Source organism: Empidonax traillii, unplaced genomic scaffold (genome assembly GCF_003031625.1).
Source record: "Empidonax traillii isolate 1590-97213 ecotype Southwest subspecies unplaced genomic scaffold, ASM303162v1 scaffold39:size2480183, whole genome shotgun sequence".
Classification (NCBI taxonomy): domain Eukaryota; kingdom Metazoa; phylum Chordata; class Aves; order Passeriformes; family Tyrannidae; genus Empidonax; species Empidonax traillii.
In genome coordinates this window covers 1177767-1249051 of record NW_020955232.1, presented here as the reverse complement: position 1 = coordinate 1249051, position 71285 = coordinate 1177767, and the positions used below count along the sequence as shown (strand labels likewise).

Genomic DNA, 71285 nt, shown 5'->3' with positions numbered 1-71285 from the left:
GCCCAGGGGGCTGGTGAGAAACGAGGCAGCCTTTGCCATAAAGCAGTTCCTCTTCCTGAAGATCTGGGGTTCTCATGGGATCTCCTTCATCTTATCTCCAGTCATATGGGGAAACCTCAGAGCCACCAGATCAGTGCTTCAGAGGCTGCTGCTCATCCTGGTGAGGTCCCCACAAGCACGGCAACTCTGATTCCCAAATTTAAAATGCCAGTAGGGAAGGGAGGGGTGGGAATCACTGTCTGTATGACACGGCTCGCAGAGGAGAGAACCAAATGATTGCAGACTGACTTCTCTTGCTTGACTAAATCACCTGTAGCTGAATCTCAGCACATACCTAACTCCAGGACAGAGAGGGAGGGAGAAGGGGGGTTCTCAGAGCACCCTTTTCTTCGAAATAATGACAGGCCAGAGGCCATTGCCGAGGAACCCCACGCAAAAGCCAGAACCATGTTTGGCAGCGTGTCATGCTCCAAATAGGATGTTTCAGGGGCAGCCAGCACCAGCCTGCCTGCACTGCTGACTCCTGTGGGGCTGTGCCTGTGGGTGTGCAGGCTGACCAGATCTGGTACTGCTGCTCCACAGGGAGAAAAGCAGGCCTTGCACAGCATTGGTTTGGACATGGGGAATGTTGTGTCTACCAGGACACTGAAGGAATGCTCAGTTTACAAGGCAATGGCTTTTTAGGAAGCCAGAAAAAGTTAAACAGCCTTCCCAGATGGAAGAGCGTCCTTTTCCACCCTTTGTATAATTAGGACAGCTCCATTCTCCTATAAAGAGATGATCTGTTTAATATAAGAGATTTCCAAAGTCTTAGTAAATGAGTATCTGAGAACTGGCTTCTGATGTGGTTTATGTTCTTTTTGATAGATCTGGGTTATGAGAATGTTGGTTACAGAGGCAGTGAGTGATTCATGCTGAAACCATCCGGGTGCCATCTGACCCGTGCTGTCCACTCAAAGGTAGAGGGAGGCTGCAGCCTGCTCTGTGTTAGTGCCTGCAGTTTGAGCTGTTCAGTGTAAGTTATAATTCCAGAAAAAATTACTGCAGCAGAGAAGAAGAAAGGGCTGCATTTTGCAGAGAGATTTAATCCTCACCAGAGCAACATTTCCATAGCAAGCTGGGGTCTGACAGCAATGCCTCAGGACCTCAGACTGCTGTGCTCCGTGTAAGGAGCTGTACTGGCACCTCAGGAAAAGAAGGTTTCCCTGGAGAGTCTCTGGCTGCTGCTTGCCGAGCACAAAGCAACACAGACAGGAGCCAATTGCTCTGTGCTACTGCCCACCTTGGAGCAGTCTTGGAAAACATCATTTCCCCACCGGTTTTCTCTGAGGTTTTCTCTCAGTAGTACTTGCAGGATCAAGCCCTTGATGGGAGAAAGAAGTGTGGGGGAGAAACAGCATTTTTCCCCTATAATCAAGCATTTGGAAATCCTACCTCCATCTGAGGAGCATCAAAGCAAGCAAAAGGGCAGAGGGTGGGCTCTGAAAAACCTCAAAGTGGGGGCTGCCCTGCAGAGAAGGACTGTGGCTCTCCAGCCTTGATGTGCTCCCTGGAGCCCATGTCCCATCACAGGACCCTTTTTGCCTGGCTGGGGCTGGGCCTTGCTGCTGTCCAGGCTGCCAGCTGAAAAACCACTCCCAGACAAAGCTCAGCACCACGTCAGGAGAGTGGGCACTGAGTGTGGAAAATCGGGTGGACAAAGCCATGGGATGCGCTGTTGGGCAGCACTGTCATCCGGCTGCCTTCCAGCACACCTCTGTGCTCACTCCTGTCACAAAGGCAGGAACGGTGGGAAGCTGGGATACTCCTCATTAAAATTCATGGATTCCCACTGGACCTGCATAACTTCTCCAGGACTTGTGTGAGAGCAGGGCGAGGCCACGAGCCAAGAGCTTTGCAGCATCACATACCTTTGTTGCCATGTAATAAGCAGAAGACTCGAGGATACTACATTTGTTTGCAGGTTTTCCCCCTCTGTTGCTCACGTTTCAGCTGTACATAAGTCCAGAAGGAAAGTTTGGACCATCTTTTTCACCTACCAGACTTGTAGGTGAACTATGCGGGCTCCTTGACCACTCACTCTCAGTAATGTTAAAATTCAGAGTCCCTAGGATCAGCCCCAAGAATCCCACTATGTGCCCGAGAGTGTTGTCCAAGCGCTTCTTGAGCTCTGGAAGCCTTGGTGCTGGGACCACTTCCCTGGGGAGCCTGTCCCAGTATCCCACCACCTTCTGGGTGAAGAACCTTTTCCTAATATCCACCCAAACCTCCCCTGACACAGCTCCATGCCATTTTGCAGTGTTTTGCCGATCCTGTGTCTGCAGGGTTAGTTCGCAAACCCCAATTCACTGCAGCTGTTTCCCTCTGTGATCGGGAGGGACAGCAGCTGCAGCAGGAGGAGGAACAGGTATCTTTCCTCGCTCAGCATCCCTATTCTATCGCAGGCTGGTGGCCTTGGCTGAAGGTTGGCCCTCCAGATAAACGGGCAAGCCTCCCCGGGCTGGCGGAACACTGGCCAAAGAGTAGCGCCGGCAGCTCCTGCCCGAGATAAGGCAGTGTGCTTTCAGGATTTATTGCCTTTATCCCCATTTACTGCCAGCCTGAATGTTTCAATTATCTTTTTCTTTTTTTTTTCTTTTTTTTTTTTTTTTTTTTTCTGTGGTGGCATTTCCCTAACAAGCAGCGTTATTTTGTTGCTGCTGTTTCGGCCGGGACAGACGGGGCCTTGTTTTCCAAACATGACACACATACATTGAAAAGCAAGCGGGCGATGGCAAAGCATATTTGGTCTGCCTTGGTGGTTTGAAAGGTTATTATCTGACCTCTCGCTCATCACCTCAGCCCCATAAATCTAGCAAAGGGGCCATTCTTAGCCCTTTAGAAACGCATCCTGTTTCCTCTGCAATGGGCTCATGATTTAATTGCTGACCTTACCAAGTAATACCCCTAATTCATTGACTCTGAGTTTCTTAGAAGTTAATCCATTTCCCAGCTTGACTCTCTTGAGGCAAATTCAGCCTTGGGGCAACTTTGCCCATAGCTGGGATTAACATTAGCACCGACTTTAGCCCATGGATCCTGCTTTTTGGTTTAGGCAGCCTCTCAAATTGCTTATTGGCATGGGATGGTTGCTTTCAAGATTTCTCATAGCTCCAAGTCCTCCTCTCCGATGCTGCATGTGCTGATAACGAGCCATGTTAGCTAATCCCCCATCAAGATTCATAATGTCAGAAGCAAAACCTGGTAGGAAAAATGTTCATCACAGTTTGTTCTGCAGTACAAAAGGTCATTCTAGCTGAATAGTTTGTCAGAAGATTTCCATTTGGTGTGAAAGTTTTTCAGAGAAAATTGTGAGTTTCTCCTCTGTGATAATTAGAATATTTCAGTTTTCAATAGCTGCCAACTGTCCACTCTACCAAAGTGCAGGGCGAGATGCAAACACAAAAGGTCACTTTCTCCACAAGTGCTCATGAAAAGTGTCTCCAGCAGCCCTTCCTGTGACCCTGAGCTATCCATTACCTGCTGAAACCCCTCCAGTCTCTAGACCAGCACAGCACCCCCATCTCTCCAGCTCCCATAGGCAGAACACAAATTTCCAGAGGGCACAACCAGGGTGGCGTTAACTGGGGGAGGATTATCTGTATCTGGATTCCACACAGTGATGTACAAAATTAGATTGTTAAAGGGAAGAAAAGCAGAAATATAAACTGATGAGAGCTTGCCTTATGCAACTGCCAAACATGATCCTTTGGCATTAGCAGATTAACCTAAAAGAATTCTGGCCTCTGGTTTTTAATCCGTTTGTCATCCCACCCATCATTACAGGCAAGGCTGTTGGCAGACCTGGACGTGTGTCTGAAGAGATGGGACCAGTGAACGTTCCCAGCAGGGGATGTGTGTGTCACATGGGGTCCTGGAAAAACTCCATCACCCTTCCACTGAGCAGGGTGTGATGGAGACAGGGTGCTGGGGTGACAGTGGATGGATCTGAGCTCTTATTTCAGCCCAGGCAGCAGGTGGGGAAAGAGAAATAGTCGATACAAGGCAGGAGGTTGCTGCAGCACCGTGCCCAGCAAGGACCTTTGATGTGCTTCTCTCCCAGCAGAGCCACAGACTGCCAATCACCCAGGATGTGTGAGAGCATCGCAGCGGAAGCCCAGGAGAGAAATATCTGTCCACCATGCAACACACACCCCTGAACACAGCCTTGCAACAGCCTCTGGAAGCCAACACACTTCATTTTACCAACACAAAAACATTCGTAACCTCAGTTCCCAGGAGGGAACGATTGAAGGAATGTCTTTTGGCCAAAGGGTGGAAATGGATCAAATCTGCACATCTGGCCCTAGCGGTGCAGGTCTGCTGGGTGCTGGGCAGGTGAGGGGAGGGAAGGCTCTCTGCGGGACAGGGTTTGCCTGGAGCTGCTGCTGAACTCAGTTTTTAATGCAGCATTTTCGATTATTTCCTATTCACTTGATATGCCACCAAAAGAGATCCAGTTCTCCCCTGTTTTAGCCTCTGCTAAAACCCTCAGACCACATCTTCTCCTATAACAAAAAGTATGTGGAATTGGCTAAAAAAGAAACATTCCTGTTCTCACAACACTTAAAAAAAAAAAAAAATCCACTTCTTTCCTAAAGAAAAATAGCACTTATAAGAATTTATAAAACTGCTTCTGTCCAGAAGGCTCCTGCGTCAGCTCATCTTCGTCCCTTTAACCATTGCTGTGCCAAGCCTTGCTATGAATTATTAATCATCCCAAAATAGCTGCTGGAAAAAGAAGCAAAAGGGAAGGTTCAGTAACAGGAATGCATATGACATGATTTATTTTCATCTTACTGAAAGTCTTTAAGAAAATCTTTAAGAGCTCAGGGCAGGACAAGGGAATGATGAAGCCATAGGGATGCAGGCAGGAGCCCATTGCCTGCCAGGGAGAACGAGGGATGCCTTCCTCGACTTGGGGAGTAACTGTGAAAGGGAGAAGGAGAGAGAGGGGAAACCGAGCAGCGAGCTGAACTTGCAAATGTTTTTGGCATGAAATCATGAGGGCAAATGCAGAGCTATCCGCCCACCAGCACATGTGTGGAGCTACCACTTTATGGGGACAGTCCTATATATATGTATATGTATATAAGTATATATATATATATGTATGTGTAATGGAGCAAATGAACTGCAGAGGGGCTCTCATGGGCTCCTCACCCAGAGGAGAAGGCTCATGGCCCCGCTGCACAGTCCCAGTACTGTGCAATAGCAGATGCTAAAGGGCAATGAGGGTCTTGGTGTGAAAGCTGGGTAAAAGCACTGTTTTGCAGCAATGTGGCGACTCCAGGAAGGTGCCTGGCCCCTGTGGACGGGGATGGTTTGTGGTGCTTTGTGCCCAGCCATGGGGTGACCCTGTCCCTGCAGTGAGGGTGCTTTGAGCCCAGCAGTGGGGTGACCCTGTTCACCAGCAGCGCCAGCGGGAGCAGAGCAGAGCAGACTCTGTGCCTCAGTTGTGGGGGAGTGTCGGGGAAACTGCACCCAAGCGGAGCTGCCGGAGAGAGAAGGACATTTTGTTGTGAAGGGGTTTTTCTTCTTCTTCTTCTTAAGATTTTTTTTTTTTTCCAAGCTGCATTTCTTTGAGAAGCTTTGTGGACAGTGTGGGCAGAGCCAAGTGGAAGGAATTTAAAGGGAGAAGCCAGTTCAGGGTCACGGCCTGATACGCGAATATAAAGCAAACAGTTGTGGATGGTACGAAGCAGCTCCCCGGGGCCGAGGCAGGGCTGTGGACACGCGGTGTGGGACTGGCTGTTTGGGGCTGTGGAGAGCAATGTGCTGGCTGGCCAGGGGCATCCCACAGCCAGGACCACTGGGGGATGTGTGGGAAAACAAGGACCATAGCACAGGAAGGACCTGCACAGGGTGATGAGGCACAACAGGGACCCACAAAGCAAAGAGTCCCTTTGAAGCATAAGTCTGGTGAGGAGTGGCTGAAGGAGCTGGGGGTGTTCAGCCTGGAGAAAAGGAGGCTCAGCTGGGACCTTCTCTGGAAGGAGGGGTCAGCCAGGTGGGGGTCAGCCTCTTCTTCTCCAGGGTAACAAGATATAGGACAAGAGAAAATGGCCTCAAGTTGTGCCAGGGGAGTTTTAGACTGAATGTTAGGAAACATTTCTTCACCAAAAGGGTTGTCAAGAATTGGAATGGGCTGCCCAGGGAAGTGGCACAGTCACTGTCCCTGGAGGGATTTAAAAGAAGTGTAGGTGTGGCACTTGGGGACACGGTTAATGGCCTTGGCAGTGTTGGGTTAATAGTTAGACTTGATGATCTTAGAGGTCTTTTCCAACCTTAATGATTCAACAATTCTAACAAGCCTGTCTGGGCTGATTTGGTCTTGGCCCTTAAGCTCTGGAGGGAGTTCCTGGGCAACTTTCCAGCAGGGGCAAGGGGAATATGGGAGAGAGCAGCTGAGTGAACATGGGCTGAGGAAAGACAACATCCACGCCAAGAAGCCTTGCAGGAAAAAAACAGTTGTTTGCTCCATTGCCTTCACATACAGTTGAAGACTTTGCCAGAGAGGGGTCTGATGCCCTATCAGACTATTATGGATTTAGTAAATGAAACCTGGAAGGCCGGATTGGTTTTCTCTTGCTCTATGTGTAATGACCTTAGTGCCATTTCAGAGTCACCTCTTCTCCGGCACCTGCTTCTTTCCAGTTCCTGCACAGCAAGGTTAGAAAATAACCATCAGCAGGAAGGAAGGCTGTACCACAAGAAATTGTAGCTTAGTTTAGTAAGGCTTCCGGCTCCTGTGTGCATGACCAGATTTTGTTCTCACACTGTTTTAATCTTAGGGACACTCCAGACACAAATTCCTTACTTGCTTTTTACTCTTTCTTCTGACACTTTGGCAAAGTGCCCCTCACATCCAAGGAGTCTCTCACCAGGTACATGTGGGATCAGTCAGACATCTGGGACTGCAGAGTTAGAGTTTTCATGAGACTTAGCAACGAGGCAATTTTGAAAATGGCTTGAAAGGTAATCTGGGAGAAAAGGAAATGTTTTCTTTGCAGAAGCTGCCCAGGTGGGCAGTGCTGCAATTAGAATTTCCCTTGCCACAGACAGTGCATGAGTCTGCTAGAGACTGCATCACCTGTGTGCAGCAGGGGACATTGCCCTCTGGTTTGAGGGACCCCCACACACCTCTTCAGACCTCCCAGCCAAAGCAGGGGGTGTTTACAGGGGAAGTTTTTCTGGCATGACCATACATACACTAGGAATTGGACTGAGCCCACGAAGTTCACTGTGGATCAGAGCTGCATTTTGGAGTGGTGATGTCGAGATTACAGGCTCCGTTGCTGATTCCCAATCTCTTGAGCCATCTGGCTCCCTATCAGTATTTTATCTTTCTCAAGGGCTGTGAATGCAGAGGCCCTACTCTGGTGTGATGGCATTTTAAAATAAATTGACAGCCAATTCGGGTTACGCAACCATGAAACGAAGAAACAAAAGTCCCTCCCAGCAAAAGGTGTCTGATGACACTTATGGGAGTAGGTGGCCCAGGGCCTTCAGGGGAAATTCCCAGTGGATGGGAAAGTAGCAGTGATACAGCAAACCCCTACGGAGGGTGGGACCGTGGGCACATGGTGAACCACCAGAGGAGCTGTGGTTATGAGATCAGATGGACGGCCTGGGGAAAGTCAGCAGAGATGTGTGGAAAGCCAGCGGGCTGCTCCCAGTGTGATGCCGAGATAAGCAAGAGATGGGAAGGGTGTGGTAAGGCAAACTCCAAAAGACTAAATACTTGCTTAATGCCAAGAAAAGAAGCAGGTCCATCCTAATGATGACGTCAAGAGAGTACTTCATGCCCTGGCTTAGTCATGCTCCTGAGTGTTGGGTTGAATCTGGGCTGTGTTTGACCCTGCCCCTCCATCCCTCAGGAAGCCAGGATTGAGCAAGACCACACATCACCAGCACACCTCCGGAGGGAAGTGATTAAGCCATGAATAAGAGATCCACCAGCTGTTGTGCTTTATGTGTGTGCATACACCATGCAACTACTGCAAAAAGCTAAGCCTAGGGCCAAGAGAGCCTGGGACCAAAGGTGAGACCTCCATGAAGGACCATGACAATAACTGCACGACTAAAAGTATGAGCAATGGAAACAGACACCATGCTAGCGTGGATGTTTGAATTTGGCATTTTAATTTTAAACAAAGGAGGATAGAAGAGTATTTTTCAAATCCTTCTCACTAAGTAACGCCCCCCGCTCCCATTTCAGTGGGAGTTGAACATGTACACATCTTTGATGCCCTTGGAAATTTTGACCTAACTTTAGTATCAGCCCTACAAAGACAACTGGGCTTGGGGTTTTTTTGTTTGTTTTTTTGTTTCTTTCGGGGTTTTGTTGTTTGCTTGTTGGGTTTTGTGTTTTTGTTGTTTGTTTGTTTTTTTGTGGGTTTTTTTGTTGTTTTGTTTTTGGTTTTTGTTTTGGTTTTTTGCCCCCCTTTTTTTTTTTTTTTTTTTTTTTTTTTTTTTTTTTTTTTTTTTTTTTTTTTTTTTTTTTTTTTTTTTTTTTTTTTTTTTTTTTTTTTTTTTTTTTTTTTTTTTTTTTTTTTTTTTTTTTTTTTTTTTTTTTTTTTTTTTTTTTTTTTTTTTTTTTTTTTTTTTTTTTTTTTTTTGATATAAGTCTATGATAGCTGGCTTCAGATTCAGCCCTTCCTTGTTTCTGAACTGCTTTCATGCCTCGCCACAGCACCATTTAAAGTCATTGATAATTACAATAGAAGATTGATCCCCAAAGACTTCTACCACTGGCTTCTGTAAAAACAGGCTTTTACACTGGGTGTTGCTAAGGGCATATATTTTCCCCAGTGGCTTTGGACTTGGACTTGCTGTCTGCATTCAGAGTAGAAGTGGAGCAGGCACTCAAATAGCATCAAACCCTGATCTGGCCTTTTTCACTTCCACAACAGCCACAATGAGAATCCAGAGTTGAAATGATGGCATTCCCATCCAGCAGCCCGCATGGCACTGCCCCCAGACCCCAGACATGCACGGGCTGGAGGAGCATCCGACTGCTCTGGGGCTGTCAGAGCACGCTGGAGTAGTTGGGCTGGCTGGCTGCAGCTTTCATCCTCCCTGGCATCCACAGAAACTGAAATGACACAGGAAAGATACGGCAGAATGTGGAGAAAATAAAGAGATGGAGGCAATCTGGAAATCACAAACTAGAGGAAGGTTGGGCAGGAACAAGGGGAAAATGCAGCGAGAGAAAGAAAGGAAGAAAGAAAGAAAGAAAGTCACAACAAAGGAACCGCAGTAGTAACCCCTGTGATACAAACAGAAGCAGTTTAAGGTTTGTATGCATTGTGGCTGGGCTGTTGCCCGTGGTATTTAACTTCACAAACTAACCCAGCCATTATGCACCAGGGGATCGTTAATGCAGCAGATGCAGCCAGACATACGTAGGAGTGTGTTAATATAAGGCCTGATGTAAAAAACACCTGCTAGTTTGGCAGGGTGTCTCAGGAAAGATACATGTGGCTCGTGTGAGGGTGCAGTATTTACAAAGGTATCTGCTGCTTTCCCATCACCCATGTGTAATTCCCATTTGCCTTAACGGGAGCTTCACACAATGACGGTGTAACAGAGACACTGGACTGAAGTTGGATGGATCTGGTCCCCGTTTACACCAGCAGGGAAGCTGACGTCTTAAATGTTCTTCTTATTTTTCTTCTTTTTTTTTTTTTTTTTTTTTTGCTATCCAAAATATCTAGGACATGGAAAGGAATTCTCTCCTACAATACCTAGGCTCCAAGGCTGCTGTGCTTACAAGTGTTTTAAGCTTTTATAAGCCTGAAGGAATTGCACTGATGCCATAAAGTTACAAGGGGAAGTGGCTCTTTCAGAAGATTATAACAATGTGGCTGCGTTATCCTAATCCCGGATGCTGCACCACTGAAGTGGATGTGTGCCATCACTGAAGTCTTAGAGAGGCTGGCACACTCTCCCAGTATGGGATTCTCTTACAGACTGAAGACTGGGCTGGTACTGGGCAATTAGGCAGCAGTGCAGGGCCAGGCTGCCTCCAGGAGCATCCCAGGGATGGAGGGCTCTGGCTCAGATGCAAAGAGCAGACAGCTGCAGTGGTTTAAGACGTTACCCCACAGCTGTCTGGCTGGGCTCTTGGTGGGAGGCTGCCTGTGAGTAGGGGTGACCAAATGGGAGGGATGCCTGGGTCTCAGCTGTCCCAGCTCAGGGCCCAGGGGATGCATGGAGAGGGTAGATGGAGAACTGGAGCTGCTGCAGCGTGGGCACCAATGGCTCCAACACAAACCGGGGGGCACCACTGGCACAGCTGCGAAGTCTGGTGAAGGAAATGCCACAGACCATCCCAGGAAAACTAATTAGAGCTCATTTGCTAGGACCCTCAGCGAACAGGTTTATTCTCTGCTTCCCCATTGCTCCGTGGGATTTCTTTCCCAGGCTTTGCTCACTTTTGCCTCGCTCCTTGCCCAGCTATCCTTACTGGAGCTCTGGCATGTCCCACTTCCCACCTCTCTGCAAGGTGCACGCACAGGAGAAAGCCCCTGGCACAGGTAGCCACGCCATAGGAGCTGGTGGTGGACAGGCAGCACCACAGCCAGCCTCAGCAGTGAGCTGAGACAAAAAGCAGGGATGCAGGAAAAGCTGTTCTTTTACGTCCTGGCTTTTGGCTTTCTTCTTGGCGTTTTAAACCTTTTCTGCTCACCTTTCTCTTTTCAGATTTTCTTCCAGCCCAAAATAACTGCAGCAACAGAACCCACTGCCTTGCATTTCATTCTCAGCCTTGCAGTCACCACTTTATTTTGCCTTTCCCCAGTTTCATGAAAGAACGCAGTCGCATGAATAACAGGATTATTTATCATCCTCTCCCTCCCCTTCCAGGATGACTTGCTGTTTATGGAAAGCACTCGAGTGCAGGAGAGATCGTGCTACAGTTAAACAGACAGTGCTTAAAGGGCCATTGCCTGCTCTCTGCTTTTACCCTGCAATCCTCACTGGTTTCCACGAAAGAAGGAGTTCTGTGTCCTGACTGATGGGTACAGCATCTCAAACCACCACTGAAAGGTAAACAAATGCTATGTTCAATAGGATGGAGAAGATGGTTGGACTTGGTGATCTTGGAGATCTTTTCCAACCAAAATGATTCTATGGTTCTGCACTTACCTTCTTGCAAGAACCAAAAATTCAATTCTGGTGTAAATGTGGCTATGTGTTCCCTTTCTAGCCCAGCAGCATACCAAGAACACACTCTTAGTGACCATGCAATGGTGTCTAGCAGGTGACAGATCAAGCTAAGACATCTCCATGTGACGCAGCCAAATGATGTGACAACTGTGTGCTCCTCAGAGGTCTGTTGGACCTGGAACACAGCAGGATAATGATAAAACCTGTCCTGAGGTTGTGGGTGGCTATAAGAAAAGGGCTTTGGCAATGGTTGCTCCCAGCTTCTAACCTGCAGCTTGGCCACAGCCCCATGGCAGGTTCATTGTGCTCTCTCTGCATTTCTGATTGCTGATGCACCTCATAGCAATACAGCATCTTTATCAGCTTTCAGTAAGAAATTGCATAAGTATGAAGTGTTGAGAACAAACAGCTGGAAAGGATGAATTCCCTCATAATTTCTGCTGAGGAACAGATGCCGCAACACAGATTGCCTGCTCTGGTCTGGCAACCACTATTGGTGGGTCTGTGGGTAAAAGTGCCTCAGAAGAATGGAAGCTCTCAGGGCGGACTAGCTTTGGAGACAGAGCATGGGCTCCATGAAACCCTTCTCTATCCTTCTATTTGCTCTTCTCCTTCCCCTATATTAACTGGGTTTCTGTGACAAAAAGGGTCAGAAATTCAATTAGGAAACTTCACAGCCATTACAAACATCTGCAGTTCAAAATAAATTAGCAGTTCCACTACAGCAGCCTCCATATCTCCCATGTCCTTTAGGTACTGCTGGATCCTGCAGTCTCTCGTGTGCACAGAGCTGAAAATGTGTGTATCATTCTCGTGAGTTTTTATTGTAAGGGAGGGAATCTCACAGGACAAATGTGTAATGCTGTAAGAGCAACAAGGTTGCATAGATACAAGAACACAAACGGGGCGGCTCGCACTTTGAGAATACGAATTCTTCAGGAAGAACAACTATCTCACTGTGTTTGGATGGAGCTTAATAAAACTGACTGCTCCAAGCTAGGCCTCTACAGGCCTCCAAGCTACAAACAATGGAGAATAATATCACAATTTTATGGTACTTAGCGTGGCTGAGCTACATCCTGGATGGTCTCCACAGAATCACTGCAACTGGCTTTGATTTGAATCAGAGCAGAAGAGCTTTACACCCACATTGCCAAGGAGACATGAGCACACCACGCACGGGACCCCAGGGGCTGAGCCCTGTGTGTATTGCTCTCATTTACAACGTGCATCAGCATACCTTAAGCTGGGCTGGTACTTTTACAGTCATTCAGCTGGATGAACTACGTATTCCTGACAAAACACAGCCCATTTTTAATAGCTTTATCCACCAGGCAGAGGATATCCCGCACTCACAGCAGCTCTGTTGTCCCACAGGGGTGGGGAGCAGGGATCAACTTCATACACCCACCAAAATAGCGGCCAGTGCTGGTATGCAAGTGCCCTAGTTTAATGCCTAAACATGGTATCTTGCTACCCAGGCTGGCAGAGCTGCCAGTTCGTGCTCCAGCCCTGAAGGTGAACTGTGTCACTCAGCAGTGGCTCCAGCAGTAGGGAAGGTCAAACAGCCCCTCACTTTTGGCTGTGCTGCTGAACCTCCTGGGTGAGAAGCAGCTGGGCAGGGGAGAGAGAAGAGCACATGGACAAGAGTTTTACTGTCTTTCTCAGCTATTAGACCAAACCATTTCTTCAGGGAGAGTTGGGTCTAACTCCCACTGAATTCAAAAGGGCAGTTTTGGGTGGAGGATCAGCTCTAGAGGGACCCTGCCCCACTCATTGCAGGGCAAAGCATCTTCAGAAATATCATGGCTTTAAGAGTAAACTCACGTAGGTGGATGTTGGCCATGACCACCCCCTGTGTTCAGGGAAAGGACACCATAAATCTTTTCCACACCACTTCTGATCACTCCATTTAGCTGAAACCTTGTAGCAGATTTGCATCTCATGACTATTTAAGAAAATTATCAAGCGTGAAAGCATCTGGAAAGCTGCACCAACAATAGTTTCAAAGACAACAAAGCTCAGCCAGAAGGACAGAGCCAGTGCAAAGATCCAAAAGGAAGAGCTGAGAAAGAAGGAAATCATGTTTGTAGGTGTACCAGCTGGAATAGTAACTGCCTTGCTTGTTCTTCTTGCAGTTTTCCTTGTTGCTCTTTATCGGCTAAGATTCAGGAAAGGGAATGGCATGTCTGCCATCAGTGCTTTCTGCATTTGTAATTCCTTGCCTGTACTTCACCTACACCTGTGCCAGCCTCGTGTCTGTTAATACAGTCAGGCAGGAATCAAGCTGCAGAGCGGGAAAACAACCTGGCCACATGGACAGGCCAAAGAAATATTCAAAACCAGAGAGGAACCACCCAAAGTGGGGGAGATTCCTGTCCAGCTTTCTGTATTTTATGTTCTGAACTTTTATCCTTTGTTATACACTGTGTGGCACTGACACAGAACGCTGTAGGTCCAAATCTGAGACCTGAGAGTGTTTCCTACGGTCCCTTTCCAGAGCCAGACACTCTTGGCTCCTGGTCCTTTCTAAGCTGTTGTGGTGGGATATATCCTATAGAACATACTGAGCCGCTTTGGCCAGCCCCTAACACAGGCCACCCTTCCAACAAAAACCCTTACCCATACTCATTGTTCTGTTAATTTTAACATTTAATCTATGAGGCAAAATCCCCACTAAAATCAAGTCTTAAAAACACTCAGATAGGTTTCCCAAGACTCCCTCAGCAGGAATGTCATGAAACGCAATGAAATGATTCCTCTTTCAACCTCAAGACTTGTCAGGAGGGCCAAGCAAGTGTGGTTTCAGCCTGACACCTGAAATAGAAGCCACAGGCTGAAGGTACAATTTTGGAGCCACTCCAGTGCCCCCTGTGGCTTCAGCCTCCTCAGAGCACCACAGTGCCCACCTTGGTGCCCATCCCTGCACTGCACTTCTCCCAGTGACCTTTCCACAGCTGGGCTGCCCCCGTGCACGGTAGCCTGGCACAGGTCTGTGAAACCTGAGGTGGTCCTGCTACATGGCTTGACCTGTGTTTCTAACAACTGAGCCAGCAGAGATTTAAGCAAGCTCTGTAGTGGGTGCTGGAAGCCTGATTTGGGGCACCCTGGTTTCAGCACTGGTGACACTGAAGTGGTTTCATTTTGTGTCAAAGAGCTTCTGCATCCCTTCCCCCATGCCAAGTGTTTTGCAAACCCTGGGAATCCTCCCTCTAAACGCTCTGTCATGGTGTAATTCTATTATAATTCCTGACATTTGAGGGACTTCTAACAGTACGTGCTTTAAATTAGACAAGGCAATATCTTGCTCGCTGCTCTCAGATAAATAAAAAAAGTGCAAACCCTAATATTCTGGTGCTCCGTTCTTTGTACTGATTTCCTTTTAAACCTATAACTGCCATCCTGTCACTCTTTCCTCACGTGTGGCTTGTAGGTGTTACACAAAAGATGCTACTTCATGTCTGGTGCACACGTGTGTGATAGATGTGCAGACTGCAGGAAGGTGCCATGATGAAGCAAACATGCACTGGTGTGATGTTTTTCACACAGCCGTACCTTGGCGTGCTTGTAGAGACTTACAGGGCACACATGCATTTTTTAGATCAAACAACAGACAGGGACAAAATGTATTTTGTAAGCAGACAGACAACCCAAGTATAAAGTTGTTTGCAGAATCTGTGTGAATTTTATTTATGTTCCCTGGTCTCTGCTCTCTCCTGGGATCTTACATATTTTGCATTATTATCAAATATTTGCAATGATCCCCATAAACAGTCTAATGTTAAAAGCTACTCCAAGTGTAACTTGACCCAGAGGAAAGATGCTTATCTGAGCTCCACAATGACAGATTTAAAAAAGATGCTGATGCAGTAGTCTCTTGTAAAATGAGAGAAATGTAAGAAAAAATCAAAACTGAATAGATTTTTTTAATCGATAGATAAAGCAGAAGTTATCTCTATTAGTTTTCACAGTGGAATACCACTTGCAAGAGCTACAAATACCCAGCACTTCTGATCCCAAACACTCTAGCCAACGAAGGGAGGAAGGAGAGGGGTAAATGCTCAGCCAGCCGGTACGGTCAGAATCTATTTCACTGTTTGGTAATTATTTTTTTTTATTACTATGACAACACAGAGCATAAGAATTGTTTCTTTAACCCCAGCAAAAGATAAGTGCAGATGCGACTTTTTTTTTTAACTGAAGTCATCACTTTTTACTTCTGCCATGTAAGAAAGTGATGGCACTACGAGAGTGCCCTGCCCTGCTCTGCCTCCTCCTGCCCTGCATGGATGGCTCTGCTGCAGTGTGGCACTCGGGTCATTTTTTTTATATCAGAAGGCATTTGAGAATGGCTCCACACTGGCTCAGCATTTTCTGTCTTGGAAAAAAAAAAAAAAAAAAAAAGTAGCAGCATTCTCCTTTTTAAAGTGCTTCCAAATCTTTTACATCTCTTCCTTTTCTCCCTTTTCCAACCCCCACCTTCTTTCCCCCCCCTCGTGGTCTTGGAGACCACCCTGTAAGCCTACATGACGTCATGAGAGAGAATTAAATGTACTTGAAAGGCCACTTCTGTTTTGGTGGGAACTTCTATGCAATTGCAAAGTGCCCATTAAAGCACAGGTTGTTTCCTAGAAGCATGTCCAAGCCAGTAGCGTGCAAACCCCTTCAGGGCTTCTAGAAAGCATTCGCTTTTGAAATGCTGAAGGAAATTCAGAGATGAAAGGATAAGTCTCCCTGGCTGTGCATTTACAGTCTATTGTCTTCCATGAAGGATAGTATCACTCCTCAGTTGTGTTATTGCAGTTAATCCACTTAAATGCTATTGGATTTTCAGATGAGCTGAATTCTTTGCATCTGCTATTAAGAAGCTTTGTTTAGATGAGAAAGGGCTGTTATTTAAATCACAATGAGTTCAGGGAGATGTCAGGGTGCAGCAGGCACCTTGTGCCAATCTGCGCCGGGGAGCAGGGGACAGTTTTCTCGCCGGGGCAGCGGGGAGGGAGTATGCGAAGGGAACGCGAGCGGAGCAGCGGGGCCGGACTGGGGACGACTGCGGGGTTCGGAGACAGCTTCGTGAGGGTGCGGGGTGCCGGTGCGGTTGAAGGGGGGTGGGTCCGGCTGCGGCGGAGCCCCGGGGCGCCGCGTCCCCGCGGCCGCGGCGGGGAGCCCCGCGCCCGCGCTTGCCGCAGCCGGGTGCCGCAGGGCGGAGGGTGCCGCTGCCCCCCGCACACCACCCCCCGCCGCCTTCGTTCTATTGGGGGTGATTTTTGTGTCCTTTAAGGGGTGTGTGTCTCCGCTGGCGCAGCGTTAAAACCCCCACACCACAACCCTCCGCCGCTCTGCTGCCCCTCCTCTTCTGCAAAAGGAAAGCCCCCCCCCCCCCGCCCTCCCGCTAAAAAAATAATAACAACGGTAAGAAAGCGCGCACACACACACACACACACGATCGCTCCGTGGCCATGGCGATCCGCCGTGCCTTATGTAAAGGCAGGGCACACGGCCGATCCCGCCAGGTTACACGGCGGCTGCTCCGCAGCAGCGCCCGCCCCCCCGCCCGGTGCCGCAGAGGGCCGGCGGCGGGGGCTGCCCTGCTCCCCCCGGCCCCTGCCCGCCGCCGGCTCCTTGTTTTCCCCTCGCAGTAGGCAGAGCCCCCTCGCCCTCGAGCAGGCGCCGCAGCTGCCGGCACCCCCACGACTTGTTGTTGGTGGGTCTGGTGCCGGAGCACCCGGGAGGAGGGGCGGGGGCGGCGCACGGCGGGGCGGGAGCGGTATATGCTGCTCCTCGCCGGGGCCACCCTCCAGACCGGCCACCGCTCCAGAGCGAGCCCGGAGCCTCCCTCCGCCTGGAGTTGCAGTTCGTCTCCGATCCCCTTGGGATTTAAACCTTCTTGCATATATATATATATTTTTCCCTTCCTCCTCCTCATCCTCTCTTTTTCTCCCGTGCAAAGTGGAGCAGGAACTGCACCAAGGCAGCCCGCGAGATCCTGCAACACTGCTCCGATTTAATTCCCTGCTATTATTCCTAATTAATTATTATTTTTGACCTCGCCCCCCTCCTCCCCCCTCCGCCGGGGAGAGAAGCGGGACCATTCTCGGCAAGAGAAACATTTCGCTCCGTATCTATAATAAAGATTTTTGATTTTTCCCCTTTCCGAGGAGGGGCCGGGTGGAGGGCAGGCACGGCAGGGGGGGGCCGGCCCTCGGCGGAGAGCGCAGCCCCGCGGTCCCGGCGCGGAGCGCGGCCGCGGCGGCGGGGGGAGGCGGCCCCAGCGCCGCCCGCGAGAGGGGGGCAGCCGCCCCAGACAGGTGATGGGCGTTTCGGCTGCGCTCCGGATCGACTCCTTGGGTTTCACTTTGGTCTGATCTAAGCAAATATGCAGAAGTACCGGCTGGTCTAGTCCTAAGAGCCAAGAGGAGCGAGCGAGAGCGGCAGAAGGGAGAGCAGCCACGCTCCCGTAGCGAGGGGAACGTACAAACAGCGGCCGCGCCGTCATTAAGCCACCGCCGCCCCGGGCAGCCCCGACCCACCCCTGGATGCGGAGGACCCCCGAGCCACCCCGCTGCCTTTCCCCTGAGGGATGGTACTGAATTTCTGCGCGGCAGGAGCCGGCCTGCAGCTCCTCTCCATCAGCGTTGCCTTCCCTCCTTGTCTAAAGTGCACTAGACCGCGATGAGGACCTGGGCTTGCGTTTTGCTGATAGGTTTTGGCTACCTGTCCTTTACCTTCTCCGAGGTAGGTGAGAGCGGCTCCCTGCGCTGCCGGTCCCCGGGGCACGGCCGCAGCCGGGGATCGGGGCGAGCCGCGGCGGAGGGCAGCGGGGAGGGAGCGGGCTGCCCACCTGGGCTCCACGGGCATCCCCGCGCCCCAGCCCCGCCGGCAGCGCTGCCCTGCCCCGGGCCCTGCGCGGCCCGAGGCTCGGGAGCAAGTTGCCATTTCATGCATGGCAGAGACGAAGGGGAATGACCGTGCATTCCGCTCCCAGGCTGCTGGCTGCCCTCAAAAATTTATATATACATATACAATACATGTATTGCATATATTATAAACGCATGGTAAAATATCCACGCCCCGCGGGTGCCAGCGGGCTGCGGCTGTGTGGCAGCCGAGGGTGCGCGGAGCCGCCCGGCCCGGCGCGGCCGCCCCCGCGGCGCCCGGCGCTGCACCGCGGGCACCGCCAGTGCCACGGGCAGAAGTTGGGCGAATCCCCCCCCGCCCCAAAACGCCCCTCCCCGGTTTGTGAAGCTCCCGCGGAGCAGCCGAGAGCCAGCCCGCCGGGGACGGAGGGGGCGCGGAGCCGCGTCCTGGGGCTGCTACAGGTGGCCGCGGTCGGGCGAGCGCGGTGCTCGGCGCTGCACGGCGGCTGTAACTTTTCCCGGGACCGGGTCTGCTTGGCACTGGGAGCCGCGTCGTGGGCGCTGGTAGGATGGCGGAGGCCCCGTGGGACGCGGTCCTCCTCCTCCTCCTGCTCCCCGGGTCGGGGGAGCCCGCGCCCTCGGGGGACTTGGCACCCGCTCGGGCGAACTTCGGCAGCCGCTGCCCGGGGTGGGCTCCAGCCGCCGAGGGGAGCCCGGGGGCACATCCCTGGCGGGCACAGGCTGCCCCGGCCGGGCCGTGCGGGATCGAGTCGTGGCGCAGTCGGGCGCGCAGGCGGGGGCGGCGGGAGCGCTCCGTGGATCGGGGGTGGGTGTGTATGCGCGTGGGGGTTTTCTCCTGCTTAGTCCAAACACGTCCAGCGAACACCCCGCACCCTCCCTGAACCCCCAGGGCCCCGCCGCGCCGAGCGCCCCGCGCTGCGGGCGCGCCCGGCGGGGACTGCGCGGTGACCCGCGGTGTGTGTGTGTCTTTGAAGGAGGCCGAGATCCCGCAGGAGCTCATCGAGCGGCTGGCGCACAGCGAGATCCACAGCATCCGCGACTTGCAGCGCCTCCTGGAGATTGACTCCGTAGGTAAATTAGTCCCGTCCTCCTTCCTTCCGCGCCGTCGGCCGCCGCCGCCCCGGGGGGAGGCACCGCGGGCGGCCCCGCGCCCCGCTCCGGCCCCCGCACAGCGCTCCGGCCCCCGCGCCTCGGGAGCGAGACCCGTGCGGGGACCCAGCCTCGGTGCTGGGCTTCTTGTCAGAAGGGAGGCGGCGGCCAAGGGGCCGACCGGGAATCAAAACTTCGGGGGGTTCAGGGTGGAGAGGGACCTGATGACCCCCCATGTTTTCAGACCTCTCCGTCTCTCAAGCGGAGAGAGGAATTTCCCCGAGGTTTGTTGTTGGTCTTGCATTGCTCTGTTATCTTTAAACTACTGTCCTAGAGGTATTTAAAATATTTGAAACAATATTTATGAATGAAGTAATGTCTCTTCAAGCGCTGGGCTTTATTAAAAGGAAAATAAACCGTCCACGCTGATTTTAAACAGGAACCTGCATATGAAGCTTACCCTGAAAAATACACTTCTTTTTTTTTTTTTTTTTCCTCCAAAAGAAAATAGTGCAGGGTTATTTTCTGCATCATTAGGCATGCAAATGGGTGTAGTGAGAACGTGCAGTTAAACAGATCGTTGCAGCAGTAAATCAGATCTAGAAGCACTGTATTGCTGGGTTTCTTATCATTTGGTTTCACTTGATGCACTTTGTTCCTGATGATTTCTTTCCTCAGTTGAGAGAGAATAAGCCCGGCACCTTTGATGTGCCCAAGGGAAACCTGCATCTTGCTGAAGCACAAACATGGAGAAAAATGAATGAGTTCTTGCTTGCATTGGTACTGGGCCATCTCCTTTTAAACCATATGCTGTGTATTTTTGTAAAGTCTGTGCCAGGTTCAATCACCTTCATTCACTGTTGCAGGATCCTTCTAGAGTTTAACTCACTGCTTTTTGTACAGTGCTCTATTAATGAGCAGGAATGCATTAGGAACGTATTTTGCAGGCATAGCTTTCAATTTTCATGTGATTAGGGAGCAAACAGTTTCCCATTACACTGAAAATGGGAATATTTCTCTCTCGCACAACACTTTACCATGGAGGCTAATTACTGATTACCAGATTGGCATCGGTTTAGTATTTTTGGAGAGCAGTGCTTCATCATTGTTGTTTATCACTGCAATTAAAGAAACTTTCACAACAGGGAAAGGGTATGCAGCACATATTTCCCCAGTGAAGGCTGTTTTGGACCAGACAAGTGCACTACTGCTAAAATCTTTTTCCCAGTGAACTCGGTGGAGTTGGCTGCTGTTGCAGAAGGGCTGGATCTGAGTGCTCACATTTTAAAATAGTGTATGCTGCTTCTGCCTTTGAGTCAGGGTTCTGTAGCTACCAGAATACCTTATTCTTTCAAATACCTCAGTGTAAGAAGCACATGCTTCATTTTTAAATACCACTTAGAAGAAGAGCAAAAGTTCACGTGGCTCCATTGCAAGAGAATCAAGCAGACAAGTGGAGCAATGGCAGGAGCTGAACAAATTAGTAGATGGAGCAGAGAAATTTATTTCTGAACATAATTATTTACCTCGCAGCGAATATTAACCAGGGGATGCAAGACCAAAAATGGAAGAGGTCAGCCACGAGTTTAACATTTAATTTTGCTGTTTTCTTGCTATTTGTTAGTTTAGAAACCATTAGAGAAACAAGACACATAAATATTTTACTATTTCAACATGAAACACTAATTCCTTAAGACACGAACTCAAACAATATTAAAAAATAAAACCAAAATATTCAGCCTTTCACCCAGTTCTTGCTTATGTGAGTGCTCCCTTTGCCCATGTGCTGAGCTGTACTCTGAGCTTCACAGGCACGATTGGGTCTTTTAGGAGTAACCTGTCCTTACTATCAGCATTTGCATTTTCTGGGCACAGTCCCACGGGCTTTACTGTCATGAGTAATTCTTACTAAGGGCTTATCAGGGTGACTAATCAAACATTGAAATTGCCGTGCTTTCTTCAGTAAACAGGACCAGGCCTGTTTACTATATATAGTATTAGCTTCAATTAGCAAATCAAATGTTTTCTAGTTTTCCCTGGTAAGTTGATATTTCTGAAATGCATTTCCTTAGGGCTGCAGTTGCCTTTAGGGAAGGGCTAGTTCAGTGAGGGCTTGTACAGTAGGTTTATTTCTCTTCTATAGTGTATACTCATTTTAAACTAAGGCTCAGAGCAAAATCACTCCAGTGACTGTTCTCTCCCTCATTTTAGTGTATGGTATTGCCAGTCCTTCTGCGTGTGAGTAGCCCTGTTTAAACTCTGTGGGTGGACTTGAGAATTAAGAATGATCTTGTAGGCTAAGAGTTTGCAGGATCAGGCATGCATGCAGAAAATGTCTGATATTCCTGAGTAACAAGGCAGAATCTGTGGAAAATGAGGGAAGAATAGTCATTTTCTCCCCTGCAGTGCAAAACATATATTTTTAATTGGAAAAGTAAGTTTTGTAAGTCAGAGTGGGCAGGTTTTTCTTCTATTCTGACAGATTTGGTCTCTATATTGTAGCGCAGAGATGACTGATAACCCCCTTCATAAAATTAGAAACCACACCCCCAGACCATCTGGCATATTACTTAAAGAAAAACACTACCCAGCATTGTATTCAAAAAAGAAAATCCAGGCCAGTTTGAGAGCGCCCAGTGCTGCATGTCCGAAAAGGCAATGTGAAAGTTCCCTCTTTAGGTCAGAAAATAGGCTCTTGTGTTCATTTGCTGTGGTTGGGACCCGTAGGCAGTGGCAGAATTGCCTTGGCGTGAGGGAGAGCAGAATCTGACCCTGTTTGAAGGAGAAAGCGTGCCCAGCCCCAGGAAGTAGGCAGCTCTAGTGTGCAGAGTACAGTTTTACTACGAGCAGACTAAACCACCGAAACGGGGGCATTTCCTATGTTCTGCCTGTGAAGTTCTCCTCGGCTTAGCAGGGTGGTTTTTCTCCTCGTGCTTCACCTCTCCCCTCTCCCGTCTGTCCTGTGGGAGGTAGAGTTCATTTCATCACCTATTATGTTCGCCTCCCGCTGGGAACAGATTTTTTTCCCCCAGTCATCTCCCTGCTTGGGGAAAGGCAGGGCTGAGTGTGCTTCTTTGCATGGTTTAAGGGCATCCACCGCAGGGTCCCCTTAGGCCATGTGAATTTAACGGACTGTGATTAAGAACTAGCAGAGCAGCTTTTGTTAAGTGGAGAAATGTTCTGAATTAACAGTAATACTTTCATGGAGAAGTGTTAGATTGCTGCAGAGCTCAGTCTATTGGAAAATCTGCTGTTGACTTTGCGGCTTTTGGTGTGGTGCTCAGATGGAGGATCTTACAGGGCAATGTGTTGGCTTTCCTTGCACCTCTTAGGCGTTATGAGAGGAGGGCATCTGCCATGTGTGTCCTGTGTTTTTCCTGAGACAGATGAGGGAATACTCCTCCTCCTTTACAGATGGTTGATCACATCTAGGTAAGGGAAAAAAACCAAAAACTAAACAAAACAGGATCTTGCAGGCTGTTACTTATATTTCCTTCAATAGATCAAAGTTGAAAACTTAATGACATCTCTCTCTGCAGTTGGATGTCAGAAGGGCGTATTTTGAATCAGCCAAAAAGATCAAACAAACAGTCTGATGTTGCCTTGGGCTTTCTGGCTCTAGGACCGATTTGTAAGACAGACCATTTCAGTTTATTGTACCTTACATTGAATTCCTGAGAAAAAGAAGATAATGAGAATTTCCTAAACTGCTGCTCTTGGTACTAGAAGTCTTGGATCTGTAATTCTGGATGCACATCAAAGTGACTTCTAGGAGGGTTTGTGTTAAGACTGCATATATTGGGGGTTGTATCTCAAATAAAGTAGTTTGAGAGGAAGATGGTAATGCAAAAGTATAAACTGATAAATATAAAATAGTAGTAAACTTAGGATGCTTTCCACATGCTTCTTCAGGGAAAAGAGTAATCACGTATTGGCAGAGTGTCACAGGAACTCTGTGATTTATACTCCATGACCCAGTGGAAAATTGCCAATCTGACAAAAAAGAACAATTTCAGCTACACTAATGGATTGACCAAGGCTAATTGCAAGAGTTTTTATGCCCATCATTGATATGTTGTCAGTACATAAAAGATTACAGAGAAATTTCTTGATCGACTGCCACGAAAACATTTTTTTATTATTAAAATGTTAAAAGAGAGCTGCACTAATCTGGCTCTGTGCAGTATCCTCCATCTTCACTTGGTGACAAGCAGTGTTCAATTTCTAAACTAAGAACCACCCGTTTCTAGGCTTTCTGCTCTGAGCCTCATTTTGTGAGGCGCTGAGCACCCATAAACTCCCATTTCCTTTGCTAAGAGCTTATCCTGCAACTAAATCAGTACGTTAGGGGGAAAAACTGATGCAAATTCGGTATCAGCCTTTGTTAAGTCAAACCACGGAGTCCTATTTGCAGCGTTGTAGTTTAGGTGAAATACAAGCAAGTCTTCTGACCATACATCCAGGGTCCAGTGTGAGTCTCAAAGCTAACTTGGTGATTTTTTCAGTCCTGCTTGGGCAAGACTCCTGTTGACTTAGAGATTGCTTGAATTGCAGTGATTTTTCCCATTGACTTCACTGGGAAATGGAATTTCTTCCAAATGCCTGTGGGGATCAGGGGAATGCCAAGTGCCTTTAGCATTTTAGTGTCTTCTGGCTCCAGACATGTGCTCTGTAATTCTGTTTATTAAGAAAAACCCAACATGGATGCTGTGTCGATAGAAATAATAGAATTTGTGTTGCATAATGCACTGAGGTTTGACTGGAACTTGTTTTGCAGTCTGCTGTGCTAGCTGTGTAGATCTCTTCTATTAACCCTCACAGCAGAGACATGAACTTAGGAAATGATATACATGTTTAAGATATGTAGTGAGACAGTGAGATACAGGATGAGCCAGGGGACTTCTTCACCTTAGAAATCATCTTATAAGCAACACATGCTCCTCGACGTGTCATTTTGCTTTGTAAACATGACGATGGAATATGGCTAATTGCAGCTGAGTCGAGCAGTTATATATAAGCACATGGCTTAACATATTGGTTAGCTGATCATACTAGTCGTTTAGTCTAACCAGTTTCTTTGAACAAGACAACAAGAAATTCGTCATGGTAGAAGGGGGAGCTATGCCAGCATGTTGAGTGTGGGATTAGGACCTGTGGCCCAGACCTGCTGTACAGCTGGTGGCATCCACAGTTCCTCTTTTCAGCAGGATGTCTGTGCCCACCACGCAGTTCGGATTAGAGGCATTAGTTTTGTGTTTCATCTCTTTTTAAGCACTGTTTGCTTGTGGACAGAGATGCTTCTTGCTCTGAGACTAGCTTGGATCTTAGGCTGAGCAGAATTCATGCTGCTTTCTTTTGAGTATCACTTCATTGCCTCAGATTGAGGGAGAGGTTATGACAACTCGAAGCTGCCAAAAAGGAGGTCAGTGTGAAGGTGTTGGGTGGCTGAGTGCTAGGAAACAGAAGAGGGCTGGAGACACATCAGAACGGATCCTCATTTTGCATAACACCATTTGGGATCAGGTGGATGGCCTGGTGCCATTGGAATGGGAATGTGGGAGACCTGGCTTCACTCCCCAGCTCAGTTGCAAACTTCCTGTGGGATCTCTGGCAAGCCATTTTATTTATCCCACTGATGAGTTTTCTGGAGTATGGGGTACAATAAAAGCAGAAATAAAATCCATTAGTCATTGCTCTGTTACATTACAGGATTGGGACTGCAAATAAGGCCCAATACCAGATAATTGGTCAGGTTCCAGAATTTCCCATCAAAATCTATGAGAAACAAACACCCTACATAGGAAGTAGGAGTCAGTTTATTTGGGTAAAATGAGGCTCTGGATTTCACAATGACTTATTTCATACAAGGATCTGTTGAGCTGATAAGGAGAATAGGCAGGAGCGGTGGGTGATCCTGGCACTATCTCTTGGACCTCCCATTATATCTTCTCTTAGCTACCTAAAATAGTATTTTCCAAGAAGTGATGATAAACCCCGAGGCACAGAGCTCTTTCTAAGGTGCTAAAGATACTGCTGTCTTCACATCTTACCTGGCTCTGCAGGTGATTTCACAAGCTCTGTGTTCCTTAGGGCACGGTTTCTTGGAGGGAGGAGGAAAGGAGTTGGTTGGTTTGTAGACCAGAGCCTGATGATGTGTGCACCTGGTAAAGCTGAGAGTAAAGCAAGTTCCAGAGTCCCAGTCAGCTGTGTGTAGAAAAGGAACTGGAAGCAGGGAACGTGACAGTGCAGAAGATTGGGAGTGTAGGATGTTGGTAGCTTGCAGAGAGGGTAAGTGAGTCCGGTGTAATATCCACTCACATTTTTCAGTGCACACCACAGTTTTTTGTGGAGCCAGCAGTGAAACCTTGAAAGTCTCCAGTGATGTTACAGAGGACACTCCAAGCAGCAGAGTGCTAAACCCCTTAGTTTTGGTGTATTGCAATCTGTGTGCAGTCCTCTGTTTGCTTACGTCTTCCTGATCCCCTGTTTGCAGATTGTGCTCATCGTTTTCAGAACCCCACTGCATGGGACACGACCTGAACTGCTTCGCTTAACAAAACCAAATAGTTGGAGCAGTTATTTTGTTGTTTTTTATGATAAATGAAATGCCAAGTTTTCCATCTTTGCTTTTTCTCATGGCCCTTTAACCCATGTGGTAGGCTTATTTAGGGAACAAGACAAGCCTGGATGCAGTCCCAGAGTCTGCAGTAGCTTCAGATGCCCCTCCAAAGGTTAGGATACTTCACAGGGGATTTGTTCTGCAACAGAGAGGCTAAAAGGAAACCCATGCTAGTTACTTTTTGCTTTTGATTCTGTCCTAGTACTGCCCTGAAAACCAAGGAAGAGAAAATTTACAGAGGCAGCATTGTTGCTGTTGGGTCTGTAATACCATATTTTCTACTGTAGCCTCGTACCAGAACTTCAAAATGCTTGTAAGAAACATTTCACGTGCAGTAGTATTGTTCCTATTTCTACACCTTTCCAGTAAGAAAAGCTTTATTATACCTTTCACATAAAAATGCAACTGTTTTACTTTAGATATGGTTCTCTGCCACAGTGTGTGCCCTGTTTCAGGGTAAAATGGATATTAGAATTAAATTGTGCATGCTTATACGTGACATTTAACTATGTCTGTGTCTTCCCTGCCTTTTGCCCTTGCAATTGCATTAACAGGAGTTACATTAGACTAATAGCAGCAGGATTTGGTGTTGTGCATATGAATGGCACAGATTTGTATGTAGGGAACAGCGCTGTAGAGACATTGATGCAAATAACATACCTGAGGTTTAATATTTTGTTTCCTGTCCTAGGATACGATGATGTTTCAGAAACAAACTTGAGGTCCTATAGCGTTCATTCTGCTAAACATGTGCAAGAGAATCGTCCTGTGCCCATTCGCAGAAAAAGAAGCATTGGTAAGAAACAAGCTGTTTGTACTTTGGGAGTGAAAGCAGAGGGGGTGCTTCTGGTCAGCCAAGCGGGACATTTCACTGGAAAAATGTGACACGCACAAAGGGGAAAAAAAAAAAAAAAGACCATTTCTAGTGTCTGCCTTTCTTTTTGCACAAAACGAGCCGTTGCCTGAGAAGCTGTCTTCTGGAGGATGTCCATAGGAGACAGACAAGCACAAATTCTTTACATTCACTTTCCTGTTGCAGCATGTTCGAAAGCTAGACCTCGGTTAGAAAATGCTGTGATATTCAATGTATAATTCATAGTGTGGGGAACAACTACAGCAGTGTGCTTTAAAAAACATCAACAGTTGGTAGAGTTTTCAGTACAGAAGCTCCACAAAAGGAAACAGCTTGACTCTTATTCACAAGAAAAATACAGTTTATCCTAAAAATTAAAAGCCATTGATGGAAATGCTGGGACATTGATTTCCGTCATTGCTTGGGGCACCAGGCCTGTTTACAGGGGATTTTATTGTTATTAAGCAATGATGATGGTGACCCAGCAAAGCCCAGTTATAAATTTAAAGAGATGCTAGACCAGGCTTTGTAATCAGTGCTTGTCCGTCTGATTAGGTCTGAGCGTTCTGCCGTTCCCATTTGACTGTGGAAAACACCCGTGATCTTATCTGTGGTGGGTAGTTCAGAGTCAGTCTATTTGTACTTTCAGCTGAGGTAGTACGCAGAGATAGCACAGCATGCTGTCAGCGTGGATTTGCAGTGTGAATTGGCAGGCGCGCTCGTCACATTGAATGCCTCTGGAGAACAGCGGTTCTGAAACAGTCTGCTACACTTGGCACCTTACCCTGCAAGGTGTTGAATGCCTCCCCATAAAAGTCAGTGGGAACTGGATATGCTCAATAACTTGCAGGAGTTGCCAGCTATCTTGCGGTATTGGACCCGTTAATTTTCTTGAGTTCACGGCACTGGGGATTGAAAAAAAGAATTTTCACTCTGTTTAGTCCATTGAAATGCATCTCTTTCAAACCTAAGCCTAGATTTTCATGTTACAGGCACAGGCCAGGCCTGAACTTCTTGTACTTCAGAAGTAACTGAAGAAGTGCAGGCAGTGTTCCAGTTCCTTGACACATCTAACCCAAAGCTATCACTGCTTCCACTGTAAGGCAAAAAAAAAAAAAAAAAAAAAAAAAAAAAAAAAAAAAAAAAAAAAAAAAAAAAAAAAAAAAAAAAAAAAAAAAAAAAAAAAAAAAAAAAAAAAAAAAAAAAAAAAAAAAAAAAAAAAAAAAAAAAAAAAAAAAAAAAAAAAAAAAAAAAAAAATCCAAGCTGTCTGTGGAGAACTTATCGTCAAACAACTTGTCCCTGTGATGGCTATTTTTTGCTGGACCGTTTTGAAATATCAGCTTGACTTCTTAGGCAGTCCCTAGGTTGAGAATGATAAATGGTTTGGATCATGGCAGCATCACACAGTAGTACAGAACTATATAATACGTAGCTGAAGCTGTGGTTTGCAGGCTCACCTTACCTGAGGCCCAGCAGGATTTGGTTTAGCTGCAGATTTTTTGGTCACGCTACTCTTGTGGTTTTGCCTCATTCAAGAAATAATAAATTAAATAAAACCCACCATGTACAAAGCTTTGATCACCTCAGTAAAAATGGCAGTTGTTAAGGTTCTGGATGTAATGGCAGGGATGTTAAGGTTTTGGAAGTGGAAACCCAAGTCTCGAAAGGTTCAAGCTGGTGCAGGTTTTCTCCCAGCTGAACCAGTATGACTCAGATATCCTGAGTGGAACTGCTGAGGTGGTATTTGCCAGGTATTGCATGTTTGTGTGATACCATGTGCGTGCAGCGATTGCCCCAATGCTGGAAAACAACAGCTGCTGTTACACAGTCACTGTGAGGCTGTATTGGAGGGTCGTCAAATCTGGAGGAGCCCCTGGCTTGCTGTCACTTCCAAAGAGCCAGGATTGTCTTATCTAATGGTATGTGCTCCGAGCTATGTTGGGAGCCAGGCCATTGTAAACCCTCATTTCTGGGCTGGGCTTTTGGGAGTGAGTCAAGCTTCTCCCTCGGGTAGCACACGCAGTTTAGTGGCAGGCAAACAATAATCAGCACCGACTTGTCAGTAACCAGTGGGAACTCAGAACAGCGTCTCAGCTCACAGCTTAAGGGTACCACTTCACGGAGGGTGTAAAGTATCTGGGTGCTGTGAGGTGAGAGCAGCTGCTCACCTGGAAGTGTGAATTTCTTGTGTCCGCAGAGGAAGCTATCCCGGCTGTCTGCAAGACACGGACGGTCATCTACGAGATACCTCGGAGTCAGATCGATCCCACCTCGGCCAACTTCCTGATATGGCCGCCCTGCGTGGAGGTGAAGCGCTGCACTGGCTGCTGCAACACCAGCAGTGTGAAATGCCAGCCATCCCGGATACACCACAGGAGTGTCAAGGTGAGCAAATCCTGGCTGCAGAGCCCGAAAACTCCCCATATTCTCATGGCTGTGCCGTATGACCCGGATCTTCATTATCCGTCCTCCCAGCCGCAGGATCAGATAGAAATGCTCCTCTCCGTTTGGAGTGAGCAGATGGCCTTTTCAAGTTACACCACCATTGGAAAATCTTGGGTTTGGATTTGATTTTCACAGGATTCCCTTTAGGTTTTCTTCCTTTGTAATGAAAATAAAGTTGATTGTGTCTTTCCCATGATCTCGCAGAGTACAGATCTTAAAGTTAAGAGGATAAAGTGACTCAAGGGGCATTGGACTTAAAAAAATAAATAAATCACAGTATGGAATGCTGTTTTCTTAATTAAATATTATGCAGCCTAAATTGGGCTTTTATATTTGACAACATAACACTTTTGATCTGAAAAAATGTGTTTCAAATTATCTTACCCCAGGGACAGAAGACTCAACAGCTTCATGCTGTATTTACTCATTAGACAAAATCCCTATTGCGACTTTCCAGTAAATATTACGTGAAATATTTATGTTCATTTGGCTTCGCTGTGTTCTAGTTTTTATCAGTATTTAAACAAGTACTGTTGATCTACATCTGTGTGTAGGAGATTAGACTTACACTTAGCATTTATATTGTGAAGACTCTGAGTTCTTGTTGCCCTGAGTATTTTAAGAGCAGAATTAAAAAAAAACCACACCGCACTCTTGAACATAAAATTGCCCAGCACAACACACTGACCACTGTGCTTGCAATGGATTTCTTATTTAGAAAGTGCTGTTCACTTATGTCCTAGAAGGAAAATCAGGCACCTAAGCCATTTCATTGTTTTTCATACATGCAGACATGAGTCTGAGCAGAATTTCTTCTTCTTTTCTGTTTCTGAATATCTGAAAAATGTTTTCACATCCAAATAAGCCGGAGAAACATCTGAGCAGATTCCCTCAGCGTTTCCAAAAATAATCATACTTTACACTTGCTTGCTGCCTTTCCTTTGTGGGATATGCTTTGCAGAAACAATTAAAAATGAGTTAAAAATTGGGATCAGTAATTATTTGAGGGCTGAGAACAAACTGGGAAAGTTGAAAGACTTGCAACTGTAAGCCTTTCCCCATAGGAGCTAAACAGCAAAGTGCCTCAGGGTTTAGTGCTGTTGCCTTTGGGTTTGATGCAGCTTCCAGTTAGTTTTTTGTAGCAACTAACTCATACAAAGCAGCTGGAAGTGCCCAGCGAAGAGTTGAAACGCGAATTACGAACTTGCTCTTGGTACCTGTGTGTGACACTGCAACTTCGTACTTCTTTCCTACCCCTGCAGGGATGGGGGAGATAATAAATGAGAGAGGGAGGTTTGGCTGCCCTGGGCCCCCATTGCGGGGGACACCAGGCGTCCCCTAGAAGCTGCAAACTCCCCAGCTGGCAGCAGCTTTGCAGGATGTCATTGCTGGGGCTGCTTCCCTCATTCAGTTTGCTGATATGGTTGTAGTGCTTTTAGATTTGCATTCGTTTTAGTAGGGCACAAGCTAAAAGTAGGCTCAGCTGAGCAGCTGCTTTTCGTGGCTGTGTAAATATATTGCCACCAGCAATATCAATATACGTCAGCCAGCTTTGGAGGACATTTTTTTTTTTTTCCCAAGCTCCAAGACTGCTCCAAACAGTCATTAAGTAGCAGGGGAAAAAAGGACAAGAGGTCAAGCAGGAACAGGATGTTCATTGTAAAGGTTGTAGGCTGACCCCACTGTCACACCAGAACTCTCAGAACAGAATCCATATTTATGCCCTCCAGAGTCAGATCCTCTTGTAGCTTTGATGTAATTGATGGTTTTCTGAGCCTTTTGCCCATTCTGTGTTTAGAGCTGAATGCCTGCTCATGCCATTAAGTAGCTGGCCCAGAGTGAGGGTCGCTGGAAAGGTAGGGGGAGCGGTTTTGGAGAGCCTTTTTCTCAGCTGTTCCATGGTGCAGTTGGAAAGCCGGCTTGTGTTTTCCCCTGATGTCAGACTGCATGAAAGCTCTCCTTTGACTGAACATTGAAAAGGCTTTCCCCGCTTCCTCCTCATTGACAAGGTAGTGAGATCATAGCTGGCCCATTCACACTAGAAAAATGTTCATCCAGAAAGGTCAGCAAGTAGGTTTGCATCATCCAACAGGCGAAAGCAAAGGGTGTTTTCTTTGTCTTGCTGAGGGCCACTGCAGTCAAGGTTAAGAGACGGCTGTGGCAGTGTGGGAGGAGCGGTGGAGGTGCTTGTGTTGGGGCATTCCCTTCTTGGGACACGAGTCAAAGCCTGGAGGGTTCAGGGACGTCCTTACTTCGCCTTCACTGAGGCCTGGTCAGTGAAGCACCATGAATGGGCTTGTGGAATTGGAGCTGTAGGGAGGCTCCAAGCCAGAGGTGTGGGTGGAAGAGCTTCCCTGAAATGGGTCTTCTAAGATTTCGCTTTCACGAGGTGGGTTAGTGAAAGGTAGGTTTGCCTTGCAGTGTAACAGAGCGAGCCTGTGAGAGCACAGCCTCCTGGCCCTAAAGGCATCTCTGTATACCAAGCTGCACCTGCACAGCACGGCAGAAATCAGACTGAAAGGAAGAGGCTGGTTGGGAGTTGCTCTTTGATAGGAAGGAAGGGATTGCATTTCTCTGCTGGTAGAGTAATGGTGACAAGAACGGGTGAGTTAGGGGTGTTGGTATCAGTTACAGAGAGATTTCCTCCTCTGCCTGCAAAAGCATTTCAGTAACAACTGCAGATCAGTTGCTTCTACCCAGTGAGACCAAGTACTTACCAAGTAGCAGACTTGCTTTTTTTGGAGTTCTGAACTGAGTCTTTTGAAGAGGCTTTTTGTAATATTGAGCATAGCGGTGCTCTTGGTGGTTTTGGTCACAGCAGCATAAAATAGTTGATCTTATAAAGCAAATCTTGACTGTAGTGCTAATTTTGAATAGCTAAGCTGAACGTTATGGTTGTTTGCTCATTTCCAAGCTAAGAAACAAAAACTAAATGACTCCATCCAGCTCAGCTTCACCTCAGGTTGGCCTTCAGCCATAGCCCTGCCAGCTTCAGCCATTTCTGCATATTCAGTGTTGAGCTGATCTGGGGAAATTTAACCTAGTATATTCTTGGAGTACAGTAATAGGAGAGGAAGATGCAGAGAAAAGGCCTGGAAGGGAGGGAATGCAGGAGCAGCTCCTCAGCTGTCATCGGGGAGTTGTTCAGAGGTTTGAAGAGAGATGGAAAAAAAATTCAGGTTCAGAGTGAGTTGTTCAACAGGGCTACCCAGCCTCTGAGGAGGTTAAAAAGGCCTTGCAGAACAAATGGGACATGTAGGTAAAATGGCTGTGTGTCATGTTTGTAGGTTTAAGAACATTTTTCTTCAGTGACTTTCCGTCAGTAGGATAAACAGCAGTTTGATTTAGCTGTGGCTTAACTGGTGATTACAGCCAGCACTCGGTGGGACCTGCAGGCAGGACCTGGTACAAAGGTCAGTTCAGGAATGGGAGAAACAAAGGAAACTTCTGATACAGGTGAAGGCGGAAAAGCAGCGATGTGCCCTCAGAGCGTGAGGAGCCCTGGCAGAGGAGAGGGTCTGGCTGCTCTGCTCAGAGGCACAGCGCACAGAGACCCCACATCAGCCATTCCCTCTGGCCAAGGGGGTGACGAGTTTGCTTCAGCTGCCCCTGGACCTTGAGGCTTTTCTGAGGCAAGGATTTTGGCAGGGTAGTGCCCTGTAAATGTGTTTTTAGAGTGGATGGGTGCCAGGCTCTGAGACGCTGGGCAGGCACAGCTGGCATGGTGTGCCCTGGAAGGCACCACTCCAGTCCTGCCCTCCTGTCCCAGGAGCAGGGACTTGCCAGGCCCCACAGCATCCCTGATGCCTCTCCAGGACTTAATGTTGATTTATGTCTTCCTCGTAGGCAAGTTTTCCATCCATCATACCAGCATGCATAATACTGAGGCAATAGATTCCAAAAGGTATCCTCATTCAGTTGCTTTTAAGATTTATTTCCCATCCAGTATTTAGATGTCAACCACATGAGTTCTGCAGTTATGAGGAACTTTCTATGCCTTGCAAGTTCCTGCCCATGATAAGGTTTGGCCTTGTGCTAGAGGTGCTTTGGACATTTCTGCTTGCACTCTAGTTTTTTTCCTGCTGTTAGTCCCTGATTTCATCTCTCCCAGACCAGCTTTGAAAAATGTGTTCCCATGATGTTTCCATTGGGCCACATACTTTTATCAGATTTTATTTTCATTTTTACTTTGCCACCACACTGTATGGCAGGATATAGACCCAGAGTCTACACTGAGGCAAGGATGGTGCCACTGATTATACACCATTTAAGTTAGCCAATCATTTCACTGCCTTTCTCTTGGAGAGTTTTTATATAGTGACATTTTGTGGGTCTGGAGGATTAGAGGATTTTTATTTTTGTTGCATTAGAGGCAAGTCAAAGAAGCTTGTTGATTTGTGGAGGACTGACCACCTCAAGGCATTGGGTAATACACTTGAGAGTTAGTGTACAAGATAAACACCAGGGAGAAAAATACAAAGGAAAAAAAAAAAAAGATCTGCACATAAGGCCAGCTCTCACGCTGTTCACAAATATCCCTGTTTATACCCACTGAAAATCTGACCTGCAGCCTTCATCACTGTAGATCAGCACCGTGTGTGGCAGCAGGTGTTAACAGGTGGCACAGACACAGCAACTTGTTTGGTTTGTGCTGCTTCAGTTTGTATATTTGCAGAGTCTTACAAAATGACATTGCTTTAACTTGTGTAGCGTGAAGTAGGGCAATGGAACGTGTGCTGATTGTATTTTAACTACAGTAGTAAAAAACAGCTTTAAATTGCTGCATAAATTAATTATGATCCTCTTCAAAGTATTATCTTTTTTTTTTTTTTAACTTTTGTTTAATACCAAATAGCCACAGGAACTTCATATATTTTCAGCTTGGAAAACCAAGCGAAACAAGGGCAGACTTTTAAAAGCTTGATTACAGTTTATTTTTGTTGCGTGTAATTTTCAATGAGACTGGTATATTCTAACAGCTGTAATAAGCATGGCAGATCTGAAAGCTGTTTCATGATTGCTGGGTCTCCTTCTTTGTCTCTGACGATGGAGGTGTCTTAATTACTGTTTGTTTTCATAAATTTTAAGGATTAGTCATCCTTTGATGCCAGATGACTCAGTTGTACCATACATTTTCGAATCTTTGTGTTCAAAGGCTTGATGGAGTTGGGTTCTGATAGGAGATTTTGAAACATACAGCTTCGACCCAGAGCTAGAGTCTTTCAGCTAAAGTGTTGTGTGTCATGGCCAGCTCCTAATCTGTTTATATGGAGACCTGACAGTTTTGGAATGTACCTTTTAATGTGGATACTTTATTATTGCATCTGTCTCTCTAACTTTTGTTTGCTAAGTAAATGAAAATCATCTCTCCTGTTGACACAAGGGGCAGTGACTAGAACATGGGATTTCAATTCCTTGTTCCATGAAGGAAAAGGCAGATCTCCCACTGGCTTTAAGAAGGCCAGGATTTTGGTCTAGCTTCTGTCACTGTCATTCAGAGGTCCTTGATAGTTGTGTCCACAGAGCCAGAAGAGCATTTCTGGGAGCTGGGAATGTGATGGGTTTTTCCAGCCACCACTCTCATTTTGTGACAATGTTCCAATTTTGGAAGGGCAAGGGAATGATTTTCGTAGTGTGAAGGTTGATTTGGAGCATTAAATCCCCATCAAACACACAAGTAAACCATGGCTGGGAGAGTCTACTGTAACTGTGGATGCTTTATTTGGTAGTAACAGGAGCTTTTGGCTGGACCAGCCTTTATGGCTTTGTCACGTAACTTTTGTAGACACAACCAGCCTTTCCTCTCCTTCTTCTCCCTCTTATTTATGCATCCATGTGATATGTAGACTTCCTGTTTGCTGGAACAGCCACATTGCAGTGCCCTTTTGTCAAAGGATGAATAGGACTGAGAAACCATGATTTTGTTTCAGTGATTTCCATTTCAAGCAATTGATTGTCACTTAATCTGCAGTGTTTAACACAGTTGAAAATGACACATTGGACCCCTTACAAACTCTCTAGGACTCTCTTTGCCCACATAATGCCATATTCCCTTGCATGGCCATGACCATCACACCCACCACACTTAGCATAAGTCGGTGCCCAGCATCCCACAAGCCATTTCAGCACCCCAGAACATGAGCGTTCCTACCCTCTGTGCCATTCCTCCTCTCCTGGCTTCCAGCCTGCTGGTCAGGATGTCCTCAGGTTTGGCAGCCCCCCCCAACCAGTGTCTTTCTGTTCTACATAATGGTTTTCTTCAGATGAGAGACCTGTGTGTAGCCAGAGCTGCTCCAGCAGAACGCTCCTTCCTCCAACATCATCTTGCCCTCCAGGCTTTTTTGTTGTAAGGATTCCATAAATGGAGCAGTGCACTTGGAAGGACTGGAAAGGAATAGTGTACCTGCCAGCTATCCACAGTAAGGCCAAAGGCTGTATCCAGTTTGCAAGTGGTAGTTCCCTTAGACCTAAAAACTATTCATGGGAGCTCTTGTAAACAAGTCCCAGGTTATTGCAGGAAGTGAGAAGGAGTGGGATTGCTGCTTTCTGAGGTGATGCTCAGATCCTGGTTGTGTAGAGTTGAGCACTTTACATTCAGAAGGCTCAGAGACACCAACTTGTAAATAATCAAGTGAATTACAAGCCAGTCTAATGCCTGCATTGTCAGCCTTTAACAACGTGTACAGAGGATTGTGCTAAAAGTGGCAGTTTACAAGAACAACCACTGATTTGAATCCATATGGAAGTTTATTGTGATATGTGTGAAAACTTGAGTTGCTTTAAACTTCAAACCGAAATGAATGGGAAATTGTTTTATCTCTTGGGGGAAAAGAAAATGGTTTCAAACTGCTGAACTTGAGTAAACAAATAGTCTGTGCAATAAATAGTTACACGATGCACAATTAAGATAAAGGATGATTAGTATGCTAACGTTTTGTATGGGTTTGGCTACATTAAAAACAGAGGTATATAGTTATCTGTCTTCAGTTCTGAACTATAACCATGTTAATGTGTCTCAGTACGTACCTCATCGTATTTTATAGGTGGCAAAAGTGGAATATGTTAGAAAAAAGCCAAAATTAAAAGAAGTTCTGGTGAGATTAGAAGAGCATATGGAATGCACCTGTACATCATCAAATACTAATTCAGATTATAGAGAAGAAGAAACTGGTATGTTTTCCTTTTATTTTTGCATTAATGCTGATTTCATATGGACCTTATTTTTATATTAGTAAAGAATGCAAAGCAAGTGTTGCTTCCAGTGAACTCAGTAAAGAAGCTCCCAGCTACTTCTCCCTGTGTTGAGGATGCAAAATTAGGGGCGGTTTGTGTTATGTAAGGAGTTTGGTTTTCAAGTCTAAAATGTATCAATTCTCACTAGGTTAGCCTTTAAATAAATGTAAATGCTCAGTAGTATTCAGGTCTTGCTTCTCTAAGTTAAAGGTTGTCATGTTGCAGCTTATTGGTGAGCTCTGTTGCCTAATTTCTTTAGACTTTGTGGAGACAGGGCTAAGGCTGAGATTTACTTGACCTTGGGGAAAGTATTAATGAAGTTAATGTAAAGCACTTCAGAATAAATTCAGTATTCAAGGGTAAGGAGTTAGTTTTGTATCAACATTACCCATTCCTGTTGTTTTTTTTACGCATGGGTGGTCAAGAATTTGTCAGTTTGTCGCATTAAACCTAAATTTGCCTTGTCGGGACAACATTTAAATTACAATGGGGAAAGATTCTCGGGGAAAATATTTACTTTCAATCTGGCTTTCATAAAATCATTCTAAATTGATCTAAAATCATAACCTAAAATCTTAGCTCACATCTTCTTACTGGGGTGCAATCCATGCAGAGCTTGACACACATATTAAGGAACCCCCACTACAGTAGAAAGGACATCTGCCTTTCTCCTAATACTGGTTGAAGGCGAACTCCAAAATTTGCGTTGCACCTCTGCAGGAAATTTAAGGGTGCAGTAGACCCAGCCCAAAATTAGGAGTCAGTGAAGAGCAGGTAAATATAGGAGGAAAGCTGCCCAAAGGTGATGGATTTTGTAGGTGGCTGGGCAAGGAAGGGCTTTCTGTACTGTCTCAGCATGGAGATGTAAACCTGGTCCAAGCAAATGTAAACTTCAGTTGCTATGAACAGAGCAGAAGAATTAGAATTTATATAAAAGCGAAGTTAGACCTCTACTGTGATTTTATTGGACTCCAATTTATAATCTGAGCTGAGTGTTTAGGTGAAACTATGTGGAGTTATGAGTAGATAAAACCACATTTAAAGTGGTTGTTCTTAATGTCTGTATGGTTTGATATATTTTCTGTGTCTTCTATTTGGGAAAAAAAAAGTTTCATTTGATCAGTTCCACTTTTCCAAATTGTCTTTAATTGCCAAAGAATGAGGAGTTAAGATTTTAAGATGAAAATTTTTCTTTCTGATATGTGTTAAAAAAGTGGGGTAGAATTGTCATGGAAAATGTATAGATTTCTAGGATTTAATTACTGATAGGAACAAAACTTGCACCAGCAAGTGGATGGTGAGCTGAAAATAGCTTAACTCCAGAGCTGAAAGCAAATGTTGAGTACTGCATGGTAACAGTAATTATAGCTGGATCTTGGAAATGACGTGTGCAATGCCAACTTCGTTTATTATTTCTTTCCTTTTGTATAATTACTTCATAAACGGAATGTCAAATCAGACGTTATAAAGTTATTACTTTAATGCAAAGGATAATGAGATTTCTTTGAAATGTAAACCGTTTGAGTATTTGTTACTTCAGTGTTCAACGAAATGCGTTACCTTAGGGCTTTTTACCAGCCCTGCCCTTATGTTAACAGGAAGGCCTAGGGAATCAGGTAAAAAACGGAAACGAAAAAAGTTAAAACCAACATAAAACCTACTGGAACTATTTGATATTCAGGTAGGACCTATATGCTGAACACCCTAATAGCACAAGTACTGGAAAACTTAATCAAATACCATCACTTCAACTTAATCACTGTTCAAAATCTTGACACTTGCTACCTCAAGGCTGCAAAGAGATTAGATTTGATTGGCTTTGATAATTCTACCTGCTGGTATTTTCCCTTTAAGCTCCACATCACCATCAGCATCTTACATTCTTTAGCTACTTCCTTTTCTTGCCTTTTTCGTTTCTTTTTTATTGGAGGGTGCTAATACTTCAGCTTCTGAAATCTCAAGTTCCATTGCCTCTGCTTGTGTTTCATTATTATTGATTTCTGAGGTCAAAGCATCCCATAATAATGCATGAATGAATTACCAGGTTACAAATTGTCGTGTTCCCAGTCCTTGGCTGTAAAACATTGAGTGTACATACAGCAAATACTATTACATGTGTGGCCATCAAACCCCTGTTCTGGCATGAACTGGGATTGATTGTTCATGCATCTGATAATCTGCCTACCTGGCAAGGAAGATGCTGTTATTTACACCAGAAAATTAAGACTTTTTTTTTTTTTTGGTCTGTTCAGTCTCAGTAGGATGATGACAGTCATCAAAATTCATGAGGTTTTCAGTGTAGTGAAAAACTAACACCCTCTCAGTGCAAAAATGACTGAAATCCTTTGGCCAACATATTAGCAGTGTGTGATGATGGCGATACACATTCCAAATTAAATATGGAATTTCCCTTTTCTAAATGACTTGAAAGTATGTAAACTGCAGCACTTGCAACTGATTCTAGTATTTGGAGTGGGAATGATTTGGATTTTTCAGTGTATGTGCCTAACGCCTGGATGATGGTGAATTTAATTTCAAGCCCCTGTTTTTGCACATGAACTCCCAATGGCAGTTTTCGTTTATACTGATGTATCGTTGCTAAAAAATGCTAAACTTGATATCCTGTTTCAGATTAACAGGTATTTATTGGGAGTAGTATGATAGAAGCAAAGATTTTCTAAAATTCAACTTTAAAAGTGAGCATGTAGACTCAATCAAAACAGCATTTAGAACTTCTTGTCCCAGGTTAGTGACTCTTCATGCAGAACAGTTTTTTTTTTTTTTAAGTCATCTACTTCGAGGACAGGACCTTTGATTCTAATCATAGAGTTATTGTATCTTTTTTCTCTCCTACAGATGTAAGGTGAAAATAAGCTAGAAAAAAAACTTCTCTCTGGGACATGGATGTACATGGTTTGTTACATTCCTGAACCTACTATGTATGGTGCTTATTGACTGTATACTTTATTTGTTCTCCTGTGTGAAAAAACTGGCTCAAAAGAACACTTAATGAGAACAAAGAGACAATGTACATTTGTTTAATGTGACATCAAAGCAAGTATTGTAGCACTCTGTGAAACAATAGGAAGCTTCCCTGTCCAAAAAAGAAAAAAAAATGAAAGAAAGAAAAACAGAAAAGAAAAAAAGACAGTTGAATGAATGGAGGATACCAAAAGTACTCAAAAACATGACAAAAATCTAAGTGAATAGTGGATTTCTGTCAGAGCAGTCAACGGTGCTTTACGTCAAGAAATGTGCCTGCGTTCTTGATGAAGATGGATGGACACTGGTGGACTTCAGGCACAAAAAAAGCAGGAATGTATGAAATGATCAAATGCCACGCAAACACTATAGAACAATACATCCTTGCTTGGTGGTGTTTTAAAAGTCTATACAAAAAAAAACCTTCTGGGGAGCCTTAAGTGGATTTTTTTTTTTTTTTTTACACCATAAAGTGATTATTAAGTTTTCTTTTTACTCTTTTGCCTAGCTTTTTATTATCTCTCGGACTACATTTGCCAATAACACATATAAAAGACTGGTATAACAATAAGCAGAACACAAAACATTATGGTATTTCTCCTAGTGGGATGCAAACTAATGAGATGTATTAAAATAAAAATGGTATACCTATGCATAATTTTCTAGACGTTTCTTGGTTTATGTTCCCCAACCTCCCCCGTAATTTAAAGCATTACATAAAAGAAAAAAAAGAGAAAAAAAAAAAGAGAGATGTGCGTAAACAAATCATAGGCTATCCATGCAAAAATCTTTTTTTTTTTTTTTTCCTTTAAGACTTATGCCAGTTGCCTACTAGTGATATTGTGTTAGCAATTGTCATTCTTATCAGTATACAGATACTTTTATTTCACATGTTGGAGCTGTGTGAAATGTACAAATTCTTGTATTTGCATTGTATAATGTCATGGTGGCATGGGAACTACCTTGCTGCAAATATTTGAACAAAACCTAAAATTCTTTATTTTTGGTAAAATGTTATGCTTTATGTGTATTCAACAGAAATATGTGTTTTTGTAAAGGTGAAGTTTGTATTTTTATCTAAAAATTAACAGTTTTATATACCTGAGAAAGCCTGCTATGTTTTCTTGAACCAAAAAAAAAAAAAAAAAAAAAGAAAAAAGAAAAAAAAAGCATTTTGTGGTCATATTTTTGTAGTAGAATAGCCCAAATAACATCAAAATCTATTTTAACTATAGCAGGGCAGATAAAATACTCTGGCAGCAGCTCCTGTTTTTTCGAAGTGCCAAAGGATTAAATGTTCAGTTCCCCTTGGATTGCAGTGGGAGCCACATGGCTAAATCCTTCTGTATTGCTTTGGAAATTTAGGGCTGTGCCAGATATGACATGGCTACTCACTTGGCCAAAATCACTGCCCCACCCCAGTAGTTTGGATTATGTACCGTTTGTTTTATTTGGATTATCACATTGGATATGTAAAATGAACTACTGGATTCTTTTGTTGTGAAACATCTACAAAGAGATGAAAGAGTTTTCTTAGTTTGGAACAACAAAAAAGTTTGTCTTGAAGACAGTTTTTCCACTCAAAAATGTCTTCTAATGTGAATGAACTGCAGAACCTTAAAACAACAAAAGAGAGCAAGATTTTTAACCTTTCCACTTCTCTAAATATAGTTCAAACATTCCCCTCCTGTTCCTGTAGCTATGTCGAATTTCACCAAACAAAGCAATGTTAGCTAACAGGCATTATTGGCTTCAGATGCTAATGCAGAGATAGAGTTAGTCACCGTTCTATTTTGTGATCATTTTCCCAGTGTATTTGTTGAGCACCAAAACTGGAAATACATTTAACTAAGATTGTCTGTGCTTGTTTTCCACTAAGTGTACTGTTCACAATGTTATGCACATGAATGTATGTGTCTGCGTTTAAAAAAGTGTATAAAATGTAATTTATATATTTATGTTTCAGTGGGATGCCAATAATGTTGCTCCGTTCCTTTTTTGTCTAAAAGATATCTAATGAAAAAGAAAAAAAAACCAAACATATATCCATTAAAATCATGTAAATGAAAAGCATCATGTGACCCACTCAGACACTGCGCAGGTGATGAAAGGATGTCAAAGTCACTTAAGTGGAATAATTTGAAAAACAACTCTCTGAGAGTCCTGTGGTTGCACTGGCATAAGAAGGCTGTGTTGGGATCTGTGGGCCAGCTCCCCTGGAGTGACTCCATGGAGCATCCTGGAGCTCTGCTCATTTACATCACGAGGGAGTCTGGCCTTAGAGTAAAGTCTTGCAAACAAAGCCAGCCGAGGGGCACGTGTTTTGTTGGTGCCAGCAAATAAATGTGTTATGCCAAATTCAGCAAACCAGGGGAGAATGAAGACTGAATGGAGTCCCTTCCAGTAGTCGTTTGTTTGAGACTTGTGGTCTCGAGTTAATTTTGTTACGGGGAATGAAACGCACACGAGTCTCTGTTCTCAAGCACAGTGTTCACACAGCATGTGACAGAAAACACAAAAATCTCAGGGCTATATTCTCAGCTACTATAAAAATTGGCAAACGTTTCTGACTTCAGCTGCCCCTAAGCTAATTTACATCAGATGAGGATCCAGTCCATGCTTTTATGAATTACGAGGAGTAGTGTCACGACATGAGCACCACTTCCTGTAGTCCAGCTGAGATCTTACCCACCACCCTACCCGACGTTGCAGGCTGTGGGGTTAGTCTTTCGGAGTGGCAGATACAACCAGAAGGGAGAGTAACGTTTAAGGTTGTGACACGGGAGACGTTAATTCAAAGTTAAGTTGGACATTTCAAGGGCCATATCCTCAGCTGGTGTAAATCACCATCACTCCATTGCCTGCAATGGAGCTGTACCAGCTTACACCACTTGAGGGGCTGGTCCCTCATTCTTGCTCATCCCTTCCACTCCTCGGTCCCGCAGGGATCCCAGGTTGTTGTGTATGGTTAATGTAATCCTGTGTTCTCTAATACTTAAGCACAATAAGTGAATATAAGAATGAGTGTCAGACTTAACTTTGAATGTCCAAGCTCTGAAATGGTTTGTTTCACCATTGTGACTGTAAATTAAACAGTTCTCTGTGCATTTGTGAATGCCGTGTCCTATCTTCTTCTGCTGTTTGCTGGAGGTGGACTCCCTCTGGACTTGTAATGTGCTGCATTTGGAGTGTTACAGGGAAGGGTGTGAGCAGTTGGAACCACGAGGTATCTGACAGTTCTATTATGTGTGGGGTGGGGGGCTAGTAGGGGGCTTAATGGAGTTGAGGATGATAGTTGTCATAAGTCGTGCTTCCATGCAGTGCTGTAACACCTCATTGGTTTTGTCCTTCCACATTGTAGGTAGTGATTTGGGGATAAAATGTATTTCTGTTTCACACTGTGCAGCCACTTCCTCTGTCCAGGGATTCAGAACTTGTTGATCTGATTATATTGTTTTTTGAGGTCTTGTCTGAACAGAAAATACAGAGAGAGGACTGCCCCAAACCAATCTCAGTTGTTAAAATATGGTGCATGATCACTGATTCTCCAGTCAATGCATTATGTTTAATTCTGTGCTTCATCTTTCCAGACCTTGCAGCAATTGCATTTATTGAGTGAAATCAATGATCACGTCCAGTTTTCTTTCCTTTTTTCCTCTCCTCTGCCCTCCCTGGCATCTGCTTTATTAGACAGTGCACAGTAACTACAGGCAGTTGCTCCTCTCCAACCCTGGAGGTTCCTAGGCAGCTCCACCACTTTCCCTTTGGGCTTAGTTTTTTTTTAGTCTGCTTGGAACAGCATCTGTGGGTCTCCTCCCTCCAGTGGGCTTCAGCATTCCAGCTGTGAGGTTCTCTTGCCAATCCTTCTCAGGTCCATGTTGCCTTTCTGTGGTCTCTTTTCCAGTTATTCTCTGCCTGACTTTCCCATCCCTTTGTTTCCGTCTCTCAAATTATTTTCCCTTCCTAAGATGTGTCTCATCTCTCTTTTCTCCTGCCTGACAGAACAGCCTTTGATCTGTTTGCCCCCAAATCAAACGCTTTATCTGTGTGCCCTGAGATCTTGCATCCCAAACCAGCAGGCCCATAACTGACCACTCCCCCCACATGAAAGACAAATGCTGTTGTATAGACGTGTTTGTGGAGAGAAAAACATTCAGCTTTGCATTTGGAAAAACACCCATTGCTGAAGACTCTGCTAAAGCTCTGTCCAATCCCAGCAAGTGTGACTCTGGAATAATGGCAATGAAACTATACCAGAGATCTGACAGTTTAATTAGGACCAGTGGCCCCATTTATGATGTAATTTAAAAGTTTCAAATTTTATTTTGAAGTTTCAAAGCTACCTCAGATTTGCATGCTCTTATTTTACTGTAAAGTGAAGGAAATCATGTTTGTAGGCCCCTTCCATAACTTTGAAAAGCTTACTGTGAATAGTTATCTGACCCTGTCTTGGGCTGGAAATGACGGTTGCTTTAAAGCAGACACCATATGAGGTTTTCAATGAAATAATTTTCTTGGTGTTTCTAATACACAGCTTGTAGTACTAGCAGATCTCAGGTAAACTCATAAGAATCCCACTTAAATTTCCTTTAATATCAGGTAACAGAGAAAAGCCTATCAGTGCTGCATTCCTCAAAAATCACCCTACGTTTTGTATTTATTATTCGATTTAATTGCTGTCTGTGTTCCCACATTTTAATAGCAAGGCATTATTCCATGTCTGAGCTTTTCTGTGCTGCTCTTCGCTGTAGCATCTCTGCGGCACAGCCTTGAGCTGGTTTGTATTCATATCTCTGAAATAAAGAACTATTGTTATCCCATTTTAGGCGAGACCGAGGCATGGAGAAAAGACTGTGCAAGGTCATACAGCAAAGCTGTGGCAGAACCAAGGATAGGACTCAGATCTGAGTGCTCATCCAGTGCCCTAAATCACACGACCATCTTCCCTTTCCAAGGATGAATCCTTGCACCCTTAGATGTAAATACTGAAAAGATTGAGGGTAAGTCATTTTGCCTAATTATTGTGCATTGGATACATGATCAAAAGCCACTGCCATATCGTCAGAGAACGTAGTGATTGATGAAAATCCATCTTTCTGCCCATGCAATTAAGCAGCCTTTTATCCTACCATGAGCTAGTCATTTCCTTCTTCTCAAAGGAGTCAGCCTTTCGTGACTTACAGTGAAAATTATGCACATAGAACAAGACTCAGATTTTATGGGAATTTACAAAAATTCAGTAGACAATTTTCATTCCTTCCTTTTATGGTGTGGGTAACATTTCCTAAGGGAACTGTTTTTATCACAGGCGCAATCTTACATTTTTTTTTTCCCAGACCCTAACGTGGAAAAGCACTTTAGGAGATGCCTCTGTTTGCTCTTCGAACTAAGCATGCTCCTAGCTTTGGACAAACATCCCGCTGACCTCAGATAAATGGAGCAGAGTTGATGCTTTCTTATTTTTTTAAGTAGGATGTGCCTTCCTGACACAGGATCCCAGTTGTGGGATGGGGGTCTTCATGCTCGTAGAGAGTTGACATATGTTTTAAGCAACCCTAAAGATGAAGTACCCAGGGTAGTACGTACAACTAGGAAGACAACTGGGAGAGTTCCACTCTCTTCTGCTCCCATGGAAGCTGCCATTTTGAACTGCAGACTTGTTAATTTTGGGGAAAATACTTTCTTGGCACGGGTGGATTCAGGACTGCAGTCACTAATGCCAGGGAGCCCACTTAGGATTATCTGTTTGGGTACCTCAGAGAATATAATTTGAAAACTCACAGTTGCACCTGATAACAGACAAATTTGAGATGGGAAAAAATTAATGGGAGCAAATTTCAGGTGAAATTTGGCAACTTTTAGTTTAGGGAAAAGAATTGATGAGAAGGTAGAATAAACAAGATCAAAAACTCAGTCATTCTTTTTGCAGTTGTGGCGTGACACCTGTCCCTTTAGTCATTCTAAATATTTGCTGCATCAGGCTGAAGTATGTGCTGAAGTAGCTCAGAATCACTACAACATGTAAAAAGTTACTGCTGGTTCTTGTTGAACTGCTGCCTATTATCATGGCATATGACTGTGAGGTGGGGCCTGCAATCAGAGTTGTAAATCAAAGAACAAGTCATAGGTTAGGTTCTGTTTTCCTTAGATATTGTCTCTAAGTTTGTTTTCTCTATGTTAGTCTCGAGTGACGTTTGGTGAGCTTTCCAAATAGGTTTAAAGTCACGAATACCTAGTTCCCAGCCTGAAAGTAAGGAAGTGCTAACTCTTGGCCTTGTTCATAATCAATAGATGAAATTCTGGCAAGGTCCTGGTGGCAGAATTTCTGTCACTGAAAGTTTCAGTGTCACATTTTTCCACTGGTAACTTCTTCTTCAGAGGGGAATCCAATCACCATTATATTTGACTCATTAGCAGGCTATCAAATATGACTTGGTTTGAATTTTGAGTAACTCAGAATTTCCGTTTGGACCGATACTTGTATGTGCTGGTTGTCTTCCAGGAACTTAGATAAAAATACACAAAGAAAGACTCACCTGTGTGCTTCAAAAGAAAGGAAATTCACTTATGAGGGCTGGAGTGGTCCCTCAAACAAGGAAATAAGGAGCCAAGTTTGTAACAAGTGTTACATGCTCATCTTCAGATCAGACTTAGTTTTTTGGCCTCTATATACTGTCTTTGATCTTGCAAAATGAAGGCAATTTGTTTAACTGTCCATCTTAGAAACTGAGGGTGGTTGATAAGATCGGGGTGCAAAAAGCAAAAGCGCTCAGTGATGCACTTAAGCTCTTAGTGCTTGAAATCCCCTGGGGATTTTGAAAACCTCCTGATTCTGGAAAGCAAATCACAAATAAATAGAAGAAAAGCAATTTAAACACTACTGAAAATCCCACCCTGGATTATTTGGCAGGTGAAGAAAGAATCCAAAAAAGAGACTACTTATAGTGATCGTTCAGTGACAAAGTAGATATTCATGGAGAATGCTCATGCTTAAATCTCTCGGCAGTTAATTATCATCTTTACAGACCATAATACTGAAATACTTCACTTATCATCAACACATCAGGGCTTGGATGAACTTTGAGACGCATGAAAATGAGACACTCCTTAGGCTCATGGTAGCCCTGTGTTCTAGTAACTGATCAACCCATTACATAATTGGTCAGATCACTAACTCGCATAAATAGATAGAACTCCATTGACTTCACTGGAGGTGACAGTTACCTGAGAATTGACCCGAAACTCTTGCCACAAAGCAGATAATGGTTTCGTATTTTGCTGTTTAGTGTTATAAAAATAGACTCATTTCCTGGAGGAGTTAAAACAAGAAAGCAGGGAAAAGCAATTTCCCACAGAGACTCGTCCACACTGGAATTCACCAAAGTCCCCGGATGTGAACATGTGCTGTTAGCAAACATAAAACAGCCACTTTGTTTAGGGAAGCCTCTGACCTGTCAAAAATGCAGAGCATTTCTTACCAGACTTTTCCTTGGCAATTAGTGGGTGGAATTACTCATAGAAATTGTTTTGTTTGCTCACAAGGGGAGAAGTAAGACATAAATTCAAGATAGCCCCCATTTGACCACAAGAAAAAAGACTGTTCGCAGAGGGCCTGTGGGTGAAGTGCTGAGCGGCCTCAGCTCCCCTTGGGGATGAACTCAAATTTTTAGACCTCAGTGAAGTATGAAGAACCCCTCCAGACTTGCTGGGCATCCCTAGCTGTGATTTTTTCAGCAGTTAAAGGGATTTGGCATCCAATTTTAATTCGTTCCTATGTGACTTTCAGGAAACCCTTGTTGCCTTCAGAATGTCTCTGTTCTGAAGAAGAGACTGATTTCAACCCAATGATGTGACCATGCCTTCCATCTCTAGGTAGCAGCACTCAAACCTTAGGTTTGTTTTTTGTTGTTTGGGGTGCTTCCCAGCAGTGACTTTTCAAGTGCCCCATTCTCTGCTGGAACAGCCTGGCTGTTCAGGTGGGGAGTTCCCTTTACTGCATCATCTTTTCCTTAGCACTTTGGCTTTAGATGTGTTTTCTGTATAAAGGTGGTGCTGGTTTAAACTGAAGACCGGGGAAGTTTCAAGTGGCCAGATTTTGTGCTATGGGCCCTGTTCTGCTGTTGCTGAGTCTCTTTCCCAGCTGTGTTGGCTGTGTGAGGCCAGAGAAGGAGGGAGAGATGCTCCAGCACTTCAAGGAAGTGGGCTGAGGGCTCTGTGCTCACACACTCGGAACTGAAGTTGGTCCAAACTTGTATCCATGTGCTGTGAAGAGGCTGCTGGCCCATCCAAAATGGTTAGGCTATGCCTGCGTGGCTAATAGGGGTTTCAGGACCTTGCAGCTGGGGTTAGCAAGTGCAAATGTTTCCCATTAGCTCCCTGCATACCCTTCATGGTGATTCATCAAGAGAGACAGTGGAAAGCTGAACTTGAGACATGAGATGTTTCTTTGAAGTTACTCGTGGTTAAAGTTAGGCGTGATCTGAGCTGGCTTCCTAAGCTGAGCCCCTGAAGAGCCCACTGTGCTAACACAGTGTAGTTTAGTCTTTTCCTCGCATGCCTTGACTGATGCTGTTTCAGAAGGGTCTGAAACCTTTCAGTAAACCATTCCATAGTAACAAGGTAAAACTTTAAATATTCAGTGGTTTCCTACCAGCAAGCTCAGCTACACTGGAGAGCCCATAGCAATGCTTGCCCTCTCTGGGCCTCTTGAGGTATATTCCTGCCTTATTTTCTTTAGCATGTTCCTTTTTTTAAGTGAGAAAACGATCTTAAAATAGGACCTTAAAAAGGTGGGAAATTAAGTAGATCATATCATCTTGATTCCTTTATCTCACTTAATTAAGGAGAAGTTTGCCCATAGTGATCTGGTATTTCCTAAAACAAGCATACATGAAGAACACTTTGAGGAACTTCAAAAGAATTTTCAGGCTAGATCAGGAAAAGATAAAACCAGAAGTGGAAACTTCTAATACACTTTATGGCTCATTACTTACAGGAAGTACATTGTTACATAGGATACTAATGAATTCTGCAGGATGAGGTTTCCAAAAGAAAAATAAAATGGCACCTTCTCTATCTTGGAGGAAAGGTCTGAGGGCTTTTGCAGTTATGACAGATATGCAGTGGATATGTATGGTCATATCACCTGGATAGAGTCTATCTCTGGAAAAAGGCTATTTAGAGTTTCAAGTGTGTACACTATTGAATTTCTGCAGCAACTTCCTGGTCTAGCTGTTAAAAGTGATAAAGGGAATGGTAAAAGTCTATGTTGTTTTCAGTTGCTCTGTTCTACACCCCAGAGGGCAGAAGTGCTGCCCTGTGTATGGCTGGCAGTGAGCAGGGTGGCAGGAAGACAAATTTGGGTGACTAAGGGTGAACGTGTAAAGTTGATTCTGATGTTCCCAGTCAGGTAGTGAGGTCAGCAAAATGGACACTCAGATTTTCTGGTGACACTCGTCTGGAAAATTATTATTTGGCAGAGTCCTAATTAACTGAAATGAACAGTAATTCCAAAATCCTGATTTTGGAATCCCCAGCTACTGGATTTACTGTTAGTGAGTTAATGCTGTCAGAGGTGTTGTGGTACGGGGATATTTAACATTTGTAAAGCATACAGAAATCCTAAGGATAACAGGTAACAGTTTTCTACTGTCTGAAGAGCTCCATGGTGTAAGGAGGCCCCTCGATGGTGCCTCGAGAGCTGGGGGGTTGTGCCCCAGGCTCAGCTCATGGTTTCAAGTCCAGACGTGCTGTCCCCAAGTCAGCAGCACCTGGAGCTGGGTGCACCTCTGTCACATGCAGTTATTGCACACATGCTGGTTACCTTGTGTTCTCCACCATGGGGGATGTGTCCACCTGCCAGCTCCTGTATTTCACTCAGACTGTAAGGATAGCTTTGCTTTATGTATGAACATATTTTAGGTGGCAGAGCATTTCCATCTGGACTGAAGCACATGGGCAGTGAAGCTTGAACATTTTTTCCCTGTGTGCAGGCAAGATATTTAACTATGGGGTTAGTTGCTCTTTGTATCTTCAGGGGCCCAGATACTTCTAAACATGTGGTCACTGGAAGGCTGTCTCGCTAAAAATCCAGAGGCCTTTGCCCTTGTGAAAGTTTCTATTCTTGCTTGAAAAGTGAGATTTGGACTCCTGAGTCTCAAAGATGCTTTTGCAAGTGTTGTATGTGTCTTTCTGCTTTTCTGTAAATCAACTTGCTTGGCCTGAACTGGATGTTTAAATAATAAACAGCTGAGGGACAGTCTGATCACTTCTTTCTGAGCGTTTCCCAGGGGGAGCGCCTGGGGTCACATGACATCTGCTCTGACCTTAAGGACCTGCTTTCTGGAGGCTTTTTTACGATGCTGACAAACCTCACATTTTAACTAGCTGTTAAATAAGCCAGTCAGTGGTAACTATTCAGGACAGGGATTAGAAGAGTATTCTTGCTAGGATACAAGATGGCTCTGTCCATGTGCTGGCCAGGGATGAAGGGCTGGAAAACTGTGTGGTGGAAGAGACTATTAATGTGATTTTCCACAACTTTCCTTGCAGCTGCATTTTTGAGAGGAGAGAGAGAGATGGCTAGGCTTGCAGTAACATGTTGTGCCGTCATAAATGCTACAGCCACCATCTGTTTCCAGCCCACGACTTGAAAGAAAACTGAGCAGTAATCTCATAATTCACATGAGCGTTTTACACTTCTGAACCCTTCCCAACCTTTGTCTAATAATGAGGGGAGTGCATGGTGCTAAGTTTTATATTTTTTCCTGCACTTATTAGTGTTTATTTGTATGTGTCTTTCCCTTTTGTTGTTTCTGGGGTTTTTTTCCATAAAAAAAATTTCACTGGGAGGAAAATCAGACCAGTTCCATGGACAGAAGAAACATAATGAGGGCAAAATCCCAGTTTCACTGATCTTGCTGACAGAATTCTCCAGGAGTAGGTGTTTTTAATATTCCTCACTGTGTCTGCCTTATTTACTTGTTGATTAAAGGAAAGCCAGTAGAAAGTGAAGAGGCAGGTTGCTGAACTGCCCTTTCCCTGCAGAAACAGAGCTGCTAGAATAGCTGGACATGCGCATTTTAAACCCAAACCGTCAGAGAGGATGGTAATGGTGGGTTGGATTTTAATGAAAACAAATTCTTCTGCTAATCTTTGCTTGGGGCTGGCCCTCCACAGGATTAAGGATACCACCTGCTGTGCCAAAGACATGCTCAGGTTCGAGGCTGCTGGTGGGTGGGAAGAACACAAACATCTGAGAGCGACTCTGGTGAGCGATCACAGTCTGTCCTGTTGTAGTGCCCTCAGGGAAGCCAAGGAGTTGAGATCATTTAGTTGATGGAAATACTGCTCCCCTCCAGCCTGCAAAGCAAGGATAGCATCATTAAGGATTTCTCTTTGGCTGTTCTGCAAAACCAAGAGTTGCTGTTTCTCTAGGCCTCCTCTCGTCTTTGGATGCGGTTTGCACACCTCCTCCAACCACAGCTGGACCGGCTGGATGAACTCCTGCTCTCCTCTGGCCTTAGGAACAATGGCTTTCATCATCCCCACTAGACTGCAGAACACTTTAAGGATGAAAGGGCTTCTCATTTCATATATCCCACTGCTGCTAGAACTATAAATCATCAATGGACTGAATTTATAGCCAACTGCTACTGCAAGCGAGTGGAATTTGTTTTGTGTTGTCATATGTATGGTCAAACTGTCCAAGAAGTTGCCAAACAAAGAACTGAGCTGCTGATGGGCAACCCACTCAATCTATTCTCATTTTATTTAAAAATAATAAATAACTATCAATCAAAGGAACTTATTTTGACATGTGCTACCTGTTGGGTGATCCTCAGTATCTCTGGGATTTGTCCATAAGTGGAAGAAAACTGCCAGCTGTTGCCAGGTCCAGCAGATATTACATGGATTTCCACCAAGAAAACGTTTGTGGGCTCACTAGGGTTGGGAGCAGGTTAGGGGCCTTCTCCTATTTTAACACTGCTTGCTGTTCTCAGAGTGTTTGGCCAGGTAGCAAGTGTGCACAGAGGCCACATCCAGCCACGCTGGCCTCTGCTTAAATCAATGACAAATCTGCATTGACCTGTATACAGCAGTGGTCCTTCTTCTGCCTCACAGTTTGATGACAGGTGGATTTTTGGTGGATCTCTGGGTTCTGGAAAGCTGGCCTGTGTCTATTTTGGTGCCTTGTGATGGTGATGAGCTAAAAAGGAGATAGAAACTCTTCAAGCTGCTGGGGTCTGAATCACATATTTCTGTATGATTTTCTTACAGAGCGAACAAGCCTGAAAGGTCATTTTTGTGTTTTACCCAGGCCCATTAATTACAGCTGGGGGTGTTGGGAGCTCTTGCTGTCCTGCCCAATTCAATCCCTGCAGCCTCCCAGCCCCTTGTCTGTGGTTTATGGTCACATCTGGAGTGTCTCCCTGCAAACGTGCTGGTAGGAGCCTCCTCCCTGCCAGCACACACATTGTGGCTTTTTGGTGTCCGTGGAGTTCCAGGCATCTTTCCCAACACTTGTTTTTGCGTGAGAGGGAAAGAGAGAAGGGGCACGGGAAGGGCGGTGGCAGAGGAGGCCTCTGACATGAAATTCCCAGGAACAGGATTTGCACATTTTATGACCGTTCAGATGGAAATGCAATGGAGCTGAATTATTCCTCCTTAATCCTGCTTTCTCACTTTTCTCCCAGCAGCCTCTTCCCCTCCAGTTTAGGTAATACAGAAGCTTATAAACAAATCCCCCCCCCCGTGAAAAATAGCAAAGCCGGGGGGAAAAAAAGGACCTGGGTTAGGGCTGTGATGGATAGACAGGTGGAAGGCAGGCACCAGAAGGGAGGATGAATGGTAAAAGCCTTTGATGGAAACACTAAAGAGCTATTGAAAATCCAAGGGGTAGGGGGAGGGAGGAGAAAGAATAGCAGGAGGAGGGAAAGCAAGGGAGCCGTGCCCCCGTCCCCCCGCCCTCTTTCTCAGGATGTTGAAAGTATTTGTCCTTCGTTACAAAATGATTGAACTGCCGCCAGGCCAGGCCACCCTTCCAGCCATTGCACTGGGAAACTGGCACTTCTGAAAGCCTCATCGCCTCTCAAATTTTATAGCTTTCCCTTTTTTTGTGGGAGTTTTTGTGTTGTGCTATTTGCAGGATTGTTTTCAGATTTGCCGCATATCAAAGAAACTGTATTTTGTTGCTCTGACAAACACAGAATCCAGGTAATGAAAAGAAGAATTAAAAAATAAAGGCCCATTTTTATCAGAATACCCAGCTGTCTGCCTTTCATTGAGTCAGAATTTCATACATTTGGTATTCACTGTGTGAATTTGGTTTACCTCTAGTGCTTTTTGAAGGAGGAATTTGCTGTAAATAAAGCTGCTACTTTACTAATGTCTCAATTTGCACAAAAGTGATGCCTATTCTTCATAGTTGGAGTAGTGAGTATAATCTTGCTGTATGATAATTAAAATAGGTTTTGCATCGGGTACACATAGACAACAGTGGAAAAAAATAATAATTTCCATTTTCAGAATGGTCCCTGAAGTTCTACGATGTCTTTATCCTGCAGGATCTACAGATGGGAAGAACTATTGAAGATCTGCGTACGAGACTGTTCCTGCTGCCAGAGGCTGTATTTTTATCATGTATTTATATGTGTATGTATTTATATAAGCCTGGTGCTTGGAAAGGACTGCAGCTATGTGTGTTCTCAAGAATTAGATTTGGGTGTCTGTAGATGCAGCCTCCAGCCAGGCTCTTGTTAACCAGGGGAGGACCCAGGGTCGTGGTGTCTCCCTGATGACAGTCACGTGCCATCCCTGCCAGAGATGTCGAGGAGCTGGTGGTGCCCTGGCCAGGTGGATGATCAGGACTGCCCCTGGGCAGGTGCCTGCTCTGCATGTGGGGTGGGTGCATCACCCCCACCGCAGCCCCAAGGATGCTTCTCTTGAGTACACTGTGCAGACAGTCAGCTGTCTGTTGCCTCCAAGATTAGATCCTGGGATTAGGTCTCTGATGGGCTGGCTGTGACATATAATTAAAATAGTCCTAGGAGAGCAGAGAGGCAACGTGCCACCCATACACAGCTGAGTACTGGGGGGCTGTTCTTCCTCACAGACCCACCACAGCTGAACACAAATCTCTCCACTAACATAATTTACAATAGCCATTTCCACCTAAACATCTCCAGTGCCTAGTTATGTTCATTACTGTTCACAGTACCCGGAGAGGTAACACTGCCTTGATCCTCATTTCCAAAAGAGGAGAAAGGGTAAGTTATTCTCTCAAGGTTAGATAGGGAGTCACTGGAGATGGTGCTTCAGTTTCCTGCCTTCAAAGGAATTTGCTGCAGTGACCAAAGCAAACAGTCCCTGCTGTTACCATGCCGGACTGCGGCGTGTCATTCGCACTTTGTATCTGAGATGCTGTGTCTGGGTAGGTATCACTGTCCTTGTGAACTAACTTTTAGTTCTGGAGCGTGGGTGAACACTTGTCATCGTGCCAGGATGACACAAAGTCTAGAAATTATGATGGCAATTCAGGTCATGGGATAACGGGGGAAAAATGCTGTCTCAGAAGTGTCCCCGTCTGGTGTCACTGCTAGCAATTATTTAAGCTGCAGGACATGGCTGTGGCAAAGATCAGGTTGTAGCTGATATGAATCATGCCTTGAAATAACACTTTCCTTCTTACATTGTGAAAATTACTGTGGTATGGGAAGTGAGGGAAAATGGGATTTCCCTGGAGGTTAAAGATTTTCCTTTAATCAGCTTTCATAATGTTAATTAAACGTTTGGAACAATGGCTCAGTCCCGGGATCCGCCCGCTCTTGCATAACTATCTCACAATACCGTTTTCACTTTCATGTTTATTTGCCAGCGTGATTCAAAGCGAGAGCTGAGCAAGATCACTGCACCAAGGAGCTATTTGGGATTTGGGAAAACTCACCTCCCTCTCTTCCCTCTCCTGGAGAGAGAAGACCCCAACTCTCCCCTCCCAAGGAGGAGCAGCCCAGAGGGATCAGAGCACTTTGTCTGTCATCATCACCCCATCTGCAAATGGGGCTAATAAAAAACTTACTGGTATTTTGAGGCTGGCACATATAAATATATACCCACCCATATGGAGAAAAGGGTGTGTTTATAGAGATCAGTACATAGATAGATCTATTCCGGGTAGGTAAGATAGATTACAGTGCCACTTGTTCCCTGAATTTTTCACTCTCTCTGTGGCATAGTTGCTATGTGCCCATGGGAGCCATCGTCTCTGGTCCTTCGAGCAGTGGGCTTAATATAACCCAATCTCATATCACACACACATGGAGCATTCTGGGGAAGGTAAAATTTGGGGAATGGTTCACGGGCAGGGGATGACATTGATTACCCCAGGGACCACACACCATGGGAATGGGAGTTGCGCTGGGCACGTTCCCTGGGCCCCTTGGTGCCAGACTGGGACGGCTCTCCTGGTGGTCTGAGATGTGTCAGCGTGTCCCAGAGCTGGTCTAGCGACGTGCTCAGAGCACCCACCGGCCACACACGTGCAGAGGTTGCACATGCATCCAGAGCCACAGCCTGGCCACTTTGTTCTTCAAGTTAGAAAAGACTTTTTTTCAAAAATAATGTATTAAAATGTACAAATGTCAGACACTATCAGAAAAGAAAAAATGAACCTTTTATATTTCAAGTCAAAGTGTTATCTAGCTCAAGATTTCTAAATATGTGCAAAATGCAGTTTCTGCAGAAGGACCATTAATCAGTCGCTGGAAGAACTGCCTTTTCTGCCTTTTTTTAAGCTGCAAAGATGGAAAACAAAATGCGGTGAGTGCCGGGGCAGCTCCATTTTCCCATTGTACGGACAGCGGGTCTTGGAGCAGGAGGGCACCTTTATCCACAAGGGCTCCTGCTTCCCTAGCAACGTGTTAACATCCCTGCAAAAGCTGTTTAGATGCACTGAGCCGCTTGCCATGCAAGCTCTACATGGCAGTTTCCCTGTTGACACACGCTTTTGTCTGCTCAGAGGAGGTGCTCTGTAAACATCAGTGTTAGACAGTTTTTATGTTACTTATTTCTGATTCATTGGTTCTAAATTGGTAGCTCAGAGGCACATACCTTTTGTACAGGCAGGGAAAGGGATTGCCTCTTCTCCCCACCTTTGGAAACTTTGACCTGTTAAGATCACAAACTGTTGGAAATCTCAGAGGCGAAGTCCCAGGTACCACCAGCAGTAAAAGCTCAGAGTAAACAGATTAGGTGTGTTTGAAAAATGCTTTAAGGGAGCTTGGACTATCTGGCTCAGTTTCCATATATCACAAGCAAGATTAATTTCGAGACTGATTTTGATGGCATGAAGCCTTCTTCCTTAATACAGGAATTGGTTGTGTAATTTATATATATATATATTTATCCTTTTTCCGTTTGGCAGTGCGGGACACAAGGAATCGAAACTTCTTCTCCACACCCCTTTGATTAGCACAGGAGTGGCAGGAGGAATTTTTTTTCTCTTAGTCATTCTGGGAAACCTTTGAGCCTGGCTTTTCCACCCTGTTCCCATTAGGAAGCGGCAGAAGCCACGCGAGTGAGTTCCTGGCCAGCTGGGAGCCGTCAGCTGCCTTCAAAGCCTTGGCCAGCCCTTCTGTGGTAAATCTACGGCGAGGTGTGTAATGTGCATGGTATCAGCCCCGTATCCCACACAGTTCCTGTCCCAGCAGGGATGAAATGCTTAAAAAAATTAAGAGTACGAAAGGGGTAAACCTATTTCTTGAACTTATAAGTCAGTTTATGGAGCAGTCAAGGGTATTAGCTTTGGGTCTTGCCTTCAACCAAGGGCTGTTGGCTGTAGGTTTTACCACCCTTTCGACCAGGAGTGGGGTGGGAAAACCCTGAAAGCTGAGCTGGTCTCTCCCAAATCCTCCCTTGCAGATGGTGAAGGACATCGTTAATTTGCACAAAAAAGAAATGAAGAATCCTGTCTATATATTTTGGGCTGAGACAAATGAAAATTTTGTTGTCAGTCTGGCTTGGCATGACCTTTCCAATTCTCTTTTATTTGGTCTCTCTACAATTCATCTCTCCATTTCACTTCTCTTTCGTTTGCTCCATAATTGCTGGCTTAACCTGGAGGCATGAGGCTTCCTTGTGGAAACATCACCAGGCTGTCAGTCAGCCATGGAGAGGTGGTACAGCTGGTACAGTCCATCCTCCCTCTCAGGAGTGAGTGAATCATCCCTTGAATATGCAATATCATCCAGGACAGGAGCCAGGATTCTCAACAGGCACATGAATTCCAGCATCTCTGGAAACATTATTTCCACATTTTGGGCAGACTAAGAGACAGTAAGTAAATAAGCAAGCTGTGGCATTTGCAATCTCTGTAGTTTTATTTAAAGTGACTGCCTGTGCTCTAAATGCTTGTGTGGGTATTAAAAACACAAAGAGAAAAGCGTGTATCCTTGATCTGATACTGCCCAAGGCAGCTTCACGGCATGGCCCATTTAATGCCATTGAGCAGTCCATTGAACAGTTAAGAACCCACCAGAAACAGTAACTGCCTGCTTTCCTCCTGAAAACTCACATGAACTGACACATCCCAAACCCTCTCTGTTGCTGGCCTCTGGATTTCTCCTTTGAAACAGTGTCAGTGCTGGCTCTTGGTCCTGCATGGAGTTGTTTCCCATTGCTGTCGGACAGAAGCAGCGAAGGGCAAACAGGCTCCTTCCCTCACCCAGGATCTTGTTCAGAGGTGTCTCCTCTCCAAGGAAAAGGCCAATTTCCAGTGATTGCTCCTGGGCTGTGGGTGGAATGTATCTGGAGGATCAGAGAATATTCAGTGCATCATCAGGTAGCCCATGACACAGCATTTTACAACATCAGTTGCTTTTCCTGAGCTCTTGTGTGCTCTGCTCATGAATTCAATAAAGCTGCCCCAGAATGAATATACAATTGAGAGAGATACAATGGGAAAGGAACACTGCTCTGACTGAGCTGGAAAATACTGGTCAGAAGGGCTATAAAACGGTTTTCTCTACTCTGTTAGTATTACCAATAGCTAAGACTTTTTCTGCTTTGCTTTTGTGACAAGGTTATAGTTATGTGTTAACCTTCATCAGTCCTTCTGACGATAACAGTGAAAGCAAAATACCATTGAAATTATCTTCCTATATGTTTAAACCACTCTGGCACTTCTCCAGGCAGTATTTGTGCCCCTGTTTATGCTGCAGACCCTGGTGACCCTGGAATACTTTTATTTACGACAGCATAAGCATCATTTCCATGGCAACATGCTTTTCAAGCTGCAGATTGAGGATTGCAATTTCCTGAGCAATTGAAAAGCAATGGTGGATTTTTTTTTTCCCCTAATCAGCTAGTAGCAACTTTCATGTGCAAAACGACCAGCCACGACAAATCATTTAAAAGCTACATTATCATCAAGGCAATTTGAAAGCTCAGCATGGTTAGCCTAAAAATAAAAGAGTTAGATCGAGTTGTTTAATGGAAATGGAGATCGTGCGATGATATCCTCACTGCTGCTCCAGTAAATTGGCTTAAACGTGCTCTGCAATGCTGCCTAATGAGGAGCAGAGCAGTTCCCTTCACTGGAATGACACATTATTTACAGGAAGACTAGGACACAGTTATAATCCTATATGGCTTCAGAAGTGCTTTCCCATATTGGAGGAGATGACAAAGCCTGTTTGAAAACAGTCCAAGCTATCAACAGAGGAATGTTATTAGCAGATATGTTGGTGAGCGGCTCATGTGAAGCTGCACTTAGTGCTTTCTGCCTTCAGAGAGCACCGGGGTGGAGCTGGTCCCCGAGACGGAACAGTCGCCTGTGCACACGCAGATGCCAGCACAGCCCTGCCTGGTGCTGTGATCAGAAACACAGAGCTGAGTCTATGGGGAAGCACCATGTGGCAGTGCCACAGCATTGCTTCCCTCCCCCAAATCAGTTTTAAGCAGTGGTTAAGTGTTGTCACTCCAGAAATGGGGTATGCTAAGGGGCAGAAAGATGCAATGGTGTGCCCCAGGTTGCCCTGGCTGACACTCACAGGTATTCCCTGGAGTCCCAGGACACCATCCTGTCTACCAGAGGCTGTGATCCATCTATCAGAATAGAGTGTTTGAAGGCTCGAGCTGTCCCCTGCTCAGCCAGCTCGATGCCCAGAACCACTGGGATCATCACTACTCGCTGGAGGACAGCACTTCTCACAGCTGCTCTTCTCACCATCTCTCACTGGCAGAAAATTTGCGCTAAAAATACTGCTTTAAGGAATTCAGAAAAAGGTGAGGATTTTCTTTCCTGTTAGATTGCCCTTGAGAGCAAAGAAATCTTGCTTTTTATCCAGGCAGGATTTGCTGCCAACCAGGCTAAGACCAGGGAGCTGCTATGTGGCAGAATGGGTGGACTTAGCAGCACTGATTCACACCTCTCTGTATTATCAGTTACTCATGTCTCTGAGTTCCAAGTTAGACTTAATGGTAAGGGTGTCACTTTAGAATTATCAGAGACAAATTTCTAAGTCATGGTAGAAATTGTTTAAAAGAAAATAGGTGTTGCTGCTGGGTTTCTTTCCCCCGGAATTATTTGGCGTGTCAGGTAAAGAAACATTGAGCTAAATTCTGTTATGTTAGAGGTACACCCTACTTGATAAAAAACTGGTTTGCTTTGGGCCTCCAGTAGTTTTGTGGCAAAACTTTCACTGGTTTTGAAAACATTGGAACAGCAGAGGTGGCCTCCAGTTTTAGGGGGCCCCCAGATCTTGCAAGGTACAGCTGGTCAGTAACTCTCCTGGTGGAAGCTGAGGAGGTGCTGCTTTTGAACACCAGGTTCTCCGTGTTCTGGGGTGTTAGATAAAGGACCAACCACACCACAGAGCTCAACATCAGAAGATTTCAAGACATCAAGAGCTGCAAGAAACCCTGGACTAGATGACTTTAAAGGTCCCTTCTGGACCAAACCATTCTGTGATTCTATGACTGAAGTCACTGCATATTAATGTGCAATGCCAGCTGCAGCATCCCAGCATCCTCCTCCCTTTGAGGTTGGTTATCGGACTTGATTTCGAGCCTGGTTACCTGGGATAGGAACTCAGGCAACCACTAAGTGTGTTCTGCCCTAGGGAGAGTGCTCACCCTCACACTGGCTTGGCGATGGAAGAGGAGGAAGGTTTTTCAGCCTGCTCTTATGGTTTAGACTTGAACTTGGAACTGTTTGTTTTTGCTACGCCACCCCTTCCGCCCTAGTTAATAGTCAACTTTGAAACCCAGCTTTATGTCTCATGTGTTTGATTTACATTTCAAATGCAGGGCCAGGGGGGCAGGCTGTCTAAATCACTTGTCAGCATAAGGGAAGGAGGTGACACAGTGGGAGGAAAACGTGAGATGCGGCTACGGCCCAGTATAAACTCTCAGGCATCTGGACAATGCTGTTACTGGGAGTGTCCCCAGCAAGTGACAAATGCTCACCTTGCTCAAAGGTTGGGGTCTAACCCAGGCACCACACAGGGACCAGCTTGTCTCCTTTGATTTACGCTCCATTCCTCCAGCTCTACAACCCTGCATCCTGTTTTCCTTCTCCTCTGCAGCTGTACGTGGAGGTGAGGGCTCAAAAAGTCCTAGCGAGAGGAGTTTCTTTTGAAACCAAAAATAGCCTGTCATGATTTTACCTTTTTTTTTTTTTTTTTTTTTTGGTCAGCATGTCACAGTCTTAAATTTATCGCCAATCTGCAGCTGAATTGGCATACAGGAAGCTTCTCTAATCTCCAGTTGGAGGGCACAGGGCAGAGCGAGTTCACCGGCCACTCTTGAAAACAGTCTGGCTGGAAATATCATTTTCAGCTGCTCTTTGATGAGGTAACATCAAGGAGCAAAGCGACTGCACACACCACCCAGGCCACCGCCAAATGGTTTGCAGGGCCAGTCAATGCCACATTGAGGAAAGGGGAAACATTTGCAAAATCAGTCAAAAATGAATTAGATGTGTTTTACAGCAATTACTTTCCAGACTGTTTACTCTGAATTACACAAATACGGTCGGCCTGTCCTCAGAGACCTTCTCAGGCTTGACCTGATGGATGTGGTGATGCCTAATCCTGCCCTGCTGATGCTGCCTGGAGTCACGTTGTGCATGTCTCGACAGCTCATCAGCAGAGTCTTGCTGGCTGCCACACAACTGCCCTGATGCGTTTTTACAACAGGACAACCTTTCCCTTTCATCTTTTTAAATTAAACACAAGATTATCAAGCTGCAGAAGGAACAGTCCCTTGTGGAGGTGGCAGGTGGAGAAGCCAGAGCAGAGGCACAGCCCAGCACCATCAGTGATGTGAGCATCATGCCTCTCCAGTGAGCCCACCCTCGCCCCAGCTTCCCAGGATTTTACTGGAAATAACTACCTCTGCTTCTTGCAATCATGTTAAAAACTACCTGCTGGGTTCAGCCGATGTAAATTCCCATAAATTCATTCTCCAGACTTTTTCCTGGAGAACTGCTGCTTAACGTTCTGTTTCTTCATAGCTGCAATTTCTCTCAGTTTATTTTTATGTGATGCCTTGCTCTCAGTTTCACCACACATGTCCTCTGTATTGCCAAAAAGGTGCTGGTGAACATGAGCTGTCTTACCAGAAATCACATTCCTTGGCTCATTTCTTCCTCGTTTCCCTTTACCTTCCTATTTTAAGACAGCATGCATGACATACCTGTCAGCTAGATCCACTCAAATATTTATCCAGTAATTTAATCGGTGAATTTCATGGTACATTGCTAACTACATTGATGATTTTCTCCTCATTCATGTAGTTTGGGTTGCGGTGCATTTGGGAGCTGGAGGGCTGCAGGTTCACAGGGATGTATGAACTCAATGAAGTTTATAAACCATAAAGAATTTCTCCTTTTTTTTCTTGCAGCCCAGAGGCCTGTGAGGAGCCTTGGCTCTGTGCTGTGCTGAGGGGAAGGGGAAAGTGCCAGAGCTTGCTGAGACTTGGGAATCGACGTGACCCCTCATCAGCCTGAGCTGTGGGCCAACTGCCGGCACATGCCGAGGGAAAAGCAAACAGAAAAGGAGCAGAGTCCACTGAAAAGGGAGTGAGGGATTTTACCTTTAAATTTCAGAGGACACCCTTTTTCCCTCCTGCCCAGTCATTCAGAAGAGAGAAACTAGCCTTTCATAGGAAATTATTCCCCACAAAGAAAGCTCACTCTTAAGCCAGTCCCAGCTTCCAGGCTAGAACAACTTTAGGGCATACACCAAACCTCCAGACTCTGATCTTGAAGCCCACCATGACCCCAGGTTGGAGCACTTGCAGCCTGCACGAGCTCCCCAGAGCCAGGGACCAAGTCTAAGCACCCCAGAGCCACCCTGCTGTGTGCTCCAGGGCTGGTTAATCCTGGGCTCTGGTGGTTTGGCCAGTCAGCCCTTTCCTCACCTCAAAACGGGGCCTCAAAGAAAGGGAGGAGTGAGAAGTAGCACCCTTTTATAGTGTGAGTAACTGCTCTGCAATATGTTCCCCCGGGGCAAGGTATGCTCCACAGCCGTGATTTCAAAAGAAGTTTAAAAAAAAAAAACAACAAAGAAGGAATGAGGAACTAACTCAACACACCCTGTAGGTAAGTTCTGGCTTCCCAGGGGAGAATTAGAGTACAAACTTCCAAACAGTGTGCTTAGAATGTTATAAACACTTTTTCCTTTTTCTTTTCCCCCCTCCCCAAACCTGAACCCCTCTTTTTTCACAGGATAATGCTCTGCCTTGACGGGATGAGAGACATATTGTATATATGTAGATATAGATACTTTATCATCCATTTCCATTAATAGCTCTTAAGAATAGGGATAGAAATTATAAAAAAATCTCCCACTGTTGCATCCTGTGCCCGGTCTCCAAGAATCCTGTTAGTTAATGTTTGAAACATCCTTTGGAGGTAGATGAATATAATCATCCTCCACTCATCCCTGGCTCTGGAAGCAGCAGCACACCCGGAGCCCAACACAAGCCCTGGATTTGGCCACAGTGGTTCAGGCATTTGCTGAAGGGCTTTGCTGGGCTGGTGTGCTTGATATCTTGCAGGATAGGGTGGAAAGGCAGTGAGAGATTAAGGATTTTATCATGTTCCCAGGAAAGTTCAGTACAGAGCTTCACTGATTTATGTGGAAGAGAAGCCAACCCTAATAGCTGGCACAGCTGGGAAGGAAGCCGGGGAGATCCCAGTGTCCCATCCTTTCCTCTGACCATTAGACTACACTTCTTGGAGAAATATGGGACATGGGGGGATTTACACTCTCTTGCAACCATGAAGTTTGCTCCAAAAAGAAGTAATATTCTTATATAATAACACAATCACGTATAATTGCATCAGTATAAGTACCAGGCTGAACTCCATGCCTTTAAGAATACCTTGGCAGTTTTGCCAAAACAGCTGATAAATGGAGATTGATACAACCTTGTCAGAAGTGTGGATTTTCCCCCCCATGTAATACCTGCACTTACATGAAATTCCAGAAGTGATTCCATTTTACTCAAATGTATCTCCTACAGAAGTGGCATGAGATATATTAAGAAATAACTTAAAACTTTTTGAAATTCAGAGGATTTTCGGCGTATCAGTAACCTCAAACAGTTCTGGTTAATGGCTGAGGTAACACTGCCTTCACCTCTCAAACAGCGTTAGCTGATTTTAGCCAAGATCAGAATATGAAATAGTTCTAGGCTGGAACATCTCTTCTTTAGGCTCTTGTAGCTGCAGTCAGACTAGGTAGCTCAGCATGCCCTGGTTTTCTCAAAACTCTTTGAAAAATTTATAATAATAATTGCAGTATATTAGTTAGTCCTCAGGGATAGCTCCATTTTCCATGCATGTAACCTTTACTGCTTTGGGATGCAAGCTATTTGTTTTGGCAGCCAGAAACAACCCATAACTTCACCATGATAACCATTTTTAGTTTGGCCTGTAGATGTATTTTTTCCCCCCTCTTTTTCAAATCCATCTGTCCTGAGAAGTCAAATTCCTGATTTTATCTCTCACCACCCACCCTCTTCTCTTACAAAGGAGACCTCGGAACAAACCCTCATCCTCTTGCCTTGCTCTCTAGTTTTCCCTTGCCTCATTTTCAAAGAGATTCATGTTTCTGTTTCACTGTGTCTGGGTTAAATACTTCTGTCCCTGAAATTTCTGGACTCTGAGGTAGAGAGTTCTTGTGTCTATTACCTTGCAATAACATCTGAAATACTTTTGTTGAATTTACAACAACGTTTAAGAACAATAAAAGCAACCCAGAAATACTTTTCCTGCCTTAACAAAACTGCTGATGATGGGTGCATGCATGAGAAAAGAAACCAGCACTTCCCCCATCCTTTTCTATTTTTTTCAGAGGAAGAAACAGCAAAAACATCTCTGCTAGAAAAATCATTCGGTCTCGTTGGCAGTGCTTTGCCATTCACCAGGTTCATTCAGGCTGTTTTCACGGGTGATTCTTTTTTCAGATGTCCAGCATCCAAATATAGCAGATGTGGATGTTTTCTGTCTTTGAAAAGAGAAAAACAGTCATTTTGATGAAGACAGTGGGGCTGATGAAAAGTGCAGAGTGAGACCTGAGTGCCTGGTGAGAGCCCTCAGCTGATTTTGATCTTCACGTCATCCTGGGGACAGCTGTGGGGAGTCTGTGACTAATTCAAAGCAGAACATGGGTCCATTCCATGTTGCCATAGGATCAAGTTCAGGCCAGAATCTGTAGAAGCAAGGAGGGACATAGGTCTGTCTTTGCCCTGTTCCTTCAGCATGTGTCCCCCATGAGCTGCGCAGCCTTTGGACCAAGTGATCTCAGTGCTCTCATCAGCTGCCCAAGTACAATTAGAGCTGAGCCAGCTCAGTGGTGGAGGGAAGAATTATGCTGAAGAATTGTCTTAGGAGTGCTGTGAAAATGGCAGTGATTTGAGAGACACTGGAAAAAATGCCTCTGGTAAAACATGTACTTCTTCACCAGTATTTTAGGCACAGGAACAAAATGATGTTGAGTGTTTCTTGCTTCCCACGAAGTGCAAAGCTGTTCCTTTAGGTTCATCCCAAATCATCCGAGTGACTAATTCCCTCTCGGAGTTAGTGGGGAGAGACACACTGGTCTGCTGCACGGAGTTAGCAGGGATTATTTGGTTTATCACCATCAGCTTTCCTACACCCCAGAGCCACTCTTATTCCCAGCCAGATGTTCAGAGGTGGGCCCAGCATCTGGGCGGTGCTTCACCAGGTCCTCTGAGTCCTCGCTGACAAATACCTGCAAAAATACTCTTTATCTGTTTGACTTGTCACAAGTCCACACAAAACAGCCCCACAGGCTGGATTCTGTTACTTGGACTCCCACTTGGCCATCTGTGGTGGGTAGTCAGGGATTTTTTTGGGTTTTGATCCTCTGTCTGTTTGGGGAACTTGTGTAATTGCCCATTTTGCTGACAATTAGAACTGCTCAACAAACTGCTTCTTGGGAACCAATGCATAAGATATCGCTCAGTAACATTAATGAGTTTACCTCTGTGATTAGGAGCAGATGAATCTTAAAATTATTATTTTAAACATATTAGTATTAATATATGTAATATTTTAGTATATCAAGATGCAAGTATGAATGAGTTAATGATAATTTCCAGCTAATTAGCATCAGGTTTCTTTGGTTATGGGCTTTGCTCACCTGACAAGTGCACTGCTTCTGGAAGTTAGGTTTGATACAGACCTGCAGGATCAAAACCTTTTTTTTTTTAAATTGTAATTACTATTGTTTTCAACATCTGTGTCTGAGGAGTATTGGACTGATTTCTGCTAGCCATAGCTGGAAGGTGTCCTGTGTCATTCCAAGGGAGGTTACTGGGTGAGTACAAACACGCCACATTTATTTAAATCCCTCATTTTCTTTCCCCATGGTTACTCCTAATTCAACACCATAAAGGATCAGCCTCCTTGATGATGTCAGGGAAAAGTCTTTGTTTAAACCTACTCTGCCAAGCCGGTGACATAACCCAAGCTCTCAGATATCTGTTTCCTTGCACACAGGTGTCATTTCCCTGGGTCTTTCCAGTTCTACTGCTAAACTGTATCCCATTTATTCTGGTTATCTAGAAATCCTCCCTTCCCCTCCAGCCCAGTCCACCTTTCATCCCAACCATCTGGAAGACTGCTGTTAGGCAATGCTATCTTGGTCTAATTTGCAAGAAATAATTGATTTATTACTGCTACATACCTTTCCTGATTTTCCTGGGCATGGCAGAAGTAACAGGCTGTTCTAGCCTTAAAGAACTTCATATAAATTGCATTCACACACAACATATCTCAGTGATAAGAGGACCTGAGCTCAAAGGAAGCCGCATCATATCTCAACTCTCTGGAGCTTTGAGAGGTTTATTTTAATAATATCCTGACTTTAGCATATACAATCCACGGTATTTGCCAAGCTTAAAACAACAGCCACAGGAGGATCCTGTCGTACGTTTTGCAACCGGTTCTCACATCAACAGAGTGCTGATCCTGCATGGAATTCATTCCACATTTTATTCATTATCTGAATGAGTTATCAAGACAGCTCTCTGCCTGGCTGGAGGTACCAACATAGTGCAGACAGATTTTTTCCCACAGAACTCTCCGAAGCGATACTGTCAGCATGGCTATATTTAATGGGCTCTACCCGTGCAGTCAGTCTCTCAGTGCAGAAGAAATAGTTTACAATCTCTGAAACCCTACACTCCCCTCTGCCATGGAGCAGGAAAAAGTAACATCTACCGTCATTCCTTTTGCATGTCGCTGGATCCAGGGGGAAGGGAAAGCTAATAAGACAATGAGGACATTGAAAACAATATTTTAAGAGGCAGAGCAAGGGGAAAAAAAAAAAAAGAAAAAAAAGAAACCAGTAGTCAGCATCTGCAAGCAATCTTTGACCACAGCTAAAGGCTGTCTTTAAATTCACATGTGTCATGCCCTACTTACCTTTGCTTTAGGCTTAGTTTTGAAATAACCTGTGATCTTCTTTATATCATTGCTGTTACTGAGTGAAGAGTTAGGACAAAGATTGTTGCTTGCCGAGTGGTTTCCCCCAAGTTAAATGCCGTTAGGCAGGAGATAACTGACATTTTGGGAAGATAACATAGGGCAGCATTATGTACCTCGGAGTTCTTGTGCCGTAGCCCTGCAGCAGTGCCTGACAGAGCTGTGTGCCACACACAGTCAGGTAAAGGTCATTTGTCCAAAAGTGATTTCCATGAAATAAAACTGCCTGTTTCCCAATTTTAGGGAAAGGTCCAGTTTGTGAATATGGCAGAGAAATGTTGTTACGCGCTGATCAGGGGACTGGGGAAAGTGGCAGGGTAATGGTGTGACCTTCACTTCACATCTGAAATAAAAGCCTCTCGGGGTGTGGAAGAGAGGTCGGTGAGTGATGTCTGTGAAACCTGGGGCCAGGCTATGGGAAGGCTCCACTCCATGCATGACATAAGCACCATGGGGAGGGAAGCGATCGTTTAGGGAGGTTTGGCAGGATTTAGCATCAGGAGTATGACACTGATGAAAAATAAAATGATCAGGTGAGACAACACAGCTGGATGGCAGTGACAAGAGGGATGGAGAGCACTTTACCTGGGAATGAGAAGTGGCACAGCCGTGTCAGGCAGCTCATCATGATTGAAAATGCAACACAGTTGTAGCAGGGAGAAGGCCAGGAGTTTATATAAAGCATCTTCTATGTCCAAAACTCTATTTCCAGGGTCTTCTTGTTAGAAGTGTTACTGAACTGGGAAGTGTGGAGGTCTTAAAATGCAAACATTTGAAAGCTACCTTATAGCTCAAAGCTTTGTGATTGATCACTTCTTACCATGCTGTACGCAGTATGTGTGTAAATCCCTTTTTCTACATTAATTTTGATTGCCCAGCTCAAAGTTTGCCCTTCTGTAAGGCACAGGTACAAAGTTGACTGCTTCTATGGCACAGTTTAATTCACCAGTTAGACAGGAAAAGATCCAGAGTCTTTTTGCCCACTATGTCCTCCTCCTCCCCCCGTTATAAAAAAAAATACCAAATGTGCAGGTTATAAATAACACAAGTTATCTAACATTTCACCATATAAGGAATGAGCAGAACTGGAAATGCTGATTTCTTTTTTGCCTTTAGCGTTCAAATTAAATGGACAATGTGGCAAACTGAATATTCCCAGCAAAAATGCTTTACGGGTTGCTCTGGTGTTCTTGTGTCCTGTTCCATCTTATTTGGCCCATTTGCTTATGTTTCAACAGCCAAGAACCAGAAGTTTCACATTATATTCCTGAAACATATTGGTCTCTGACCAATTTGAAAGCAAGGGAAACAGGAGTCTCCCAGTCTTGTGTAGCATCCCATGTAAGGGTAGGGAGCACATAGGAAGGGACTCTTTGTAGCAGCTAATGGGACGTGTATGTACTCGCCAAAGACTGTGATGAGCTCAGTAACATCAACTTCATTGCTGTCTTTAGCTAGAGAACTGATATTTTGAGGGCAAGTACAGACAGTTAGATCTGTTGTCATATAGATTAATCCTGAGGTAAGAACTGAAGCTAATCTAGGGCTAAAATTGCATCTGAAGTGACTGGTTTGTTTACACCAATTTTTTCCCCCTTATTAAATAGTAGGTGTCCTTCCAGACCCCCTTTTCCCCATGAACAGGAGCTGATTTGGTTCTAGGAAGCAGTTCCCTTCCCCCTGTGCTTCTCCTCTGGAGCCTGCACTGGCCTCCACTTAATTCATATGGAATTAAAGAAGGGGATGAAGGTATGAAGCTGTTCTGAGCCTCTCTCTCTCTCATACAGGGAGATATCAGCTACTGAAAAGCAGTTTTGTATCCCCTGGTAACACCAGGCTCAAGAAACATTTCACAGATAAAGAATCTGGCTACCTGGTTATTAACAGCCCAGTGCTCACTTCCAGTTATCTCCTACCCTATTTGCTCACAACCAGGTATGAAAACATCTCTGCCAAAAAAATGAAAATAATATGAAAATTCACTGATTTTGGAAACAAAGTGAGTTAAAGCAATGAACCGCAGTACATGTTTTTTTATGCATGTACAGCAGCATAAGGAAACTGTGGGAAGCTAATTTGCAAGCCTGTTTACTGAATACCTGGAACAACTCCCATTTCCCATTTAAATTAGCTACAGGAAGCCAAGTGTCTAATTTGCTCCTCCAGTACCTGCTTGTTCCACTCATTTATGTCCTTACCCTCGTGCATTTTAGTAGACCATCTCTCCTGGCATTTCAGATGTTTATTGCTGCATCTATAGTCTGTAGTAGCCTCTCCTGGGAAAAATAAACACAACCTGCTGCAGGCCAGGCTGGCTGGCTCTGTACCTGCCTTGCACTTCACGGGCACAAACAGCTATTTGGAGTCAGGAGAACAGCAGGTCAGGGTTACAACATCCAAAAAATCCCTGGGCCAAAACCAGTATGCAGCTCTTGCAAAGGCAGACTGAGGAGCAGTCTCCTCTTTGCGCTAAACCTGTTCCGTATCCGGAGAGCTCTGGCTACCCAGTGTTAAAGCAAACGGCACCCAAACAGTGTAATAGTGGTATTTAAAGCAATCCTTTCCACACACAACAGCATCTCAAAGCTGCTTTCCAACCTTATCTGCTCAGAGCTAAGAAGAAAGCCTCTCGTGTCACCAGTTTTGTTGTCCCCTTGGAAAAGGAGGGGGCACGGCTTTGGCTGTGAGAATTGCTCGTGGAAAACATCCGGGGTTTAGTCCCTGTGCTCTGGTCTCCAGAGTCTGTGAGCTTGAAAGCTCAGCTGTGCGTCTCTAACCAATTATGGGCTGTGTTAGCATTGCAGCTTGCTTTTCCAGAGGCAGGCTTCTCACTGGAAAAATGTGAGAAGTGTCAATAAATGCTGACAGTTTTGAGAGCACCGGGCCAAGGTTTTGTCTTGCCTGTGGACATAGTTATATAATGGTTCTTCATCATCTGTGGACTTTCCTTAACTAAAAATTGATCTGGAATATGGAGCTAATACAGGCAGTGGAAGGTAAATGCGTCTTGTTTAGCAGTTGAACACTTTTGTTTACTCGGAGTAAGATTGAATTAGATGATCTTTAAGGTCCCTTCCAACGCAAACCATTCAATGATTCTATGATTTTTGATGGCATAAAGCACGTGGAGCAGCATTTTAAATGCCTTCTCCAACTGCTGGCCAGGTTCTTTCACCAGCCTGCCTCTCTGAGTAGAGGTTGACATTTCAATAGTACAGTAAATGCCAGTTCACCCACTTACATTTTCCGCATTTGTTTGTTTGCTAATGATAAAAGAAAAAAATTCCTTTATTCTTTTCTCTCCTCTCCCTCCAGAGAGAACAGGATTTATCCCTGAATGATTACATGATCTGTTTCAGGCTAATTAAATAGAAAGCAAGTAAGAACTATCATTTCTGGAGTCCTTAAGCCCAGAGGTCTTATTTTACATTTCAGAAGGAAATTGAAAACATTATTCCTTAGAGAACCGAGATATAAAAACACTGGGAAATATTCATGTAAGCAGAGCACACAGAAATATCTTTCATTTATGTTCCCATTTGTTAAAACAAAACGGTACTTTTTTAAGCAAATGATGAAAACTGAATACTTTCTTCACAGTAGGAATATCACTGGTATCAGTCTTATAGCCAGAATGACCATCTCCCCCCTGGCCCTGGAAAACATCCTTTACAATACAGTGGAGTCAGAGTTTGTCCCAGTAGGTGACTTGTCTTGCTAAAGCTGTTGTAATTTGCACTGTGTTCTTCTTTAAAATATTCATCTAAAGAAGGGGTTGAAAAAAGAACTGTCATTCTTCAAGTATCAATGTTTGATTCACTGTTTTGACTCCTTTAAAAACTTATCATTATGTCTTCCTCAAATGCCATACATAGTGACTGAAATGCCTAACCTGTAGTTAAGAACAGCATATTTTTAAATCAATAGTGAAGACTAGGTAGTTCAGTGGAGTTCTAATGAAAAAAAACCACCAACCCAAACCCCCAACAGCCAACAACCTGCAACCTGCAGCTGCTTCTATTGCTTCCTCAGTGATTTAAGATTAATTTTACAGGCTTTATTACATTACATGATCTCACCCTTTTCTTTCTCCAGGTGGATGAAAACATGGTCATTGAAATGATATTCCCATGAAACCACTGAACTTAGTTTGGTGGAGGAAGAATGGGGCATAGGTGGTAAATGTTTCTAGGACTGAATCACCTAAATTAAATTACAGTTCCTACAGAACCCATCTGGAGAGAACAATTTTAAAGCAAGGCTTATATAAGACAGGTAATCAGTGGAAGGAAACCTGGTGATCAATCAAAATAGTGCTGAAGAAGATGAATTATGGAGGGACTTTGTCTTTAATTGGCTTTGGATACAGTTATAGGTAAAATCCCCCCCTTACCTAAGGTCTTGCTTGACATATATGAATAAGGGATTCAGTGGAAGGTGGATGGGGAAGGCAGCAGAAACCCATAAATGCTACACAAAAGAGCCAAAGCCATTTATCTTAGTGACAATCATTAAGGAAGACTGGTAAGTTCCTTTCTCCAGTGGATGGTCTCAGTGAGCTTTGGGATGTCGGTGCAGTCACCCAAATCACCCCCGCAGAGCAAACTGAGGGTGTTTTCCACAATAATACAGAGGCAAATGAAGCCATTACTGTAATATTTCCCAGAGTTTGGAAAACTAGACTGCGTGAACCTCTTTCCTGCAAATGTGGGAAACACTAGCTCTGCCATACTATCCTCCATGGCACCTTCCTGAAGGACTGGGAATGTACCTATCAAAATCCCTCCAATTTCATGGTTTTTCACTGGCTACTGATACCAATGAAGTGCTTCAGGAATCCTTCCATGCCCAAAGCAGCTGTTTTGCACCTGGTTTTATGGGAAACTGTGAAATGAGATTTTCTCAAGATTTTTGGGGGGTTGAGGGTGGGACCTAAAGAATTTAAAACAACTATATGA

At 44.8% G+C, this 71285-nt stretch overlaps 1 protein-coding gene across 6 annotated transcripts; it reads left to right on the top strand.

The window, feature by feature from the left end:
* Nucleotides 1-16993: 16993 nt before the first annotated feature.
* Nucleotides 16994-52572, top strand: PDGFA (platelet derived growth factor subunit A). Of its 6 annotated transcripts, XR_003570567.1 has the most exons (8): nt 16997-17946; nt 19064-19160; nt 26489-26593; nt 28849-29036; nt 36140-36266; nt 37928-38010; nt 38961-39074; nt 39186-42426. XR_003570567.1 is itself a non-coding variant. In XM_027878185.1 (7 exons), exons 1-6 carry the CDS (start codon nt 17884-17886, stop codon nt 44269-44271), a joined length of 714 nt encoding a protein of 237 aa, XP_027733986.1. In that variant the 5' UTR covers nt 16994-17883; the 3' UTR covers nt 44272-44311; nt 50748-52572. The 6 variants fall into 6 exon arrangements, 4 of the variants coding, with proteins under 4 accessions (XP_027733986.1, XP_027733985.1, XP_027733987.1 ...); XM_027878185.1 differs by lacking the exons at nt 37928-38010; nt 38961-39074; nt 39186-42426 and adding exons at nt 44138-44311; nt 50748-52572 and having other exon boundaries at nt 16994-17946; XM_027878184.1 differs by lacking the exons at nt 37928-38010; nt 38961-39074; nt 39186-42426 and adding exons at nt 44138-44311; nt 49863-52572 and having other exon boundaries at nt 16994-17946.
* Nucleotides 52573-71285: the final 18713 nt, after the last annotated feature.

Excerpts from the sequence above, each read along its gene's own strand:
- PDGFA (XM_027878185.1), top strand. The coding sequence starts at position 17,884 with ATGAGGACCTGGGCTTGCGTTTTGCTGATAGGTTTTGGCTACCTGTCC. Across the intron at positions 19,161-26,488 it reads CCTGGAGATTGACTCCGTAG|GATACGATGATGTTTCAGAA; the intron begins GTAAATTAGTCC and ends TTCCTGTCCTAG. Across the intron at positions 26,594-28,848 it reads TCGCAGAAAAAGAAGCATTG|AGGAAGCTATCCCGGCTGTC; the intron begins GTAAGAAACAAG and ends TTGTGTCCGCAG.